The sequence below is a fragment of the Genypterus blacodes genome, unplaced genomic scaffold (genome assembly GCF_046128005.1).
Source record: "Genypterus blacodes isolate CSIRO-AG114 ecotype Tasmania unplaced genomic scaffold, CSIRO-AGI_Gbla_v1 ptg000008l_1, whole genome shotgun sequence".
NCBI classification, from domain to species: domain Eukaryota; kingdom Metazoa; phylum Chordata; class Actinopteri; order Ophidiiformes; family Ophidiidae; genus Genypterus; species Genypterus blacodes.
Window position 1 is genome coordinate 325,071 of NW_027466822.1, and position 72,089 is coordinate 397,159.

General features: G+C 44.3%; 2 protein-coding genes and 1 non-coding gene across 3 annotated transcripts; all 3 read right to left on the reverse strand.

Moving 5' to 3' along the window:
• Nucleotides 1–24,069: 24,069 nt before the first annotated feature.
• Nucleotides 24,070–43,849, reverse strand: mao (monoamine oxidase). The gene is made up of 15 exons (XM_076155350.1): nt 43,720–43,849; nt 35,583–35,677; nt 35,335–35,472; nt 30,560–30,664; nt 30,364–30,455; nt 30,065–30,206; nt 28,384–28,533; nt 27,097–27,256; nt 26,921–27,017; nt 26,760–26,813; nt 26,621–26,678; nt 26,438–26,535; nt 26,096–26,207; nt 25,880–25,942; nt 24,070–25,286 (listed from the first exon to the last, which is right to left on the reverse strand). The coding sequence occupies exons 1-15, from the start codon at nt 43,772–43,774 to the stop codon at nt 25,131–25,133; spliced, it is 1,575 nt and encodes a 524-aa protein (XP_076011465.1). The 5' UTR covers nt 43,775–43,849; the 3' UTR covers nt 24,070–25,130.
• Nucleotides 43,850–50,006: 6,157 nt separating this feature from the next.
• On the reverse strand, nt 50,007–52,862 carry ndp (norrin cystine knot growth factor NDP). Its single transcript, XM_076157275.1, has 2 exons — nt 52,656–52,862; nt 50,007–50,231 (listed from the first exon to the last, which is right to left on the reverse strand). The coding sequence occupies exons 1-2, from the start codon at nt 52,860–52,862 to the stop codon at nt 50,007–50,009; spliced, it is 432 nt and encodes a 143-aa protein (XP_076013390.1).
• A 2,746-nt stretch (nt 52,863–55,608) lies between these two features.
• trnag-ucc (transfer RNA glycine (anticodon UCC)) lies at nt 55,609–55,680 on the reverse strand. Its single transcript has one exon. It is a non-coding gene; the product is annotated as a tRNA-Gly (tRNA).
• Nucleotides 55,681–72,089: the final 16,409 nt, after the last annotated feature.

Genomic DNA, 72,089 nt, shown 5'->3' on the forward strand with positions numbered 1-72,089 from the left:
CCCCTGACCATCTTCAGCCTCTAAGCCTGCTCCATGTCCCCCTGCCTCCAGACCGGTCGATTGTTATCATCCTCAGTGAAGTTCAAGTCAAAGTTTGGAATCTTTTACACATACTTGTATTTGCTAAATCTTGCGAGTGTAATAGATCATGCTTGACCCATCAACTTCTTCCCATTTCAAGAAGGAGCCCCAAAGCTAAAACAATGTTCTGAAGGAATATTGACACGTCTCAAAAGAATATTTAGTGGTGAAATGTACAGCCCCGGGCTCCTGAATAGCAGAACTAGTTCTTTGGCTGAACTGCACTATGATGGGTCAAGTCTATTACACTCACAATATGACTTGAATATGAGCATATTTGTAAGGCGCATAAACACTTAAATCCTCTTATTTGAATTGATTCCCTTGGTTTTTGAATATTCCAGTCTGCAGGGTTATTTGTTGACCTTTTTGTTGACCTCTGCCGGAATCTTGAATGATTTGTTATGTGTTATGCAATGTATTTTTCCTACAGCTGAAATTCTGCTTTGCATTACATTACTGACATCATACCTTCACACTCCGTACATGTCGTCTCTTTACAGGTCAAGACTGGATTCTTGCTTCTCCATAATTCCCTGCCAAATCTCTGAACACGTGTCTAAACACCATGTATGGGCTTTTAGTTTACTGGCTTTAGAAACAGCTTTATTTACTCTGTTAGCATCTCTGTAAACATCCCACTGTGGGGGGCGTCGCTGGTGTGTGGTTCACTCCATCCAGCAATCCAACAAGCCCAGCGCTTCACATCACAGAGGGAGATCATGGCAGCGCTGCTTAATGATATCCTCTGCTGGTTTTGGGTTTGGAGTATTAAAGTCTTGCCCCTGGCTGCGTCTACAGCAAAGCCTGTTCCATTTTTCAAGAGCAAGAGTAAACTGAACTTCCCCACTTGGAGGCTTTACCAAAAGCATTGCATGTAGAATTCATCATCCCCTCGCTGCAGGAATCCATTTAAAAGCTGTTTGTCTCTTCCGCAAAATCTGACACTGCCCTGAAGTCCTTCCATCTGTCTTAACTTTCCCAAACACAGACCTCTCGTAAAAAAAAAAAGTTGGTTATGCTTTATGTTTGCAAAATAATAACAATAACGGCCAACCGACAAGCCATTGCAACTGACGGGTCCTTAAAAATATTGTAAAAATTTAAGGAGGAACTATTACTACTAACAACACTACGGAGCAATTACAAAGGAGCACATAATTCCCTCCACTCAATCCAAAACTCATCCACTAAAAGTCTGAATAATATGACAATCAGATGGGATAATGTCTCAGTTATGATGAATTTTAATAATCTTATATTATCTTATATATCTTTTTTATATGTAAGATCATCCAAGCAATAGCATGCAATTTATTTATTATAATACAGTGTATAACACATTGGAAACTTCTTTTACTCTGCCCCGCCACGCCCTTTTTTAGGATTGTGTTGCTTGATTAAAACATGCACATCCGTATGCGTATGTGAAGAGGTCATTCACATTATTTCCTCATTTCGCTCAGACAAATGTCAGGTGTTATTATGGCGCTGAGGGCCCGTCAATGGGCGACACGCACGGTTATCAACAAGTCAATTTTCCTCTGCGTGGCTGAGACTAATTGTATACCGTCACGTCCCTGGGGCAAACAAAAACACACACAAAGTGATCATTAAACCTGCCTGGTCTGGCAAAGATGAAACTTGTGTTCATACTGACTAGTGGTTCTTCTAATGTTATTAGCAAAGCATAAATCAATACTGGTTAACATGAGCTGGATCAATGGACTTCACCAGCCACAAGGATGGATGAATAATGGTTTCTGGTAGGGCCTGATACAATGACGACAAGGTGTGTGTGTGTGTCTGTGTGTGTGTGTGTGTTTGCATGTGATTTATGTGAGAGCGAGTAAGGGAAAAGAAAGAGAGAGAGTGAGAGAGGGAGAGCTCATCTGTGTGGCTGACTGCAGCAGAGGTGCTGTCTGCAGAGTGCTTATCAGGAACATGGCGAGAAGTGGGGGTAGGAGTGGAGGAGGAGAGAGGAGGCGAGGAGGACGAAGAGGAAGAGGAAGAAGTATGAGATGAATGGTAAATGGTGTGTCAGTGTTTGGAAAAGCCGCCTCTTTGGAAAGCTGTCATGCCAAGTTCGATGTTGAGGTCCACACGAGAAAACATTTTCTCTCGCCTGCTCCCCAGAGACCACATAGGTCCAGTAATATGTCACACTACAGCAGAATCTGGTACTTAAAGGCGGAAAGTACAGCCTGTCGTGATGCTTTTTTGTCTTTTCCTCAGCTTTTAGTCATCCATCTTTACTAGGATTGTGCTGAGTAAAATGTATTGCTGGAGCCTGTAGCTGGATGGATGTGTTTTCCTTGCTTCTCATTATAGGCTGATAGTGAGCCAAACTAAAGCCCAGTGGAAGAGGCATACAGTGGGCAGACACACCCCACATCCTCTGCTTGGCACTGACACTCTGAGGGAACTTATGTACACACGATCTGTTCTTACTCCCAAAAGAGAGAGCAGGGAGGAGAAAGGGAGCAAACCCCTATGGGTCTGTTGCGTTTTGTGTGGGCGCTGAACATATGTTTCTGTATGCTGCCGTGCATCTGCATATTTAATCTTCTGCGTATGATCACACTGAGGGTAAAACTCTTTTATTAAACATTCATTGCATCACATTGTCTTTTTGTGTTGCAAGTGTAACACAATAAATGAATCCTTTGGTGTTTGTTCAATTCTGTCTTCCCTGCAGTATTGTACGGAAAGAAACAGAGACAGAATGTAATGGACACATTTTTAATGGAATGTTGCTCTGTGTCGGAGAGGAAGGGGAGAAAAGACAATTAGTCATTCTGTCTGTTCTTCCATGAAGACATGAGCCTACAGCGAGCACACGATTCAGACACAGAGGGGCTGCAATCCTATAATGTTTGTTATTGTTAAGATTCTATTTACTTCCACACACAGCTGTTATCACTGGTATCTGTTTATTCATCCATCCAGTCTGTCCTCCTGTCTGTCGATCACAGCAATAGCTTGTAGTGCGATTTGGATTAGAATTTGGCAGATTGATTTGTGGTCACACATTGGATTCACCACCAATTTTTGATTTTTCTAACACAGTTTTTTTTGCACCTCCTCCTGCAGGTTTTGCTGAATTGTTACAAACTGTAAACTGTCGAATGTCTGGGCCAACTCAGATAAAACTCTTATCTTTGTTATTCCTTAGCTTGTAGCAAAAAGTTGCCACTGAATTCGACTGGACCGGGCTCATTCTAGGAGAAGTGCTTTATCTCGGGAGTGGACGAGCGTCTTGTAAACACATTTTGTGAACATTTGCACTCACTTCTTATGCAAAACGGGCAATGCAAATCAGTCAGCCTAATGGTGCAACAACAACAGTGTAATCTTGTTTATACCCACTATTTAGGAGCATAGTACTCCCTGCCCCTGTACCTGGGTCTTTTATGTGTACTTGTAAAAGCACTCAAGCAGAAACATTTCTTTATTATACTACACCAAACTCATAAAATCCTGTAGCTGAGCTGTAGCATCTCCGAGTGCATTTGTAGTTTTGTTATTATATTTCGCTGCTGCTGTTGATTCGTAGACATGGAATTAGTCACAGTGAAAGCACATGGATTGTTGTTGCGAGGCTGAAGGTCAAATGAAGAAGATTTTGTGATCGTAAATTCCACCTGTTAACACAAGTTGATGCAAGACCCGCTGCACCGTCTTGTAGTATCTGTCCAATGGTGGCTTGGTGGTTCGCTCTGTTGCCATCAGGAGTGAGAGTTTTCTATTATAGTGTAGCTATGAAAACAGGGGAATGTATGGCTTGAACATTGTATGAATTGAACTTCATGTTGGTAAATAGATAAATAAATAGTCACCTAATGGTTGTGTGGTGTAATCCACTCCTATCTGCTCAATAGACTTAGGCTCAGTGGCCCTGTCAGCTATTTAAAGTCTTAAACTCTAGAAAATGTTTTATGGGTCTTAGGTTGGTGGCTTACATCACCATGGTAACCAAGGCAGCTCAGCTCATCTGCTACTCATCATTAATGGCCTTGATTAAAAGCACTTACTAATTGTAGAAAGGACAATTTACAAGACAGGACATTAATAAAAACAATGAGTTCAGATACAGAATATGCAAAACTGCAATGTGATATTATTGAAATAATTCATAATCCTTCAAAATGTGTACAGAGCCAAGTGGCACTCTGCTCCTTCTTCTGGATGAATTACATAAGAAAACAGCATTGAACATTTGTGTTGCATTCCCAGGATATTTATACATTTTCTACAAAATAGAAGGTAGCTTACTTTAGTAGATTTAATTAAATTTACCAATGCTTATTATGCGTAAGATTAAAGATGATTACAGTCTGAAAGAACTGCCGTGAATTCTATTATGAGCTATTAATTCATAGATTTAATAAATATTTGCTCACCACATTTCATTTGAAGCGTTTATCTTTAAAGTATTGTGTACGTTGGTATTTCACAGCAGCCTCTTGTGCTTCGTGCAGCAGATTTTGCCGTCACTGTGAGCTGTGATGAGCCAAGGTAAGGTTTGTGAAATGAAATTTGTTTTACAGGCTTGGTGTGCTGCCAGTGTAGCATTAATGTCTTGATGATGAGGTGATAATAGAGCTTCTTAGTTTTGCACTCATGACACATACACATTCTTCATCTGTTCCGTTGGGCCTTGGCAGCTGCAACGGACTTACATTTCACTTTTAATATGATTTTCTCTTATTGCTTTTGTTCATTAGATTGTTCATCAGAGGAGAACATGTTAATAATCAATTGCACTATATGTATTTTCTATTGTATTTCATATGAGAGCAGAACCACATAATATACATAACTGAGCATTAAAAAAGACATTGGCTTTATCATATTATCTGATTGGTTTGACCCTTTTCATTTCTATCCTATTATCCCTTCTTGCTTTGTCCTCACTATATGGTCCATTGTCCCTGCAGAATCCTATTAATTTTCCAGCTATATTCCAGAATATGACATTGAGAATCAATAACCTTTCACTTTATCCTAATTTAGCTGCTCTTGATTTGTCCATTGTGCACATGATTGGTTGTGTGTTGATAGCCCTGCCGCTTTTGTTTCATGGATGGAACACTCTGGATTCATGGACCATCACCTTCGTGAGAATGATTGGTTGGGAATGCCGGTCATGGGAAACCAACTAGTGAAGAGGCATTCTGACTTTGTTGACTGGCTGAGAGAAGCTCTGGCTTCATGTATGGATAACTGAGTTAGCAGCAAATTAGTAGAGAATTTGGCAAGTCTTAGATTCTTCTGCTGCCTGAGGTGAGCACAGATTTTGGTAACCATGTTAGTTCAGCAGCAGCTCCTTAGTGTCAAGCCTGCAAAAACAGCTTAGTCAGTGTTAGAAGGATTATGATGACTCTGCCTTTTTGAAGCTTACCGCATGAGTTCCTCTCCAGTCAAGTCAAGTCAAGTCGGCTTTCTTTGTATGACCCAGTGTCACATATAACCTGCTTCAGAATGATTTACAGGCTCCAGCAGTGAAGGTTCACAACCCAGCCTAAGCTCACCAAGAAGACAATAGCCATGAATCCATACAAGGATGTCTATGTGAATTTTGACATGCAAAGGAATTGCCTGATGGAAATGTCATTTACTGAAAAGAAAATTTGAAATGGGCAAAAGGTTTGCTCTAGTTCAGTAAATGTTCAATAACATGAAATGTGATTGATGTGATGGGGTGTAACATACCAGCTGTTTTTGGACATAAACACATTTGGGAAACACGGCTCGAGGCAGCAAGCAGCAGGAATCAGTCAAAACTCAAAACCTTTCAGAATCTCACAAATGAGTAAAATATAAGTAATATTTGATAGAAAAAAGCATTTGAAAGCCTCTTGCTGCATTTCACCTTATGTGCTCTGGCAGCCTGATTTACTGCAATGAGAAGACTGAGGAGCACTTGGCCTTTGCTCATTTCGTGGCTTAATCTGTTCTATTGTGTAATTGAGGTTTTCATGGAAGTTATCACAGAAGACTTCAAACCCTTTACAATCTTACTGTTGCATTTGACGTGTGACATATTAATTGCTTGTGCTGCGCTGCAAATTATACTCACCGCTGTGAAACAGAGACTCCCTGCAGTTAAATCGCAGCTTGACGTGACCTTGAGGTGAATTTACCACCAGTGGCTGAGCTGCAAGGGGCAGAAGTGCAGCCAATTCCTTAAGTTGAATTGTTTTTGTTATTTCATTGCGTGCATCCGTGCGTCCACCAGTTGTACCTGTTTATTGGGTGCAGGGTTGTTGTATGTCTGAGACTTTCTCGATTCATTTGGGGAATCACACCTTTGGGCAATTCATTCAGAATTCACCAAACCTGCAGAGAGAGAGAGAGAGAATGTGCAAATAGAATCCAGTCAGATTCCAGACCTAGTCACTGTGCCACCCACTCATTCGTTTCCCTCAAATGTACACTTTTCCAACCTTGAGTTTAAAGAAATGGTATACAGGCTTGACTGAATTTCAAAAAGGTGCCCTACAAACACTCAAAGCACACAAATGCACTTAATTTGATCTCATCAAATTCATTAAGTCTGTGCTTATGTTTATTTTCATATGCAGTTGTCTTTCACTAGCTGGCACGTACTGTAAATGTATAATGATTCATACAGAAAAGAAGTGCGGCAATTCAAACCCGGCAGGGATCTAAATTAATTGGGAAGCTAAATAAAGTAACAGATAATGCATGTGCAATAACAAAGGGGGGGAACAAACAATGCAAGCGGTGCTGTTCCCTTTATGTTATGAGCAATATGCTGTGAGGAAGTGAGGAGGGAGTCTGACTGACACTGAGATGTGTCCTTGCTGCGCCCTTGGGACTGAACCTGTTAAAATGTGCTGCTGGGACCACAAACCTTATAGCTAACATGCTTGTATGTGTGTGTGTGTCTGCCAGTGGATGTGCATTTTACATACAGTCTATGTTGGTTTTAAAGACAAATGTACAAATTGCAGCATTGGATGGCGAAGCACCACGAGTACCCAAGTAATGCATTTGCCTAATAATCAAGATTGACAGTATGTGATACTGTGGTTCAGGATCTGCAGTCATAACCATCACTTATGTAAATTGAGCTTGGAATGCATATAAACAGTCATGATGCACGCACAGTGGCCCCAATGCAGAAGTCGTTCATCATAACACTTCCTCTCGGTGCGGCGCAACAATAAAGAACCACTGCAGCAGGCAAATACAAAGTGAAATGTTTGATTGTGCGTAGCTTGTGGTCTGTCCACACATCATTTGTAATGCAAAACAGATGAAATCCTTCTTCTCTGTTGTACATATAGACCATATCCTTATTATGTAAATTAATTCAATAGGATTGAACGTTTTTTCCCATGTGCAGTGTTTAGACTCCAGCGTTGAATGGTGCAAAATAAAGCAGAAATGCAAGTAGTGGCCTGGTTTAAATGACCTGGAGTGCAACGTCCAGCAAGGTGAAAGTGAAGTTTAATAATTGAATAACTTCACTTAATAATTCAGAGCATCAATGGTATTTTTCCCCCAGGGACACATAACACAATGAGCCCTGCAGCTAAAGCAACATGCCGGCGTGAGCATGAACGTCCACCTGTGGCCCTCCAGCCTATATACAGGTGGAATCATTAACCATGTGTTGAACTACCAACCTGCGCCTCAGAGCGTTAGAGAGTTAATATGAAGATGGAAGCTGCTGGAACCGAAGGACTTTTTACTCACTGAACAAGACAGACTCATTCAATTCCATCAGCATTTGAAAGTAAGAAGCTACCCTTTTTTGCAGCGTTTCGGCCCATCATCATTGTACAGACCTACAGACAGGAACTAGATTCAAGAAACAGTCTTTACGTGCCAAATGGTGTACGGTGCACAGGTAAGCAGTGTAAACAAATGCAAACAAATCCAACAGGGGGAAGAGAAGTGAACATACAGACTAAATACACTAGGACAGGTGAAACTACAGGAGGGAAACACACAAGGACAGGAAGTGGAATATCTGCATCGAGAGGAGAGTTCAGTATACAAAATAAAACTGGAAATGATGAATGACAAATGAAAATATAAACTATTATTTTTGTGCAGTTTGAAATTGAAATAGCTCAAGCTGGTGTGTTATAGCATTTATGATTATAAGTAAAATAATATAATATCTGAAATATTATGAGACAGATGTGAATGAATTTGTCTCAGCGGATGTTAAATTTACGTCATAGAAGAAGCAACTACAACTAATAGACTCTTAATAGACCAGATTGTAATGCGGCCATAATTTTAATATGTCTTTTTCTCTGTGGGAAAACTTCTCTTTCTCTTACTATTCCTGTGTTGCTGTTTCTGGAATAGTTCACACACGTTTCAGGACTCACTGACTCTGAGCACCTCACACATTGAAAATCGGGGACTTGAGAATCGAAAGGAAAGTCTCTGACATTGATGATGTGGGTGTGAGGTTTTCTGAGCGTGTTAACCTCCAAAGTGAACTGACAGTCAGTTCAGCGATCACCATTGGAGTCTCGTTCCACTCTGTAACACCTGAAGTGCTGCAACTACACCACCGTGCCAGGGAAAGAATAAAGAAAGTCAAACTGAAATGGTTGCTGTAAAAGTGGGGCAAACCTGTTTATATGTGTGTGTGTGTGTGTGTGTGTGTGTGTGTGTGGTACAGACCGAGAATATGCTGGAAGATTGATGCTGACTGAGGCCCCATCCAGCCTCGGGATCGCCCAGGAGGACCTCTAGGACCCAGGGCCCAGGTGGATGGCTGGATCAATCAATGGACAAATGTTGGGTCTTGTTACATAACAATGCATCATACAAGGGTTGGTAATACGGTTTGGTCATATGTATCTTAAAGTAATAAAGCCCTGGTGATTAATGCTAGCAGGCCTGTTTTCTTCTCCCCTGATGCTTTTGATGAATAATGGATGTGTGTGTATGAGCCTGTATTCATTCAAAATCTACATTTATTGACCTTGTTATATTTTTCATTGAGTGGAAGGAAAGGTGGTCGCAGTTATGGAAAGACAAAAATAGGATGTAATATGAATGTTAGAAACTGCCTCCGGCTTGTTCCCATCAAATTGGCTTTTTAGTGATAACATTGCGTGCATGATAATGTCATCGCCTCAATCGGTGTTTGATCAATTCTTTGGATCTCCTATACCTTCAGTCTTTACCTTTCTGGATATTCACATATTCTTTACAGATATAATAGGTAATTCATTTAAGCAATTACAGCAAATAACATCCGTTTTAATACGTTGTAGCGGGAACATCTGTCTGAGACCCTACAGTGGGGCTCTCTGGGGGGGCTATAGCGGACACACACTGACGGCCCTTTCACACTGAAGGCAGCACATGCAGCCTTCAGTGTGAAAGCAGCACAGCAGAGTGGCTCACGGTGCTGTTTGATGCCAATGTTCACAGGTTTCCACTGCGCGCTGGAGTGCTGCAACCAAACAGCACTGAAGCAGAGAAAACTGGCAAAGGGTCAATCACCTGCTGCAGCGTCAATGTGGAAAATTACAGTCTTTGAGGTCCAATTCAAAGGAATGGGTGACGTAATGATATGAATCTTAAGGTTTATATAGACTTTGCAGGTCTCTATCAACACCCAGAAGCAATAGGATGAACAAGGGGCTCAGACAGGATCCATGTGATCGCTCTCTGCTACGGATCACAACTTGCACAGTGAGACATAAATCCCAAAACAATTGATAGATAATATTGCATGGAAGTTTGCCTTGATTCACTGCTGAGTTATATTGTCTCTCTGAGTTTTATTCATTACATCCTCAGGTTCATATCTGCCATCTGTCCTGATGGAACGAGGACACGTCTGGGGTGACGTATCAATAAACTCTGTCCCTGCCTGCAGAGACGCACAGACTTTAGCCCACTGGGGACTTTGAGCTTGGTAGCTTTAGTGCGACACTCCTTCTATTGTGCATACTACAGAAGAGGCTGCTTTAGATGAGATCATCACTCTCATCCCTCCATGATCTCAGCCCCCGGGCCAAAAGGGATGTGGGATGTGTCTGCCGCAGCCTCTCTGCTTCCTCCTCACACACACCTTATGACTTCATTCCTCCCTTCTTTGTCTTCCCTTCACTCTTAATCTTGTTACTGACAGTGAGTTTTTCATGTCAAGCAAAAGGAGGCCTGCTTAATCACATAGAAAGGTTCTATAGACACAGCGGAGGACGGACATCTTGACAAGGGAACAGGTGGTTTAATCACAGTGTTTCTCCCACGACTACAATTTCAACGTTTTATAGTCTGCATAAATCCACTAAACTCTATATTCCCTGTAGGTGTTGATGTGAGTGTGAATGAGTTTGTCTGTTGGTGTGTTTGACTGCCTCCATACGTTTCCGCACATAAGCAGGTATAGAAAATGAATGAATGAATAAATCATGGCTGCATGGATGGATCCACGCCTGCATCTAATTGCACACAGCTATAGGAAATTGCGCGATAGTGGGATATGTGCAAATGTGTACAAAATGTGGTTCTCATTCATGAGATGCAGCACTTTTTCCTAGAATGAGCCACTTCCACTCATATTTGGCAGCTCCAAATCCATCAATAACCCTTTGAGATATCGAGCTAAAAGACAGAAACAAACGAACACGCAAACAAACAAGCAGACGGAGAAACTCAGCCGAAAACACGTCCGAGGGTTTTTCCAACGGTCATTTGTGTTACCAGTCAATCACAGTTGCGAATATTCCTTATAATTATAGTGGAGATTCAGGTCAGCTATGAAAACAGATTCCCCAGGTGGAATATTCAGATTTTTGTGGCTCTTCAAAGTCGTCAGGATTGGATTTGGGTGCTCTGAACGCTTTATCTCCCTCACTGCCTGGGCTGCTGCCTTTCTGCTCCCGTCTGAAGGGAATTAGGCTATTAAAAACCACACACATGCACGCACAGTCGCACACACACACAAACTCATTGGTAGATGGCTGCCAACTGGATACCACGCGTACATACTTGCTGCGTGTGCATTCACATACACACACACACACACACACACAACAACTGCCCGAAAAAAAAGGGGGGCCCATTTTGGAACTAGCTGGCTGAGTCTAACATGGCTTCTGGGTGAGTGGTGTCAGAATCCACAGGGGCTGCACGCCATTAGCTTCTAATCAATACAAATGGACCCTCTGTGCAGGGGGAAGCAGGGGAGAAAGAGGAGCCAAAAATACATCAGACTCTCATTAGTCTCGCCGTGCATTTGGTGTAGAGAGCAGAGGGAACATTATCATCCAGTCGCACGACGCCGTGCAACGGAGCGGAAGACGAGCAACGTGAAGAAAATAAATAGAAATCGCAAAAAACTTTCTACGGAAAAGAATACTGCTCGTGTGCGATAATGAACCGACAGCACAACGTCGCTGTCCTAGCAAATATCCATCTGAGCAACATCTCCTGTGTGTGTGTGTGGTTGTGTGTTTGTGCCCACCTCCAACATTAGAGGACCTGAATGTAGACTCACAAGAAAAGCAGTTGTGTAAAGATGACAGGCTTTAATCAAAGTCATGGACGGTTTAGAGTCATACACAGAAACAGGCTCATGCAGACGTGAGGCAGGCAGACAATGAAAACCGGCGAGTCAAAGCATTGAGCTTAAGTACGAAATGGCAAAAGCTTAAGGTTCTGAGAACACAACAATTCAAGATACTAGGTAAGGCAAACGAGGGGGAACAGCAGGAATCCTATAGGTGAGACAGAGGAGCGGATGGACCACCAGAGTAGCTTTACTGTTGATGGTTGATTGGAGGCAGGTGTGCAGGCAGGGCAGTTGAGGTGAATGAGCCTGAGTATCAAGGGAGGAAGCCACACCCACACCAGCTCCACACACACACACACACACAGACAGACGGGGGCACAGGAGACACAGGCGAAGGTGGAAAACAAGGTAGATAATTTGAAGCCTAGCCGGGCGGTGACATCTGCACCCTGACAGGAGATTAGGCTGGAGAGCAGCCATTACTGTATTAAACCATAACACAACTCTCTCACTCCTCCTCTCCGCCTTTTATTGTCCGTCTGTCTCATGTCAGACTCACACAACTAGGGGTTACTATGGAAACTGTTCCACTCCCTCCCCTCTAATTTCTCCTCTCTTCAGCCGCTCTTGGTTTGCCTTTTGCATGTTCATCATCGCCTCTTCCCCTCCTGCGGTCAGTTCTCTCTCCGTTCTTTCTCATTCATCCTACCCTTTGGCGTCACTTACTTCCTCTTTTTCGTCTCCTCCACTCTTTCTGTCCTCTGCTCTGCTCTCCCTCTCTCTCTCTTCCCATTTCTGCCCACTCCTCTTGCTGGTGCTCTCTCCATCCGAGTTTCTCTGTCCTGCTGCTCGCAGCTTGAGACCAAATGTCAGGTCTGAGCTGGCGCTGAGGGAACAAGGAAAGGGAGGCAGATGGAGGAGGCAGATTGAAAAGAAAGAGGGATAGAAGGGAAGTGGATGTGGAGGACAATAGATATCGGGGACAGGTTGCATAGAGCACACAGATAACAATCTACTGCTTTACCTTAAGTTACTGTGCAGTCAGGGTCGCCACCTGGGCAGCAAACAAAAGGAAGAGGAACCAGTGAGGAAGTAGGAAGAGTGGGAGATGGAGTGGGGCAACATGAAAAGAGGAGGGATACTGCAGAAGGGGTGTAGATGTGGAACAGAGTAGACATTTCTGAGTGGCAGATGGAGACAGGGGAGGTTTGGAGGACAGGCATCAATGTCCACATGTCAAGGGTACATGTGTGCATCTATCCATTCATCCCCTCTATACCCTGATGTCAGCACTCACCTGTGAAAGGCAGTGAACCACCCTGGACCCCTCTGTCACAGGGATATAGAGCGTCCAGTTGACCCTCACCAATAGAGGTTACTCCAATTCACAACAGGTCTAAATACAAATGCAGATGATGTATAGAAAGAAGTCTTGCAATGACCCAAATATGAAGTGGGCATAGTCTAATGTGAAGGATGATGATGATGATGATGATGGTGATGAAGGTGAGGTGTTGTTAGTACTATGTTTTTTACTGTTCTTACACTTGTCTTAAGATATCAGTATTAGAGTCACGTCCCAATGTCAAGAAGTCTGTTGCAGGGCAGCGACCATATGCTTCCATTCGGCATGAGAATTATTTATGATACATGACCTCTACGGATCAGCTAGTGTGTGTGTGTGTGTGTGTGTGTGTGGAGATAGTTTGTTGACGCAGAATTCTGATTTTATTCTGATCTGAGTGACTCATATCATCATCATCATCATCATCATCATCATCATCATCATCATCTTCATCTTCATCTTCATCTTTATCATCATCATCTTCATCCAAGAACAATGTGTGCAGTTGTGTTATTCACATTGATCACCAGTTGTTTGCCTGCTACCACACATGTAGTTTATTTAGTGATTGAAAATAAAGGAGACAGACAGAAGGAGACACTGCTGTATGTTCATAAAACCACTAAACAGAGTAGGAAGGATGTAGAATTTGCTCCGAAGGAGAAAAGACAGAAGTTTTCCTTGGAGGCCGAGCACAAAGATCCTGAATTAGTGGAGTTTCACAACCCCAAAAGTGTCAAAGTGGATCTACAGCATACTGCAAAATGAGACTTTCCAACATTCCCCGCCACATACTAAGACAATGCTGCCTCATTTTTATGATCAAGTGTTTTAGTGTGGTTTTGTATTTGTATTCATTGCACCATTGAAATGAAATGTAAACGTTCAAGATGGTGGCTTTGTTATTCTGCTAATGAGACAAGTCATTAAGTTGCTTACTACGTTGCAACACAAACTTCTTCAAAGGTCGATTATTCTTGCATAGACCATTGAGTAAAAGTAAAAAAAAAACTCACTTTCTTCATGAGTTTCATAATGGAGATAAAGTCATCTGAAGTGACAAAATAATAAAGGCAAAATAATCTTTTCTTTTTTGCTTCGCCAAAGAGAAAATCAGATTTAAGGGAGCAGATGAGATTAAAGGGTTTTTGGGAGGAGGGTTTAGCAGTGTGGGTGTGATCCATGTGCTTTCAGGCGACGTCAGACTGGCTCCAAGATTAAAGTTTCTCTTCTGTGTCATGAGTGGGTACAGTCTCCCTTTTTATCACCATCATAAGCGCCATTCCTCCCTGAGCATTTTGTATCTGCTCATACTTTGATGCAAGGAGCGTTAATGATTCTTAAATGCTGATGTTATGCAAGTGTCCCCATTTCACTGTGGCTGGAAACACACTCTCGTCTCATCCGTCCCTCTCATCTTCTCCTCAGTTCTTGAAGTGCATCGCTCTCTGCTTTTGCTGCGACTGATGGACTGTGGTTGCTGTCTCCCTCTGTTTCCTCATCAGTTTGTATGAGTGTGTGGGTGTATTTGAAAGAGAGAACAGTAAAAGGAGCTCTTTGTTTGGGGCTAATGGAGCAGGAGGTCTCTCTTAGTTGAGCATTTGTTAATGTTCATGCAAAACACGACATATAAACGCTTGTCTGTGTCTGTATCTGCTTTCCTCTGTCCTTGCTTATGCCTTTCTTTGCCTCCTGCCCTCAATGTCTCCGATTCCATCCGTCCTTCCCGTCTCTCTTCCCCTCATCCCCCCGGTCGGTCCCCACCTGTGTGCCACACAGAGAGGTGGGGCCTGCCTCTCAATTGCCTCCTCGGCCTGGCTATCAGCCATGCGGCCCACAATGCAGGTGGTCAGCGGAGCGTGTGAATGGGGTCAGGCCTGGGAGATGGGAGACGGTAGAGAGAGGCCGCCACCCCTGAATGCGGGAAGGGAAGGATAATGATTCCTGCAGCAGCTTGAATCCAGGCTGTCTACCCTGCATTAGCAATGTCTGAGGCTTTAATATAGTCTGACTCGCAATTCCTCATCCCCACCAGCTGCTTGAAAGAGGCCAAACACAGGGGGGGTGATATACGCTCTGATGAAGGCTTCAATAGACTCTCTCTACCTGTCTGTGTGTGTGTGTGTGTGTGTGTGCTTGTGAATAATCTGCATGCAATTCAAGATTCAGTTCAAATTTTTTTGAGCCATTTTCTAGAATAACTTGTGGAATTGATGAATAATGCACAAGTGGAAGCTCATAGCCCGGCCGTTGTATTACCTGTTTTGGAAAATCAATGATAATTAAAACTCACCTCGGTTTAAATCATTCTTCCATTTCCATTTCAAGTGCTAAATTATTATCCGTGCTCTTCCACTTACATTTGTACAGAATTTAAATGTTTGATCATTGTCTCAGAATGAGTTACCTCTTAAACGAGACACCAGAAACTAGTTTTCATAGTCACATAACTGTGTCGCACCACTTGAATTCAATTAACAGGGTAATAGATGCAGTCACCCTCTTCCTTGCAGGTTTTGAATTAAAAACTTCAATTGGATTTATAATTGAGTGCAAATGAAGATGTTGGCCTCGCGAGGGCTTCAAGTGTGGTTGACTTTACCTGCAGGGGTGAACGTATGTGCATGTCTGAGTTCTGACATAAGAACAGCCTACAGACGACTCTATGTCCTGAGCTCCTCTGCAAGATGATATGCAGAAGTGATCAAGTGCTTTACATAAAAGTCTCCCCTCACTCCAGCTGTCTCTTCAGGGCCTGGATCTAAATTGTTCCATTCTGATGATGACAAATAACAAGATACACAAGCCTGAAACAATGGAGCGGCGGTTACTCTGGGAGCTTCTGACAGGATGAGGGCTTTGTTATTAAGTTGAAAAAAAAGCTACACCTTCAGTAAAGATTTCTTGCCTCGATAATATCTCCATTATCTGATATGTGCTGACTAAAGTCTTGAGTCATTCGAGGGCGACGTGGCATATCTGAATTAGTCTGTCAGTCAGAATGTGTGGCAATATTGGTGCAGTATAATACTGAGTCTGGTGAGGCCAAAATGCTCTTAAACAAAGTAAAACAAATTAAAACCTGATCAAATCATACAGTGAATTGCATCTGAAACAAGAGGGCAAGAGAGAGAGAGAGGGTGTGTGAGAGAGAGACATATACACACAGTACATGTATTACACCTATACTAGATGATTCCATTGATTTATTCATTATTTATGGTGCTAATCCTCTTTGTAGTTCCGTCGGTCTCACGTGTTTTTGCTTTGATCACAATAAAGACAATTTTCCACGGTTGCCTCACATCAACAAGGTTGTGTGTATGAAGCCTGGGAGGCAGTAGCTCAGGGGGTAGAGCTTCCGCTTGGGAACCGGAGGGTGCCCGTTTGAGTCCTGGTTCGAGTCCCTGCCGAGGTGCCCCTGAGCAAGGCACCGAACCCTCAATTGCTCCCCCCTCTGCGAAGGGTGGTAATGTAAGTCGCTTTGGATAAAAGCGTCTGCCAAATGCTCGTAATGTAATGTGATGTAATGAAACCCTTTGCCAACCCTGTTCCAGCCTGTGCCGAGGATGCACTGTGATGAGCACCCTTCTAGTTTGTAATTTAGATGGCAAGTGATGGCAGCACCCTGGGTGAACAGCACCCGAGGGATGCATCAAATTATGATAAACAATGCCTGTGAATGTGACCTGATTTCATCCAGAGAAAATGAAAGCACATCATTTCACAAAATCATTTCACTGCTGAATCAAGTAAAATGCTAATGGGAGGCAATTAGAGACAACTGGAAACACACACTTGCATAAAACGCAGTTGTATTTATGTCGCAAGCGCACACACACACACATACAGAAATGCAAAAGACAATTTGGCACAGCTGAGCGGCTGTGGTGTGATTGAATGTGGAAGGGTGGAGTGGAGAGGAAGAGGGGAGGATAAACTGCTGTAGAAAGGGGAAGAGAATATGGTGGCTGGCCAGTGTGTGTGTGTGTGTGTGTGTGTGTGCTTGCCCTCGGTCAGCAGCAGTCACTCTGAGATTAATAGACTTCAATGAATTGAAGCTTACACATACACACATGCAGAAACATACATGTGTGCTGCACATACATGTGAACACAATGTACAACACGCTATCCAAACCATTGAATTTGATAATTCTTATCTATTTACATTTTGTTTTTGTTAAATTAATTGACTTTGACCTTTCTTGCTTTAAAATATTTACACAAGGCTTGATTGATAAGTTCTGAGCCTGATGGGTATGGACATCACCATGGGCTGTAAACATGTTGGTGGAAGTAACAGCATCAGTTGGCTTCATTTGCATGTCAAGTTCCAGAGATACTCAATGAGCTGTGAGATGAGTCCAGGCTATGAACATGGACAGGGAAGGCCAGCATCCTGAAGTTCTGCTTGGATCCTCCTCATCTGATTTAAGATGCTCAGACTTTCACCTTTTCCCAAACTTGGAAAGGGCTGCAGCTAGAACATGCTTGGCCCTGGATATCAGTTGTGGAGGAAACTGGGACAAAACCTATGCAGAAACATTGGCAGAAGTGTCCTGAGTTGGAACTTGATTGTGTTAAAATATAGATTACCCTTGAAGGTCATCTTTCTACCAATTTTTACAAAAAAGGAAAAGTCTGTGTCATTCTCCCTGCTTCAATTATTCATCACTTTCAGATTACCAAGACAAAGATGAGCTCCAGCGACACACACACCTCTATTTAGTACAATTTCCCAGTGCAGGCATTCTGAGAAACACAAACATTCTGCGTTCTAAGGTGTTCTTTGACTGAGTTGGATGGTCCATGTTGCATCAAGCTGAGTGCTCCCATTGTTAAGTTGCTGACAGAAATCACCAGTTTGAATTTCCTCAAGCTGCTGTTCTCATATGAAACCTCTAACATGTGTCTCCCCAGCAGTGAGAGCTCCGACTCTGCTGAGGTGGAACAATCACATAACACTCCGCAGAGTTTGCAATCCAGTACGATTAAGCCAGGTTGCCATTTGTGTAGACTAATTCAGAATGAGGTGTGATTAGCAATTTCTAGCCTTTAAGGCATTATGCATTTAAATGGAGCACATTTTAACCAGCTGGGAGTGTGCTGGTGGCTGCTGATCTTCTTCTAAGTGCTGCACTTTACCATTAAATTCTCTGCTTTCACTGTAATGGACTATTTTACCCACCTGGACAGGAGACCGGAGCCATAGTGGTACACACACACACACACAAAGAGAGAGAGAGAGAGAGAGAGAGAGAGAGAGAGAGAGAGAGAGAGAGAGAGAGTAATGTTGTCCTGTTATCTAGTAGAAACCAACATTTTTCGAATTCAGCTCATTTTCATCTCAGCCCAAGGAAGCAACATTCGGACTGCCTGTATCTGTGTGTCTGTCTGTTCCTCAAATAAAATGAATTTCAACGACCTCTTTTTTCTGTGGGGTGAAGGAGATGATTAGATTTTGGAGCAGATGTGGATTGGGATCCAGACTCATGATTTTCCTGTCCCTCTCTTTTTGGCATTTGGCAACTCTGCTCCACCTGTGTTCACTCGGTCAGGAGTGACTGACTGCCTGCAGTGTGCTGAGACCTGAGGATGGAGAACGTAGGAACTAAGCTGGATTCAATGCAGAAACCCATATTTATCCTATAACCTGATAGTCCATCTGATTGACTATCACCAAGTGCTATTCAGCCCAGATCCAGATATTGATTTGGCATTGTTGTTCAAATGGAAGAGTTAATAAATAGGAAACTTTCACCATTGAGTCGTGGATCTTGTCTGTATTTTGACAGTAATGTACTGTGAAATCCACTCTACAATAAACATTTTTACTCATCTGATTTCAAGGTAACAACAGTAAAAGTCTGGATTTATGTTGGCAAAGGATCAATAGTTATAAGGAGGAATCGTGGAGCTGTGGTCTCTCCCACACTCTCATTTATTCCTCTCTAAACTTTAGAGGTCACTGTATTGGAACATCATAACAATTTCCTGCGCAATATCGCCCTTTCTGCCAAGCCTGTAAACAACAAATGGCTCCATAGAAATCAACACATTACATCATTTTTTCTTCTTAACTCCAGCACAGAGAGAAAGTTCCATCAGAAACTTACAAATTTGTATTGGAAACATGTTGAAGTAACGTCGCTGCGCTCACAGATCTGATCCAAATCCATCAACTAATCATCACATTCATCACACTAAAGCAAAGTACTGCCAATTATCTTAAAAAGAGATAATTTAATGCAGATGGTGCATGAATATGTAAAAATTGATTGAATCACCTTAAAAGAGACTGTAGATGTTTTTTTTTGAGTTCCTGCTTTTGCTGTTTTTGCTGTGTGCCGCAGCCGCAGCCTCGGCTAGATTTATTATTTAGCCTGGTTATTTATGACTTCAGAGTAATGGAGAAACCTACAGAGCCAGACAGATTGACATACAGCCTGGCTGGAATTAAAACTCTCAGCCTGGTGTAATTTGATTTGATTACTCTCTCGTCCACCAGAGAAGCCTTTCTTCTCTGTGCAGCTGCGTCGGCCCCGCTCAGAGAAATGCTGTTCGGTGCTTTGAAGCCGTTGTGTGAATTCAGAGGGGTTGGAGGACGTGGACCCTGTCTCAAATGGCAGCTTATAGGGCCTCGCGGTCCACACTTTGATGATGAAAGCATCCAGTGGCCTGTGGGGCTGCTAGATCTCAGATATGTGACACAGAAACCGTGGAACAGGTCTGCCATACCGCTCCTTATATTGGCCTGCTAGGATTGGTCACAGACACTAGATTAGACACACTGGAGCAGGCTTCACTCCAGACCCAACTGACGTACATGAGGGACACCAGTGAGCACCCATTTGGCCCCTCCGAATGATAAAAGGGACACCCTGAGGCAATGGTTCCCTATCTGTTCCTTGTCCACTGAAGCGCTTCAGATAACTTGATCAAAGACTTGGCTGACCCGAACCCTCCCAGATCTCCAGTGGTAACCTACACCTGATTTGGAGGATGAGGCTTGAGAAGACTAATGAAGACCACAACACCAAGACCACAGAGATGTTCATCCTGTCGGTGTTATGTCGGTGCTCTTTCTATCAGGTGCATGTGAGCAGATTGCCTCATTTCCTCTTTCTGCCTGCACGTTTCCCCTTTTAATTTCCTCTTTCTCCCTGTTTCCTCCCTGAGTTTAACCTGCTTTCCTCTCTAAAGATCACACTGCTCTCCAACTTCTCTCGCCCGCCTCTCTTTGTTGTCGATCTGCTTTGACAGGTGTGAGTGATGTTGATCATTACTGGGCTCTGATGGCTGCATATCAGATGAAATCCTCCTCTGTGCTCTGTCTGTGTCACCAAGGAGCCATTCTGAGGCTAATGGTCCAGCTCCAGCAATGGGATCTTCATGGGACACCAGACTAATCGAGACAATAGACTGGATCCTGCTGAACACAACAATGTATACACCCCAAATTGCAATTTTACTTTATTGCTGCATAAAAGCTATTGTTTAAAAAAACAACAACCCTACAATTCTACAGTGAAGCAGAGAATAAACTCTTTTTATTTTTATTTTAGAAAGGTCTTCAAAATATATTGCCACAACTTAAATTGTTTTGATTTCTTGACAAAAGTCCAGTGTCACCCACCAGGGGGGCACTTCAGGTATCACTGATGGTACCTGTGGCACAGTTTGAGAACCACCACATTGGTTAATTGATAATCATAAAGGTTATTTATGATGTTCCAGCCTTTATTGATTACCACATTTCTCCATTTTATGTAGCTGCAAACTGAATATCTTTGTTTTTTTGTTGTCCTTTTTTTTGGGTCTGTTAGTAGAAAAAGATGACATCATCACTTTTAGAATCTGGGGGAGTTTGGATCGGTGCAAGAAATGCTACAGAAATCATTTTTCATCATGAGACCATTGTGTCTAATATGAGAAGATGCTGTAATCAATTGAGGCTGAAGCAGTAAATCATGCAGACGTCCCAGCAGCCCAGAACAATAAGGTTAAATCCTACAGCGAAGAGAAGAAGGTGGGGAGGCACCGAACACCTCAGGCTCAGTGCATGCTGGGAAAGCTCTATGTCAGGGGCAATAAGACGCACTGACAGCTCTATCTAGACGACTCTAAAAAAAACAAGGAATGGAGGAAAGGATAGATTTAATGAATAAAAATGCCAATATGACTCTTTCATAGCAGATTTACATAAGAATTCCCATTGCTTGTCTCCTGCATCCCACCAGAGTAAACACAACGAGCAGCTTTCCATTGAAAAACGGCATTCCTAAGAAACTTTGCTGCGGCACTCGGCAGCAGGCGGACTGTGACCGCAGCCCAGACCCATGGAGGGGAGAGGAATCCAATACTGAGTGTAGGAGCGGGTACATTTAACAGGAGATTTCACATGATTTCACCGTTGAGGGGTCTTGTCGGGGGTTCTGGTTGTGGGTGGATGGTGGTTAGTGGCTGTGTGGGCCACGGCGAAGCGTCCCCGAGCCCCACAACACTGCAACACTGCCATCTGAATCCAATCCACAGGCTGACGGATTGGGAGGCAAATTGACAGTGTCAGATTTCATATCACAGCAAGCTGCACCGGGCCAAGGAGCAGGGCTGTAGACTAATAAAGAGAGGACAGGGGGCCTCAAGGCGCCTGTGTGTATGTGTGTGTGTGCAGGTGCTCTCACTCGTGCATGTGCAAATGCATACAGACATATTTACATATACATGAAACAAAAACAGTAACCCAGCAACCCTAACACTAACAGTGTGTCCACTTTCTATGAAACTGCAATGTGCTGTGCGTGCGTGTGTGTGTGTGTGTGCACGCTGGGAAGCACGTGCTGTCAGATTCTTGTAGTTTGGCGCTGGAGAGTGGTTACAGTGACTAAACCTGATATGTCAAACTGGGATTGTGAAAGCCTCTAGCAACCACAGCTCAGCGATGTGAGTGGCATCAGTACCATATGTCCTCTGACAAACAGCTCAGAGATAACAGGGGGGGATCTAGAAGCAACCTCTTACCCTTCTGTGTGTGTGTGTGTGTGTGTGTGTGTGTGTGTGTGTGAATCACAATTACAGCAATTAAGGGTAAGAATTTGAAACCCATCAAAGACATAAGAGAAACACTGCATATGACAGGCTGATAACATTGTTTCAGTGCATGAATTTAGTTGCATGTATTTAGTTACATAGCCGTCTGTGGTTGTCATCTGCCCTCTAGTGGCAGTGCTCGTAACTGCAGGTAGAAATCATCATGTTTGGGGATATACTGGAACATTATGATGGCTGAGCACACACGTACACACACGCACGCGCGCGCACACACACACGCGCACACACACACACACACGCACGCACGCACGCACGCACACACGCACACACCGGTTTCAAAATAGACTTAGACTAATAAATTAGAATTTCTCGTTGTGTATACGTCCATATTGAGTCCATCTTTCTCAGGTGCGTTTGTCCTTCAGTAGTTTCTCATCCTCTCCCCTCTGCTTGTGCTTGTTGGTGTTTATGTTCTGTTTTATGTCACCATGAGCTCCACAAGCTCTGTGAATCACCGCGCTGGAGTCTGAAGCAAACCCACAAACTTTTCTGCAGAATTTTAACTCTTTTTGGAGCTGTTTATTGAAGGTACAAGCCGGTTAAGTCCCAGCTCGTGTCATGTATGGATCTTTGTATCTTATGAGTTTTCGCATGTCTATGGCCTTATTCTGCCATCAGGTGCAGCCTTCAATACCATGCTCATATTTCTACACAAATGGGAACAAACAAATACACAAAACCCAAATGAAGAGACTTTGGAATTTTCACTCAAGCCACTGAATTGTTACTTATCAGGGTCAAAGGGTACAAATGAAATTATAGAGAGCCACAACCCATTCTTGATTACAGTTGTCTTGCCACTGTCAACTGCCAATGTCGGCATTACACTCAATGATACACAAGAAACAGTTTAACACGGGTAAAAGATTTATTTCACATTTTTCTTTTTAATATCACCAGCTTTGTTGAGGAATCAAAGACATCAAAGGGTCACAGGGACATTTAAGGAGGCTCATTTGCACATTAAGACAGACAGAACAGTCTCAGGTCTCCAGAAAGCCATAAAGAAGAATCACGTGACGTCTCCACACGGGTCGGAACGTGACATAGTCTAATCCCTCCAGTGTGTACGTCTGCAACAAAACCAGCTGTGTAGGTAGTTGAAAAGGTCAGAAATGACAGGATGAAGGAAAATCAGCTAGAGCGAGTGTATATGAGGATGTCACAGCACGGCAAGCACAATACACACACACACGCACACACGCACACACAAAGGTCACATCACTGGAGATAAGCAATTTGATCAACCCAACAGGCAGAGGTCTGATGTTCAACGGGGCGACGCTGTGTTTGTACGCCTGGGACGTAACGCAGGTAAAAGGAAAGAGGGTGAGGCAGTGTGTCAGTCTGTATCGATGACCCCGCCCATCTGACCTCTCACCTCCAGGGATGCTCGGGGCCAGGAGAGCAGAGCGAGGGAACAGAGTGTAAGAGTCACACAGGCACTTGAGAGAAATGACAAAACACTATGACTTCCATTAAGGCAAGAACACATACTACGCACACACACACACACACACAAATACAGCAGTCTTTGGGACAGTGTGATTCTGTTAGTGGGCCACCAGTGCAGCTCCACACACACACGCACACACACACACACACATCAGCAGAGCATCTGAACCCCCTTGTTTATATTGAAAGTCATCCAAATTCTTTACATTTACAGTGTTTCCTTCCATCATTAGCCAAATGACACCTAAGTGCAATTCATAACAGATTTCCTGTTGAGGTTGTTAGACTGAAGATATTTCATTTCAACATGGTGAACAATCAATATTTAGCTATATAATCAGTTTTGTAAATACACATAGAAGTTTACTTTTGGGGTTACTACTTAAAATCGGCATGTAATTGATATCTAAATGCTGATTATATATGTATATCATTCTTACATTTGACTTTAATAAAATAACAATCAGAATCTTGGCATTTCACATAAAACAGATGAGATATGTGAAATAATTTCAACAGGGTTTCTACAGCTACTTGCTCCGATGACATTTCCAGGGTTCTAAGCGACCTCACAACTGCTGAGTCTATGAAACCAAACTGTGAGATCAGCACGGCCTGTAGCTTCATCATCTCCTCACTGGCTCATATCCTACTATGATATCAGAGCTTATGTCCATCTCCATTGTTTCCAAGTTTCCCAAAAAATTCCACTAATTTTCAGGACTGTAGAAACCCTGTCTCAAGCATTTGTGTTTGGGTGTGATGTGTTATTTAATTCCTCATAATTAAAAAAAAAATAAAAAAATTTCAATAACAGTTTATGTAATCTACATTCAAATGCTTCTGATCCATTTCCAGAGGGATAAGCATCCACCACATCCTACTTCATTACCCCCAACATAACGGAGGCTTTTCAACCTCCTCTCAGTAATTTTGTAAACCGGCAATGATGACAATATTCCATTCTGATGTTACTGGATTGCAAAAAGCTGCAGCAACAACAGCGGCTGTCAGAATAAATGAGCACCTAAAATCTTGATTAGACGCAGTGGATACACACACACACACACACACGCACACACACGCGCGCACACACACACACACACACGCACACTCACACACACACACACACACTCCTTGTACACTATTGGCATTGACTCAGACACATTAGTTATACTCACATGTAAACGAGAATAAGAATGTCAGCGGCATTATGAGGAATATTAATGGTGATTAAGAGCTAATTAAGTGTGTTAGACTTAATTTCATTGGTTTTAATCCCTTAGATTTCTTGAGGATTTAAAATGTAGTTATGATTTCATGTCTCCTCCATTTTCTCCAACAACCAGCATCTCTTTAACCATTACTCTCTCTCTCTCTCTCTCTCTCTCTCTCTCTCTCTCTCTCTCTCTGTGTACACTAACCAGTCTTTCTTCCTTGACATATAAAGAGTACACGTGTCTCAAACACCTTTTACCCTACATACTGTAATTCACTACTTGGTGTAGTTTAGGCTGAGAAAGTAGTGCACTAGAGGTACAAGAGTACAGTGTCTGTTAAGATCTGCCCCCTTGAAATGCAGATGAAGAAGATGAAGGTTGCTGCCAGTTTAATTCCGGGTTAGGATGCCCTTTTTGTAGGCGGTCAGGCCTGCTGCCGTGGCAACCGTCAGGAAGGCAGAAATGCCCATGATCTTGAGGAACCCTCCAACCGACGGCAAATTCCTCTCCCAGAAGGTGGTGACAAAGGGGAGTGGTGGGACATCCTGTTAGAGGGGCAGAATGAGGTTTAGACTGAATGTGGTATATACAGTAAAGACGTGAAACTAAACTAACCCATGTTTATGTGTCAAACCTAAAAGTGTATTTCAAAAGATCTAAGAAGAGAATTATGAAAGAACAGAACAATCCTGCAGAAGTGCAGAATGATGCCAGTAGGGGGCACACAAGTCACCTGTTACCAGTGCCAGTGGTGAAGGAGGCATAATCAATAATCAGAGGAGATGGCAGTGGCAAAAACAAGGAAGCAAAGGGTATGAAGAAGGAGATGCTACACTCCTGCTCTAAACCAGAGCAGGAGGAAATACGGAGGAATCTTCAAACATGCAATCGTTTCCGAAACCTTAACCAACTTCTGTCTTTAGCATTAGTTTCCTTCTGAAAAATGCAGGAACGATTAACGGTAAAATTTTGGTAGGTGGTTGGTTGATTGGTGATTGTACATCAATTACCTCTTTGGGGAAACACAGGCAGGAAATATCAAATATAAAAGTAAAAAATACAAGAAAGATACAAGAGTAGAACATATAATATAAAACACATGAATCCTGAACACATACATGTAAAAAAAACAACTCACCACAGAATCAGGCTCCTGTTGCCAGATCTGACTCTGGGGAATTTTACCAAGTGTGCACAAGACCTACAGAACCGAACACATTATTATTATCATTATTATTATGATGATTTGGCACAATGCAGGACCGAAAATATAAGCAAACACGGCATGCACGTACAGAATATTCAAGCGTTTGTGTATTTGTGTGAGATGTGGAGGTTGTTGTTTGTCTCTGACCTCTCTGGCTGCCCTCTCTCCAGCCTGGACCGCACCCTCCATGTAGCCACTCCATTCCGTGGCCGTCTCTGTGCCTGCAAAGTACAGCCTGCCCACCGGCTCCCTCAGCACCCTAGAGAGGGCCAGACAAGTGAACGTGAAGGGTTGTAAGGTCACTGATTCACTAGCGCAAGCAAAGCAAGGTGTGGCTTGAAACTCAACATCATCAAACTTGGAGATGGTGTATAAGGTTGTCACTGGACTGCAAACAAAAGCTGTTTCAAACGGAAGAAAATCCGGGCTAAAACCAGCATGAACAGGATAAATCTTAAAGATGTTAGATATCTGGACAGAATAACTTACCTTCCAAATTGTGTGAGGATTCCTGGAGGGTAGTAGACTGTGTAGCAGCCCGCTGAGTACTCCTCTTCACACCAGTTCTTCTCCTCGTAGTGCACAGGCTGATGGAGAGAAGGGAGAGACATGAATGGTTCAGCCAGTAAATCCACCCTTGCTGCATCTACGTCAGCTTGGGCTTAAACTTACGTGCAGCGCTTCTTCTGAGCCCAGAACTTTGGCGTAGATCTCACAGATCCTCTTCAGTCTGCATACAACAAAACAGCACTTTAGCTATAACCTATGCATGTAAGAGTCTATCTATGTGTTCTCTGGATCATAAGTCTACCTCTCTTCTTTGGTCAGCGACGACAGCTTCCTGCATTTGGAGGCCAGGATGAATCTGTAGTAAAAGGAATGAGAGAAATACAGTATAAGGAGTAAAAATGTTCCTCTGAGCCACTAAACATGGCGATCAACACTGTGGAGAGGCCAGAGGTGTGTATTCACCCCATGATTGCAGGTACGCTCCCATCAGGCTTTGTGTCATCCAGGGCCACGCCAATTGGAGTTCCTTCCTCCTCAATGATCATACTGCCACAGTAACCTGCAGACACAGATGCAAAATAAGAAGTAAGAAATAAGAATAATACCCTCTATCAAGTCAAACAGTCAAACATCTTTACCCTTCTTCCTCCAGAAGTTCTCCTTGTAGTAGACCATGGTCTTGATGACAGAGCCCATGGGGACTCGGTGAATCAGCTGGTTCCTCAGCGGAGGCAGCTCAGGGTTAAAGTGTATCTTCAGATTTAGACCAGGGGGTGTGGCCACGATCACAAACTTGGCCTGAGATTATGGATTGACACGGTAGATACAAAACACACACACACACAAAGAGGACATTGTGAGCACCATCAACAGTGCCATGCTGTCAGGTGACCTGTAGATGGCAGCACATACCAATACTGCCAGCAACTCTTTATGGTTCAGACAGTAAAGCTGTGTCCTACGTCTGAGGAGCAGTCTTTAAAAGAGTTATTGGACGTCTGTTTATGCCGTAGTTGCACGACTCGACTGTCCCATTACGGAAGGATTCTTTGAGTGGGGCTTTGTTTTAAAAAATTACGAGGACACACTAGGACGCCACCTTCCTGGCATCGCATTACACAGAAACCTTCATGGATTCCCAGAAACCACTGCAATCAAATAAAAACAAGAATTTATTTCTCCTGTGAAACCATAAAGATGACAAGTAGATAAAATGTCCATTTAGGGCCTCTTTTGTTGGGCATAAAAAGGTTTTGTGTGAAGTTTACGCATCATGACAGAAGAACTTGGATGAAGCACTTAGCCTTCTGCTCTGTGCAAAGGAGTACAAAGGCTGCCTGCTTCCAGACAATGGCACCACATACCATTTCAGACCAGACTTGGATTATATAAAAGCATCAAGTGACCTGCTACTGAGGGGAAATGAGCAAGGGTTGAGGGTTGTAATATTTTAGTGAGGCTGCTTTCCTTGTGAATATTCATTTGTGGGTCAGAGGTCCTCAGGCTGGATAAACTAGGCAAGCATGCTGTGATTGGCACCGGTTCAACACCCACCAACCCTGCTCACCTGACTTTCACCTCTTTTCAAAAAATGAAAAAGCTTTGGCTCTAAATGATGGCAACACAGAAAAGGACTTCTGTAAATCTGGAGTGGAATCTCTCTTGCGTCATTAAGTGTGTCGATTTGAAGTTCCATTAAAAAACCCCAAATAGCTGCAAAACCCCAGCATCACATGTTTTTGTTGGGCTCAGAACTTATCAATCAGTGACATTTCAAGCTCAAACTGCCATCTTATCTATGACATAAGAACATGTTCATGACACTGTGGCTGTTGTGTAGTTGATGCTGGCCTCCATGTTTGCTGCTCTTACTGTAAAACAACAATAGGACACACAGTCCCATAACAGTGCTTTGATATACTCACCAAGTATGTCTCTTTGTTTGTCGTCTCCACCGCCACCATGTCTCCGGTCTGGTCGATCCTGTAGACTGGCGACTGCAGCTTCACCCTGTCACCCAGCTCTCTGGCCATACACTCACTGATTTGACTAGAGCCACCCACAAACTTCCTCTCCTGCAGAGATAGATGGAGATCAGGGTTTCGGCTAAAAGGCCTCAGAGGAGTCTTATCTAAGCAATGCTCTACTCCTAAAGTGATTTCAGTTTGTATAAATAAATTGTTCCCATCTAGTTTAACCCTCCAGGCTGCTAAAGCCTGGATTTAGGGGCCAAACTGAGGCAATCTGCTGATTGATGTCAGAGTAAAGTGCTGGTTATTCTGTTCATGACACATTGTTTTTGCAAAGCGCAGGCAAACGACTGTTGAATAATAAAGTAGAGACAGGATTGTGGGGCTGAGGAGCGAGTGTTGCCAGAGCACTGAAAGGCAGAAACATAAAGTGACCTTTTCCAAATATTCCATAGTATTGAGTCCTTTCTGTTCCCCCTGTTCAAAAACAAATTGTGTGCAATCCACTGTGACATTTTCACGGCCGTGTCTACTGAGAGATTCACGAGCGGAACCAAAATTGGCTCTGACATTTAAATGCGGTGCCGTATTTCACTTTAAAGATCAAAGACAGAATTATTTTTCGACTTTCAGCGGGAAAGAAAAAACAAATATGCTCCACATGCAATACATGTCACTGTGGACAAGTGTGCACATTTGAAACAGGCAGGTCTGACAGGAAATGACAATGGAGCTGGCAACAGCACCCTCTGATTACCTAAACACATTTGCTTTTCCCTGTGGCTATGGCAACAGGGGTCCTCAGCCTCAGAAAGTATGGCAGTAGAATGGGCTCCTCCAGCGCTCCAAGAAATAGTGTCTTTGTGAGGGTAATTATTATGCTTGTCTGATCTGGGGGCAGCTAAGGTAAAGTAATTCTGAGGTAGGCAATCGGTGCTAAACAGTGAAATGGACCCCCGAGTTCCTGACTGGTACTGGAGACACAAATAATCCAAGATGTCTTTATTGACTTCAGACCTGAATCGTACTCATTGATTTGTGAACAATATGGGAGAAATTCAAAGTGCGGCGCCAGATTTAGCATATCATGAAGGGAAATTACATCATGTAAACATGTTCCCACCCACTCTAAGAGTTTTCCTGGAAAGAGGCGTCACTATGGTATTTACTCATTTGCATGTCATGTAAGCCAGTGATTCTCAAACTGTGGTACGCGTACCACCGGTGGTACAGGGAGGTACGCGGCGGAAGAAAAAAAACTGAATCATGAAAAAGTTGAAATGCGACTTAAAATAAATGTTTGCACACGGCACACTACTACCCCTTACCGATAGTGGCGCTGCGTGCAAACGTCAATTATAAGCTGACTATTACAGGCTAAACTTAACTGTGGGGGAAAAAGTATGAGCGGTCCAAACCCACTAAAGTCGTGGCTCCAGAGGGGAACTATAGGACGAAGTCTGCGGATCAGGAGGAGGATATTTTGAACAGCCTGTCTCATAGCGAGAGCAGGTAAGCCGCACACAATTGATAAACAGCTGTGTCTAGAGTTTCTGAATGGTTATTTTCAGTATTCGTGCACATGGTAATGCATTTTTAAAAAAAAAAACATATCACAGCAAAGGTGCAGCCCCACCTGTCCTCCGTTGGTGGTGGAGAAAATCCTCAAGGTTCCTCCGCACTGTTTGACATACCAGAGGAACCAGAGAGCTGACACTTCGTGCGGTTCAGAGGTCACGTTCACGTTGACAAACACCTTGGCGAAGTGAAGGGCAGTGCTGGCAGGGAAAGGATTCACAGGAACACTTAGCACCTTACTTCAAAATGCTATTCTGACATTTGTTTCTAACACTAAGCTTGGGTTGTATTGATGGATTTGCAAAGTTTCTTATCTTTTTCTTCTGTTCTTAGTTTCTTAGAGTATCTGAGATGTACCTGGTCCAGCAGATCTTCTCAAAGAGTTGTAGCATGCTCATCTTGTCCCACTCCTCTGCATGGGGGGCTCTCCATGGAGCCTCTCTTGGGATCTGAATTACAGGGATGAAAGATTTAGCAGAGGTTTAAGTGTGTGTGTGTGTGTGCATGTGTGTGTGTGTGTATGAATGAACAGAGAACATGAGTCTTGCTTTACCTCTTCTCCCATCTTGTCCATTGTCCTCCACAGGTTGTTGAAGTCTAGCACAGCAAAGGGATTCCACAAAAAAGGAAAGGAGCCTTTGAAGGGGTAAGACTTTCCCTATTAGGCAGAGAGATCATCATCATCAGCTCACGATTTGACTCTTGTAACTCTTTTCTGAGACCTAAATCAGGTTTGACAGATTTGCCTCAGCACTGAATAGGTTTGTGGGTCATCCCACCAGAACAGTTTGACACTCAAACAAGTTTAAAGGTGGGTTCAAGGTCATCACGTGCTGCTATGGATCCTTTACTACCCTGCCAGAGACAAAATTCTGGGGGGGATACCCTGCAAAGTGTAGTTCATAAGCCTCAGAAGTTCACAGGGTTCTAAGTCAGAATGACTGAATAAAGTATCAAGTGTAGTAAGAAGAACAACATCTTGGGTTTATGAGCACTTGCGCAATAAGTTACAACAACTGGTAAGATTAAAGGCACCGAGCGTGATCTGAATTTTCCACAATCTATGCCTTCTTCCACGATTGCACATTCCCAATCACCCCATAGCACGTGAATAGAGGGAGAGGGGACTCAAGAGATCAAGGTTTATCAGCCTGACAGACACAGCCATATGCCATATTAAGCTCTCTGTGTGTGTGTGTGTGTTTCTAGGAACAAATTGTGGTTATAAATCACTTCCTGTCACCGTCTCTGTGCCAACTGGGAAAACAATCAGTTCATTCTAGTGTGTGTTAATGTGACCTTGTTCTATCTGACACACCACTGACTCTCAGCTTGAAGGTAAATTTGTTTCCAAGCCCATTAAACACATTGACCAAAAGTGCTGTCCTTGATGTGAGGCGTGTGTGTGTGTGTGTGTGTGTGTGTGTGTGTGTGTGTGTGTGTGTGTGTGTGTGTTCTCTGCCTCACAGTCGATCAGTATTACTGAGGCTACGTGAGCAACATTTCAATGTACTCAGAGCTCAGTTTGCCATAAACATATTGAGAGTCTTGGCGTGTCCTGTGGTGTGCTATACCACTAACTAATGACACAAGAAAGCTCGTTTCTAACCTGAATGATTTCAATTCATTCAAAATGAATGAAATCAATCAATAACATCTGACCCTGTAAACTTCCTCCTCACACATGGAGCCTCACCATCTCCAATTCTAGTGAGCTCAAGCATATTAATATTATTATTTTGAAAGACGTGTAGGCTAGATGAATTAAAAACTATAAATTTCCCGTGGGTGGGAATGAGTGTGTGCTCCCTGTGGCCCTGTTTCACAACAAGCAGCCATGGATGGATGTATGCATGGATGGATCAACACTCACAAGACAAAGGAGCATAGATGTGTGTTGCAATACTTACAAAACAAAACTGACAGGCGACTGAAAAATAACAGAGACACAGATAAGATTAAATATCTTACAATGTAGACTGCCCGCAACTATGCTCAGACCTGTCCGCTGCTGTGGACCAATAGGTCTGTCACCATGGTGATGCTGGCAAATTGAATACACAAGGAGAACAGAGGAGGGGAGGGTTGGATGCACAGCGGCCTCTATTTCAACACCGGTGAGCAACAAGTCTGACTCATGTGATGGAGAAAGAATGGGCCTAATACTGCATGAAGACACAAGCAACAGCGCAGCAGGATGTACTGGTTCTAATTTGAAACATTTGCAATCACCAGTGTGTAAAAACCACATTAAGGCTCTCTGCTGCTACACATTAACTGAAAATGTTGCCATAGATACTGCCTCTCTTTATGTTTGCCCAATTTGTGGGTGCATCCTCACGGGTATTTACACATTGTGGGTGTCCAGGGTTAAGCAGGAGCTGACCTTTCACCCAGGTCACAGGCCGCACACGTAGACACACAAGGGCGTCTCTCACATTTCCATTCACACCAATAAACAATTTAGTGTTTGGACAGCAAATGAGGTCCATAGTTGTTCCACGACAGGACTTTGGTATCCTTGCACCATCGCGAGCTACATGTTGGTGTGAACGTGCTGCTGGGCACGCCGGCCACACTGTGCCAGGGGAGCAACTGAACAATATCCCTGCTCTTTCTCAATCTCTGATAACCAGGTTGAGTATTAAATCAAAGTGTGTTTCCCCATCTGTGATAGTGATACTTCATTAATAACTCCAGTGCTGAGAGCTGCAGCTGCCTGTTAGCGAGCTTGTTTGCTGATAAGGGAAACCAGTGCTGGCCTTTTGGATTACAATCTGCCATACAAAAGCTGATTAGCTACGCAGCTTGCTTCATTGCTATCCCTAATTACACAATGGCTTGGCACACAAGCACACTGACTGCTGTCCTGTAAAGTAATGCAGGTCGCTGTCACGTATATTAGAAACAAGAAGTGCAAATGTGCTTTCCTTCATCATCAGTTTGGGAATTACAACAAGCAAGGTACTATTTCTAATACAATGAAGTGAGCTCTGCCTATTTTGATCTCATTCATCTGAATAGCTTGTTGGCTTATCCAAAGCTACTTACACTCAAAACAGAGTATGATGATGCACACAACAGCAACATGTTCATGAATGAAAAAGGTGAACTATATAGGGAAAGGTTACAGAAGGAAAGAAGGAATCAAAAGGCAGTTACAGAGAAGAGACGCAAGCCTATATTATCCTACTTTCTTTGTCATTATCTTTATTTTACTTCGGACAATTTGCAGAAACTAAGACTAAGATTTCAGATTGAAATTTGCTCTGTTGGATCGCTTCTCTCCATAATACACAGTGTAATGTTATCCATCACAAAGTCCACATTTGACAACTGAAAGGGAACATTATTGCTTGCAAATTTGTCAGGTATTTTATCATTAGAACAATGAAAATATGTATAAGACTTAATGAAAAAGCATAGGTTATGTGTGGGTGACATATCTTTTTCATGAATAGGGCTGAATTTGTTACTCGACACTTTTCTGGCCTTTCACAGGTGGCAAATTAATCGGTTATCAAATAATTTAGAGCTGTTACTCAGAGTAAGCACACTTCTATTTGTGTCAATTTCAAGATACATGAGATTTAAAAAAAAAAAAAAATGTATTGCCTTAATCGCAGTATAATGGAAGTTTCAGAGAGCATCTGGACTTATTGTATGATGTGTGGGCCTATATGTTGCTTCCATGGTGTTTTGTCTGATATGCTTCAACTATCTACCCTTAAGCTCCCTTCATTTAATGTGTATTGAACTCTAATGTTATATCAAGTCACTTCATCGCTTCCACGTCATGAGTTAGTCGCATAAATATAAATACTTGATAGCACCAATCCACTCCTAAATCCAACCAGCCTTTTGGGAAACTAGGGCTTATCTTGTCAAATCTTGTCATATTATCTCACTGTTGAGGTTTTTGTGCTGAAGCTGATATGAAAAACTACTTGCGATAAGAATTCAGATTTTGGAGGGTTTTGCAGAGTCCGCTGTGGTGGCAGTGACAGCACAAACAAAGCCCTGCCCCCGCCGCACACCTGCACAATGCATGCAAATGTGCACACTCACACACATAGAAACACACTAACTGTCGGACACAGATAGGAGTGAGCTGCTGATAGGAGTGAGACACGGTGCCATGGAAACTAGCCAGGAAGCTACTTGTGTGTGTGTGTGTCTTTGAGTGGATCTTACACAGATAGTAGCTAGGGAGACACACTCCCATAGGAGCTTCCATACAACTGATGGGTGAGTATGAAATATTCCTTATTCATGATGGTTTTGCAAATTCAGTTCCATTGGATGTTAGGAAAGTTCAGGGCATAAAATAATCAGAACTCTGCAGCAGCAATGACTCATATGACACATCACCTATTTTTATCTATTTTGCTATATTCACACTGCAAACTATTGCAAACAAGCATCGAGTTGGACTTCTCTATGCACAGTGAATTAAACCTCAAGCTGAAAAACTAAATGAAATGAAATGACCTCAAACTAAATGAGGGAACATGGTCAACCTCCCCCGACTGGGCTGCTCAGTGTGGCTGTGGTGTGTGTATACACACGCCCCAGGAAAAGTTGCTCAGTGTGGCTGTGGTGTGTGTATACACACGCCCCAGGAAAAGTTTAAAGTCCATCTCTGAAGTTATGATTCAATAATAATGACTTCAATGCAGGTTGTAAGGAGATAAACAGTGAGGCCACAGAAAACAACAATGTACAGTAGAGGTCATCTGACCAAATCTAATCAGACGGAGCAATAAGCCTGCATTAAGGGCAGAGATGCACCCCCACTAATAAGATATCGAGCCCAAACAAAGAAAGATGGCCTCAGTTTTTCCTTTTTGTTGTTCTCCTTTGCTCTTACTCTCCATTCAACCACTCAGAGGGTGAAACTGGATTACAAAGTCCCCCAGGTAAAGATAAGCATCTGCATTCAGTAAAGCTGAGGAGCAGAGGGGCGGCTGGCTGTCTTAGGAGAGATGTTGTAACTGATGTCAAAACTCAGTTTTGTACTTTGATTTCCCATAAAAACCCTTTGAATGCTTTCTTACAAGCAGCCTTAATGTACACACTCCAACTCGCCGTAACATGTTTTGACTGACAAATCTAAATGTTATATGACAGAATGACACGCCATGTTTGTTTGTGAAGCTTATCCCTCACTGCTATCTGCACTTGTGTTGCACGAGTGGTAAATGTATGTTTTTTTTTGGGAGGGTGCTGAAATGTGCTGACTCATCATACCTTTGAGGCGGGAACATGGAATGCAGATCAACAGGTCTGTGGACCCATGCTACATTAACAAACACCATGTAAACTCACATTGACGTAATGCAACAAGTTCCCCTCCTCGTTGAGTTTGTATGTCTCAATGCCGTACTCTTTGGCCAATCGGAAGATGCGGTTCTGAGTTGGGCCGATGTAGGCCCCGCCCAGGTCCACATATTTTGTCTGCTTATTCTGAAGGATAAAAAGAGGAAATATGATTAATCACATCACAACAATGCTGAAAATATTGTAAAACAGTGAATATAATGTAGAAAAAACAGGGCATACTACAGTTATCTTACCCGGATCGTGAAGGTGCGTCCACCCACTCGATCCCTGGCCTCCAGCACCACAGGGCTCAGTCCACTGGCCTTCAGCAGTTTTGCTGCACTTAGTCCTGCAGCAAGAAGGGGACACACAGGAACAGGCCCTTAGAACCGTGCTAGACCTTATCTTACTGTACCTTACATTGTCATCTTTGACCAAAACTAGGAAAAGAGATAAAGAAATATTTCTGCCACTTTAGCTTCGCTGCACTGGCTTTTGGCAAAATCCAGAATAGAATTTAAAATCCTCCAGCTCACTTTTAAAACTCTTGATGGTCAGGCTCCATCTTATCTTAAAGAGCTCATAGTACCCTATTATGCCCCTAGAACACTCCACTCCCAGAATGCAAGCTTAATTGTGGTTCCTTGTATCTCCAAAAGTAGAACGGGCGGAAGAGCCTTCAGTTATCAGGCTCCCCTCTTCTGGAACCATCGCCCAGATTCCGGCAGGCAGACACCCTCTCTACTTTTAAAAGTGGGCTTAAAACTTTCCTTTTTGATAAAGCTTATAGTCAGACCTGATATGCCCCCCCCCTCTCTCTCTCTCTCTCTCTTTCTCTCTCTCTCTCTCTCTCTCTCTCTCTCTCTCTCTCTATACCTAACGGGTCAAGGCAGATGGCTGCCCACCTAGAGCCTGGTTCTGCCGCTGACGCTGTTGGGAATGTTGGGCTTCTTTAGATACTACTACGTTGGTTGTAATTTGGCGCTACATAAATACTGTTGAATCAAATGGAATTGAAATGCAAAGTAAGCTTGCTTCAAGCCTCATGTGTTAGTGAGGCCTATCCTTGGTAGTTGTTATGGAATTCTTTGCTTACTGAATGGCTCAGAAATAAGTGGGGTGGGAGGGATGGATGGGTAGGGGGGAGGGGTGGCTTTGAAATCAGAGAGGATTCGAAGAAATACGCCCCCAACAAAACACAAACCAGAGGAGCTGCTCTGCTGTGAAAACCACAGCGGAGCACGGCACAATCGCACACAACATTCAACATATGGACCTCAGGCAATCTCTGCCATAACTGTAATTCAATAAGACATGACATAAACGCACTCACACATGCGCGGCACACACACACACACAAACACACACACACACACACGCACACGCACACGCACACGCACACGCACACGCACACACACACACACACACACACACACACAAACACACACGTACAAACCCAGAGTATAAGCAGCAAAGTATGACTGAGTACTCTGCACTCACACATCTGTTTCACTGGACAATGTCAGAGTAGCAGACGTTCAAAAACCCACAAAGCAACACAATATGACTCTCAATGCTGCTCATTAGAAATATTCTCACTCAAGTATTGTGCCTACGTACAATTTCAAACTACTTGAAGTTGACCATATGTGCTCCATCAGCCTGGGGTGTTAAAGAGACAGAGCTTAAAACTGTCTGTCTTCACTCCTGTATCAGTGTATTTCAAGTGCAAGTATGAAGTATTGAAATACTTAAGAATTTGACGCCTCCAGGGCTCTCCAACACCGTCCTGACTAGCAGGTTTGATATCCTTATGTTCCAAGTTGTCAGGCGAAGTACTTTGGTAATCAGGTGCAAGCAATTAAATCAAAGGCAGAATAGAAATCCTGCACAATTTCGATATAGAATATATCATTTCTAATCTATTGAAGAATAAAGACATATATATAAAAAAATCTTCCCCCCAAAATGTAAATTAAATTAAAATCTATTCTTAGATCCTCAACACTTTCTTTCTTTTCACAGCCAAGTTCCCTAGATTGCAAATAAAAGCCAAATTCAATGAAAAGATAGACTGCAAAAATGGCTTTACACTTCAGAGGGTTAATTTCTTCCACTGCTGCTGCTCGCAGCTGTGGTGAACCAAAGAATGATGATTTAGTTTGTCTCTTCAGCCGCAATAGAAACAAGCTGCAAACACACAGAGCGGAGGGCAGCAGGCAGGAGACGTCAGGGATGAGGAGAGGCCGAACGCTACCAGGGGAAAGGACAGAGCACATTTCTCTCAGCAGGCACCCACATCTGTGCAAATATGTTCATGCCTCTTGGCCCGAATTATTCCCTCGGATCTTCACCCCTCCTCTTCCTCTCCCTCCAGGTTCTGCTAAGTTATAAGAGGTAATTTAGCAGAATCCACATATGTACAACTTCAAGTAAGAGATTACTGCCAGGTATTTGTATTACATGCCACAGGTTGCAACCCTTGTACAAACAGTATACAAGGGGTGGAGCCTCACAGATCCACCTGTTGACAACAAATGCTTGTCAACTTAAAGGTCAGGCTGCTGGAATGAAAGAGCATCTGTCTCCATTGTGGGTTTATTCCTACAGCTCAGACTGCAGAGCGAAAAGTTACTTCTTATTACGATGCTGCTTTGATCAGAATGATGATTTGGCCTAATTGAGGCACCGTCAGGATGATGAAAACAGCAATCTAATGCCATCATCGCTTCAAAGGATTCAGATCAAGCATTTCTCTGTGTTCACCTGTAATTCCCCATCACCAGACGTGGGGGGGGGGGGGGGGGGGGGGGGGGGGGGGGGGAGCGGAAAGAACTCAACAACAACTGACATTCATGACAGAGATACAAATTAACAATCTACTCATGCAATTACTGAGGGGTAAGGAAACCAGAGATGAAAGACATCCTGTCATAATAAAATGTACAGCACTTACAAAACATGCAGATCACTGACAGAAGCCGCCATATTTTCAGCAAAGTGCTTCCATGCAGAACACAAGCTACTATGCATGTGATTTATGTTCTGAAATTCAGGCTCCACAATAATTCCTGATATCTCATTGCTGAACTGCAATTGTTTGTAACCCTCCTACTACCAATATGAACTTTTGTAACAATTTAGTTGCTCTGTGGTGCTTTATCTAAGTCATGGATAAATCACAACGCAATAATATTTGGTGGTGTCACAGGTGCAACAGGCTGCAGCAGTTGTCTGTCCTGCTTTGCAGCTGTTTTTGCTTGTAATAGACTAAACTGTATAACTGTCCAGATGCATACTTGCAGAAGCCCCCAGCTGCTAGGGGTGAAGTATGAAAATTCAGCCAATTATTTATGGTCTCTGTAATCGATGATATACTGCAATATTGTTATTATTATTATTGATGATACCATAGATGTGCAGCAAGGAAGTCCAACCATAGTCTGTATCTCCATCTCTGTATCACGCACGCACGCACACACACACGCACACACCTGTGTTTTGAACTGACTGAGGACAGTTGCCCTGAGAACAGTAATTGCTGAGATGGAAGCACTTGGCAGGAACAAACCGTTTGTACATAGGAGTATGAGTGAGTGTGTGTGTGTGTGTGCCTACATGACAAGTGCATACATTTTGTTGCTATGCCAATATCATATACATTGTGCAATGATTTAGGGAATGCACTAGAAGGAGAAGATGTGTATAGATAGTTGTATATACATATAGAGTCAACAGTGTTAAATGTTGTAGTTGTATGAATTGTATGCATTTTGTATGCAACTGTATGGATTTCTGATAGATGCTTGCACTTGTAATGAATCACAAGAATTTATTTAGCAGTTATGATTTAAATGTTTCAGTTCATCTCAAACTGTGATATTCATACTAAAGCCTTCCATGTACACAAATATGAAATGGAGTAAATGTTGGTGAGTATTGACGTGTCCCTGAGACTTAGAACTACAGGATCTGCAGGCTACAGAGAACAGATGGGTGGAGCCTTCACACATTCAGCCGTTTTCTGAGGGAAACCATAAACTTTCAAGCCCTGTTTTGTGGCTCCACCATGGTTACACATGAGGCCCTTGCGTGACGACTGAGTTATCGATGTCTAATTCCAGGGCTGGTTTGTCCCTGGCGGTCAGAGTCTCTGTAGCCTTTTCTGCCAGAAATGTTCTCGCTACATCACATACAGCTGAAAATACAAACATATCCTGAACTTTCCCCAAAAGAAGAACGAACTGCAAATCATACAGGAGGCGGAAAATAAATCCATCTGGCAGCTCAGAAGAGGCCTGGGTACTAAGACATCCCCAGGAAGACAAACAAAACATCCAATACCGGTTGAGTGACAGCAGAGCCACTTGACTGAAGGCTGTGCAAACGTAGTATTGATCCAACTGACAGCGAGACATTCACAAGACATGCAGCAATCACATTTCCCCCATCTCATGTCCTCTGCACAGGGACATTGATTGGCTGTTTACAGGCAAAAAAACGAGCATTGATATTGACAATAGACGCTTGTAAGACAGACAGCCAGGAGTGAGAGGCAAGGTTCATCTGACAGAGACAACAGCATCATTATTCATTTACTCTCACTTTATATTGCATTTGTTTTTAGTTCATACTTCTACATCTACTTCCATTTAAAGGGGCCAAATAATACAGATTTCCAGTGTTGGGGAAGCTACAAGCTACTCACTACTTAGCTACACAACAAGCTTGTAAGAAAAAGAGGCCCACTACATTGAAGCTACTTCAAGGGACAATCGTAAATACTAGTGCTGTTTTACTCTCAAAGCCACAACCAGAAAACTGTGTCAAAATAACTAATCTGTAGGATGTTCCCTAACAAAGCACTCCTTGTATATATTGTAAATACCGGTATTCCCTTTTGTATTTTGTGCTGAATTGAATTAGAATGGACGGAACGTTTAAGGCTTATCAAACAATTTCTTTTAATCGATTAAAAACAGCCATTTATCGCTGCATACAACTATTGCTACCATGAGAAACAAAAAAACAGCTCCCATTTAGGACTGAATACACAGTGAAGGCTAACAATGACGTGTATGTACATAGACAGAATTTGCTTAAGTTAACAATGTTGCTTGATGAAGGACACACCTGAGCAAGTTACATTACATTACATTACGATCATTTGGCAGACGCTTTTATCCAAAGCGACTTACATTACATTACCACCCTTCGCAGAGGGGGGAGCAATTGAGGGTTCGGTGCCTTGCTCAGGGGCACCTCGGCAGGGGCTCGAACCGGCGACCCTCCGGTTCCCAAGCGGAAGCACTACCCACTGAGCCACTGCCTCTCAAGTTCTCAAGTTCTCACACTTATCAACAAAACAAACTGAAATCATGACTGATTCATCTTTCCACTGTCACTGTAAAGGCCTTTCGCTTTTGTCGTGATTAATCCTTATGAATGATCAGACAAACAAATCCCGGCTCACATTCGTCATGGCACACAAGGAAAACAATGCAGGGAAAAACATACGTGTGTGTGTGTGTATGGAGACCTCCTCAGTCTGGTGTCTCAGTGAGCTCAGAGTGCACACAGTCACACCAAATCATCCACTTCTGTTCTCTTATGCATTCAAAACTATGCTGAATAATTGCATTTTTATTTCAAATATAAAAAGGGTCAAAGGTCAAAGCTCTGCTGCTGCATCCATCAACTGGGTGCGACATTTCAGATTTCCTCCATAGCTCCTCTGTGCTCTGTCTGCTCATGTTTCAGCTGTTGCTTCACTCGTTCCTTCTTGAAACGTTCTCAAACAAACTTAGGAGAGGAATGGGTTTGAAGACAAAAAGACGAGCTGCAGCAAATAAGACAAACATAGGCATTACATTTTACAAACAAACCCCGCCAGACTGCAGCTTTGACTCTACTGGGAGGAAACCGTGTCTCCAAACTCAACCCCCCCTCCCCCTTCCGCCTCCTTCCACTTCTCTTCCAGCCTCAGTACATTTCCCCTTTAACCGTGCTTGTTGCAGAACTGGGAGCTGCGGTTTCCCTGTCTCTCGCCCTTATTGTTTCTGCATCTCTCTCTCTCTCTCTCTCTGAGATTGTTTTTCCTCCTCCTCATCCTCCTTCTTCCTCCGGGATCCTCCCCGCTGCGGCCCTGATAGCAGGCTGTCAAAAGCGTTTAGCGTTTGGGACTAAAGTGCTGGCTTCCCCTCCAGCGTCAAGTTCCTGCTGGTGGGTGGCTGACAGGCAGCCAGGCGAAGGCAAGACAATTGCGTTTGCAGGGCCGAGGGAGAAACACCCTCACCCACATCACCCATCACTCACTCTCCCCTCCTGCTCCTTCTGTCCCCTGATTGGACAGTGATTGTAACATGTTTGCCTCATTCCCAGCCGCTAAAGGGCAGCGGTATAAACAAAAGGTGTAATTACAAGCACCTAATGTCACCCAGAGAGGAGAGGCAGAGAGGGAGGAAGCCAGCGGGGCTGCAGAGGCTTATTAAGTTAAATTTTTCTCTAGCCCTTGTTTTTCCCCATTTGACTGGTATTTGAACTGACACTGACCTATATTCCTCACTGACAGACAGGAAGATGTGCATACGGTGGATTAAAGGAGGAAGAAGAGGACAGCGGTTGGGGAGGAGGAAGTGAAAGGACACAGAGGTTCACTCACTGTCAGCCAGCACAGAACCCCACCAGCGTTTCAATTCTCCTGCTACAGTTTAGTAGTCAGAGTTATTAAACGGTGCAGAGCTGCAAAATAACAGGCCGTAAAGGTGTAATTGGTTGCGGACAGCAGTGTGATCACGTTTGTATGTGGTCAGGTGCTCCGTGTGTTAGACTCTGTGTCACAAGCAGCGATGTGTAAGTGCAATTTCTTACAGTGGATAAGCAGAGCAGCCGCCTGTGGTCGTAAACTTCTCCCAGCTCTGCTCGCACTCATAAAGTTATCTAAGTGGGAGTTGTCGCCTGTCGCTAGCAGGCTGGGAGTGGCTACCAGGGACAAACTCCAGGGCTACACACTGCCTGAGTCTAAGGCCAGAGGCAGCAGCATTGACCTCATATACCTCTGACACAGTTAGAGTGCTGTCAGAGTCCAATCATGTTTTCTATCCAAACTACAGCGGAGTACAAAGAATTCATGTTTGAGTAAGAACTCGTCCCTAACCCAACAAAGTCCCATCAGACGGACGCCTACATCATTGTCATGGTGAATCGTCAGCTGGTTCAGCATCACGCATGAACCTGAATGTGTCACCGGGCAGCCACAAAGACAAGGAAACAACTGTAATAATAATAATATTACTACTTTTGATAATAATAATAATAATAATAATAAGGACATAACTGCTTTATTTATCATTTGAGAAACTATTGACTGATGAATGTTCATAAATGGTTCCAGGAGTCAGTGGATCACAGAGTAACAGGTTTATAACTTAATGAGCGAGCCTGCAAACACACCAACAGACAGCTGGCAGCCTGACCCCCTTGGTGGTGGTATTAAACACACCTTGCAGCTGATACATTACATAGTGAAAGCAATGTAACTGGAATTTGCATCAACATCAGATCTCAGATAAAATGTGCTTTCTCGCAGGCATGTCAGCAGTTTGTGTGTGTGTGCATGACTGTCTTTCTCTTCTTCACACCACACCCACAACAGTCAGCAGAGCCTTTGGTCTTCAAACCAACAACCACAGAGCTCTGAACTGTTCTATTCCATCTGACTCAGGCTCTTGCTCTTCTCTTCCCTATAAGTTAGAGACTAGTCTGTTGTTGTGATGCAGTGGTGCAGTAGCGCAGTGTTCTGCATACTGGTGTGTGTGTGTGTGTGTGTGTGTGTGTGTGTGTGTCTTTTTTGGAGAGAGCGCACAGCAGCATGAAGTTTGCCAAACTTGCACCATCACAGAATTCAAAGCAACTGCTGAAGCTGGAGCTCATTCGGTCGAAGCAGGTGAAGGCGGCGGAGTCTTCCTCACCATGGCCGCCGCTCATTGGCTGGCAAGCAAAATAAATAACGACTAGGGATGGTTTAACAGCAGCCACATTTAAAGTCACACAGACGCGAAGCGGTCGGTAACAGTTAAGAATCCCCCTGCTTATGTAATACAGAAGATGATTAACTACACGCCTGTGCTGCGGTGTGACACGGAAGAACCGAGCCGAGCCGAGCCGAACCGAGCCGAGGCGCGCAAACCCGCACCAACTGCGGGGAGGAACAAACCGCATTATGTCTGATTAAACACTCAGTAATTCTGTGTAAAACCCCCCTCAGATCAGATGGCACTCCGTGTGAACGCGGCGGGTTCGGATCAACAGTTGTCGTCTCGGCTGACAGCGCGGCGCGGTGATTAGCCCCGGTCGCACTTGATTAGCGGTAAAGTTTGCCGTGTCACAGACCTGATATGCCTCCGCCGATCACCACCACGTCGTAGGTGTTGCTGGGTGCCGTCATGGTGTTTTGCGCTCCGTCTGTCCGTCGCCGCCGATCGCAGGTCACACTGACGGGCGCATCTGTATTAAAGCCCGATGACTCCGCCCCCCCATAGTAAACCAGCGCACATCACACACACCCACACACAGATATTTCAATACCTCTTTTATGTACACTGTTGGAAAAACCAGTTGATGGCTGCCACAACCTGGGAAGATGGTTGGATCAGGTCAGGAACAGCAGGACAGGTTGTTATGATCAGTATAATAATAATAAATGGTAACACAGAGCCCTCTTACCAGTGTCTCCTTTCCTCCAGAGCTAATTTCGGCTCGGAGTACTGCAATAGTATTGCACCCGTCCCAGAATACCAGGCGTCCACCTCCGCAATAAAAGGCGGGATGGATCAGGCTGGGTCAGTACAGGGGCAGAGCTTCTTAAGCTTCACAAATGCGCTGCTGGCCTCCAGAGTCCAGGAGAAGGGGGTAGCAGTGGAGGTGAGCTTAATGAGAGGCGCGGCCACACGACACAGGCCATTTAACCCATTTATGCAGATGTTCTCTCCGTCCGTCCTCATGTATAAAACCCCAAAAATTAATGTTGTTAACATGAAACTCACATTCCTCAGCTTTTACAAACAACTTATTCCCCAACAGTCTCTGGCAAACCGGAGACGTGGTGAACGTTTTCTGACAAGAAGCGTGAGAAAATCACAGTCTGGTGCTCCTTGTTAAACTCAATCAGATCATAATAACCCTAGGGCACAGATGACAAATCCTGAATCACAGAATTTGGGGCGTGAGCAGTAACAGCACCTCCTGGAGACGAGGCAGAGTGCAGACACGCAAGCATGACAGGCGTCACTCCAACCAAATTATTCTGCACGCTGCCCAGTCCATGTGGGGATGTGAATACGGAACCAGGCCTGACCCAGGATGAGCGGGGTGTGAGGAGCCGGCATAATGTTAAAGATCACAGTCTCACGGTGTTTGCCAGATAAAATAGGAGTCAGAGGTTTAGTCTGCTGAGTAACCCGAGCTAACAACCTCCAGTCCAAAGCATCGGCCACGAAAGGAGTCATCTATGAAGTTATCTTCTGCACCTTCTGCTATGAGACCAGATACAGATAAGGCGTCTTGTTCAAAACAAATCTGCGCCGGGATCTGGAGCTGTTATCCTGATGTGGAGCGTAAGCTGGATTGTCCCATCAGTTGCCCCGCTTCTACTGATGCCAAAACGTCGTTTGGGCGCTTGCAACAGGTAGAAACAAAATGGCTACAGTACACACACTCACCTGAATGGATCCCCTTTTTTAGTTTTAGTACCACTAGTAGCATTCTTATATAATTGAACTGTTACTTTCACAGATTTACAGTGTTGTATAATCATTAAATGTATCCAAGGTCCTTATGATAACACACCCAGCAGCCTTTGGCCTCATTACTCATGTACCACAGTTTGATTACACTCATTAGTGTAGAGTATAAAGAACAAAGGAGCTCAGTCTGGACTAGAGTGTGTTTTAAGGACCGCTATATACTGTATTTGTTTCCATTTCTTGATTATTATCGATTTTAAATTGATCAGGATTCTCAGGTCATTAACACCAGAGTATGGATATATATTATATAAGGATACATTATATCCCTGTGCAAGTGGTTCAGCACTGCAAAGATAGATATAAGTTATAAATACCACATTAAAAGCTACATAACATTCACTCAGTATCCAGTAATCTATATTATGTCGAACACAGTCTACAGATCATAACACAACACAAGACTTTGCACCTGAAATGACCTGCAGCGGGCATAAAAACAGCCTCATAAACTGGATTTCACATTTAGATTCTTTATATGCTGTTGCCCTCTGGTGGTTGAGTACATCTTGCCATGAGGATATCACCCTATGCTGTTAAAGAATTTGTTTTTCTGGGTATAATGTGCGTTGCCCAGCCCATGTATCGATTTCAATATCAATCGAGACATTAGTTCTTTTTATATTTGTGTGATATTTCATTCTGATGTGAGGTTGGAATAGAGGCTACCAACCTCAGTGGGTCTTTTCTGATACCATAAAGGTTAATAAACAGGGTTAGGGGAGTAGGGGGTTAGGGGGTGGGGGGTATTTGGCAGCAGGATCCTGTAGTAGATGTATTTCACACGGCTCCCAGGGGGCTAATCTGACAACAATTGTGGTTAATCCTAATCCTTATTTGATCCCATGCAAGAACATCCCTTGTCCTCCCAGCCTTGCTGCACGGTGCTGTTTGTTGGATCTACCACATACATCTGTAGATGGACAACTGAGATGCATTACATAGTACGGCTTTGTGTGTGTGTGTGTGTGTGTGTGTGTGTGTGTGTGTGTGTGTGTGTGTGTGTGTGTGTGTGTGTGTGTGTGTGTGTGTGTGTGTGTGTGAACTCCCCCATCCTCCCTCAGATACCAGGAGACATAGAAGAGAGTTTTATAATTGTGTCATAGAAAGGGTAATGCAGCAGCAGCAGCATGTTGCGGTTTGGAAATGTGTCATTTTTTACGATACTGATAAAAAACTAAGTTATTAAAGAATATGAGGTTGGAAGCTTGTGATAAAAAATGTGACAATATTCCAAGGAACTCATAGTATTAATGATATAATGTATTTTAAAACCATTGTATAGTGATCTTGCTACTGAAAGAGAGTGTGCATGTTTATTATGGTTGATCAGCAGGGGGCAGCAGTGTACTGAGATGACCTCACTCTCTCTGTGGCTGAGACACATCAGATGAACCGCAGGTAAATGTCACAAAGCTTTGCATTCTGGGTAAGTTAATGTGACATTTTTCAAACTCAAACACACAGTAATTGTAGAAATATTTGTTAAAGTAGTAGTAGTAGGATTTACAGGGGAATTAGTAGCTGTAGTATTCATTGAAGATGTAATTGTGGTCATAGTTATAATACTTGTAGTAGTAGTCGTAGTTGTAGTGCTTATAGTGGTTGGTTGTAGTGATAAGATAAGTATGATAGTTGCTGTAGAAGTTGGTAATATTAGTAGTAGCAGTAGTAATAATGGAGTAAATGTAACATGTAGTATTGTAAGTAGTTTGTCATCATAGTAGTAGTCACAATAGTAGAATGCAGCAGTAATGATTATATTTTACATAAACCACCATTACAACAAAGTCTACTTTAATGTAAATACAGTGTTCACTAAAAAAGTGTCTTTGTTCTGAGCTCTTGTGACGCCGACTTTCGTGTTGGTCAATGTGTACGTGTGTGTGTGTTGTAGCACAGTTGTGTGTGGATTGTTAGAAGGTCTGACAAACGTGAGCTCGGCGAGTGGCGGTGCCGTCGACTCTGCTCCCGCTCCACGTCTGCTACTTTCATACGACTCTAAACATAAAGAGTCGAATTCCTTCTTTACATAAAGCCACATATGGTTTAGTGCTATAAAATGTCTCTCTCCTCTGCTCTTTGTAGTACGGTTGAATGGTTACGGTTAGGATCCAGGATGAATAAATGTGTGTAATGTGTGTGTATCGTGTAATAGTGCTGATGTGAAGGGTTATACAAAGACCATATGCGCCCGTCTAACACCTGCAGACGGCGCCAGATGAAAGGCCGCCATCCTTGATGAATGACATTTACGCTACTTTAATTAGAATGGCTGGAATTCAGCAAACATCTCCTTCATGTTCCGCCGCCATCAAAAAAGAGTCGAGTTAGCATCAGCTTGACAGCCATTATCTTCCTCCTCTGTCATTCTGTCACAATGGTTGCCCAAGTAATTATACCTCCTGCCTCATGTCACAAATTGGCTCGACTGTGTGTGTGTGTGAGTGTGAGAGTGTGTGTGTGTTGATGAAGGAGAGACACAGTGAGAGGAGACAGCACAGAAAGGCAGATTAATCTCTAGAGTGGAAGGAAAAGCTGTTTTATTAGGTTCACGTGTGAAGCATTCAGCCACGCTGTCAGTTGTATTTGGGATTGAAACATCCATGGAGCAGCAATATTGTGCCATTTCACAAGGGAGGGTAAGGTTTCAGCTCGGAACACAGCAAAAGACATCTGTACAGCCTGTGTGTGTGTGTGCATGATAATGTTTAGGACCATAGAGAGGCTGTGAGACGCGAGTCCAAAGCACTGCGGTTTTGAAAACGGGCAGATTTGTCACAGAGCTCAACACTTACACTCTCACAGCAACGTTTGGGAAGTGATCTTTAATGGGATACTTCTTTCATTGGTTCATGTGGGAAGATTTGCTTTTGATCCACCAGGAAGGTCAAAGCTTTAGGGGTCAGAGACGGAGCAGATTCAAGGTCATGGTGCCACTGCCCATGACCTTCATATCTCTGTTTTTGGTAGCACTATTTCTAACCCCCATAAGATCCATAAAATATGGATATTTTCTACAATATATGATTGAAATCTGCAAAGCGGGGAGACTTTGAGTGATTTGACTCACTGCTGTTGTTCCAGGTGGGGATGTGATCTGCACTGCACTGAGCAAACACACTGTCACTAACTTTATTTTTGTATCTAAAACACTCCAAATTGTGGTGCAGATTCTGGATACATAAGGTTGAGATGTTTGTTTTTTATTCGGATATCGTAATTTCCGATGATGAACAACTTGACCTTATTTCTACAAAGGCGTTGAACCACATTGTGCCGTGCTGAGCCAAATGCTTCATCCTTCAGTCGAGCTAAACACAGCTCACATGTGCCACCCCACGTGTGCTGGTGCCCGTTTGTCCTCAGCCTGCTATGGATGCAGTGGAGCCGGGATATGGAGAAGGTAAAGCAGAGTGGCGCAGCGGAAGCGTGCTGGGCCCATAACCCAGAGGTCGATGGATCGAAACCATCCTCTGCTAAGTCTAGCCTTTTGTGAATTTCCCCATTGTGGGACGAGTAAAGGATTATCTTCAACGCCAAAGTGGCTGACTCCAGCGAAATACTGGCCCGCATGTCCACAGTTGGTTCCTTTACAGTGGAAACAGAATTTGAGCCGCGCGTTGAGCACAGACATGGCCGGTTTGGTGCGGGTCAATAGGGTTCAGGTTGGATAAAAACCTGATTAGTAGCCCTGAATCACATTGAGGATGGATCACATATCAGTCTGAATGGTAGATCTATCACGGTGGGCTGTGATTCAGGCGCACCGTAGAGCCCGCAGAGCAATAACAGAGCTGTGTTTGACGTGAGTGTTCCTGTAGTTCAAAGCTTTGGAAATGTCATTAGTAACACTACACAACAGGCAAAAGTTTCATAAATCCCACCATGATTGTAAATACACTTTCAGTAACATTGACAGGAACCTCACAAAGATTCAAACAGAACACGTTTACATTTCAAAATGAACACCGAACGCCTCCATAGTCTGTCCACAGGCCGTATACGTCTTCAACCCTCAAACGTTGGCCGAACAAGCGTATATCTCGCGTGTTCTGCCTCCGCTTCATCCGACGAGCTCTCCCGTCTTCCTCAGGTAGATGAAGGACTGCAGGGACGGGTTCAAACCCTTTACTGAGCTAATAAGCGTGCGGAGCGACGTGGTGCAGGTGCGTCTCTATAGGTGCGTCCCCCCCCATACGTCCGTGCTCTCGTAGGCCGGCTCGCTCTCAACCAGCCTCGTCTTTCCCCTCGAGCTGCGTTTTTTTTTAACGAGCCGAGCTGTTTTGTTGTCAAATGCCGACGCGCTTTTATGGAGCTGGCGGCGCAGCGTTATAGACGTTTATAACGAGCTCTCAAGCTGTGATTTGTGCCCGTGTGTGCGTGCGTGTGTGTGTGTGTGTTATGAATTACCGAGTGCCTGTAATAAGTGTAGTGTGCTTCTCGGCGCTGAGGAGGGTCTCCGGGGCCTCATGGGAGTAGCGGTTTTGTGGTGTCTTGGCCTTGTGCGCTGGGGAAACATGCTTCCATATGGGTTGTAGTAATTGAATGTCCATGCTGTAACTACGGCTTAACAACCACAAACCAGGCGGGACAATTTTATAAGTAGTGAGGGATTCGTTTTCAAAGGTTCTGTCCAAGTCCCACGGGCTGCCGGGTCAATTGAAGGCCTGTGTGAGGGTGGTATGATTGCGCCAAACAATCAATCCCAAAAAAACAAGCATCTTGAATTCCTGTCCTCCACAGCCAGTTTTTTGATCCCAATCATCAACCAAAACTCTGTGGATAGCTTTAGGGCGAGACCCGAGGCCGAGGCGAGGGACACGGGGGTCTTGAGAGTCTTCAGGGGGGTTTGGGAGGAAAGCCGCTCCCTGCTCAACTGCACTCCTCGCAGTTGCAAGCAAGGATGTATCTGTACGTGGCGGTGATGCGCATGCCGCCGGTGCAGCGCAGCCGCACGGCCTTCAGCTTGGAGGTGTGGGGCCGGCAGCAGGCGCAGGTGCTCTTGAAGGGCTGCTTGAGCACGGAGCTGAAGGAGATGAGGGGGTCTGAGCGGGTTGTGTGGCTGCAGTGGCCCTCGCAGCGAGCCAGCAACACCATCTGCAAGACAGGACGCAGAAAGAAAAAGCAGGGTTGAGGTACAAAACAAATGCTTTCACTTAGGTGCAGAGTGACCTTCAGGCCCGGCTTCCTCCCTGCGAGCTCGCCGTCTGGTTACAATGAGGCAGTGTTTGAGTTCAGTCTGAGAAGGGGGGACGTCTGTTCGCACCCGGACTATCTCCCCCGTCTCGGCCTTGCACCTGCACACTCAGAGATAGCATCCAGACCGCTCACTCACTCCTACACCTGCTGCCCCTAAGAGCTCATGGTTACACACACACACACACACACACACACACAGCCATTCACATGCCCAGAAGGAGTAAGAGGAGCAATAACCACTATGCCAAACCCAGGCTGACCAGTGAGCTCGCTCGCTGACACACACACGTGCACACACACGCTCGCACACGAGACACTGGCCTGATTAGTGTCGTAGCCGTCAGACTGGCTGTGGGTCACTACATTCCGATCGCCTCCCTAAACAGCCTCCTGTGTCATGTCCTGGTGTCAGCTGCTGCGTGTCGCCATCCATGTCCCTACTGTGACAAAAGCCTGTCTGGGGCCATGGCAGGGTGACACACACACACACACACATGCCCCTCAGAAGTGTTGCCGCCACTTTGAGACCATTTGTCTTTGTTGGAGCGAAGGATAAGGCGGTCGCACGGTGACGATTCCTCGATAATAGACAATGTTGTGAAAGCGAAACTCAAGGTGGAAGCAGCAGAAACGTTAATATCATCAAGCGACACTTTATCATCAAGCAGCTTTACAGGATTTCATGATTTTCAGGTCATTTACATCTGAACTAGGTCACCCGGATCATTTTTGTAGTTGTACGTTGGAGCATTCCGGAGATATTTGGCGTTGACTTTACCGGAGTCCACAGAGCTTTGAATGGAACCCAAAGGATCCAAGTGCTAAACATGTTGAGAAGCCTTTTTTAAAGACAAATAACTCCTCTATGTGACGAGTCGAGTTTGCTCCAAATCTGTTTACCATTATCTCAAAAAGTGTTTTCCTGTTATCACGTCTCACGTGTCACGAACATGCGTGATGGAAGGAAACGTAGTACGCAAGGAAAATTGATTTTTTACAAGGCGTCACCGTCATTTTTAGAATAAACACAATTCTGTCTGTGTGATTTCATTCTGATTAATCACACCAATGAGGGAAACTGCACAAAGGTTCAGTATAGGGGAGGGGAGGGGGTCGGGATCTGCACACACACACACACAATTACATACAGGGACATAAACAGGAGCGCAGAGTTGATGCATGTGGATTTTATGTGGACCGCACACACACACACACGCACGCACACACACACACACACACACACACACACACACACACACACACACACACACACACACACACACACTCGTGCACGCACGCACGCACACACACACACACACACACACACACAGACAGAGGGCTAAAACAGTCACACACAGCCAGGCTTCAAGTCAATTTAGCGTGTAATACAAAGAGCGCCTCATGCTGTGAGCGTGCTCGGCTCTGCCTGGACGGATTTGAGCTGCGGTTTGGCCACCTGCTCGCCGCTCGCACTGTGAGTCAGAATATCAAAAAGAGACGCCAGCGTTGATTGAACACTTTGCACAAAAGCAAAGAAACTCTCTCACCGTCCGTCACCTCTCCTCATAGAGATGTCTGTTTCTGAGCTGTCTTAGTGTTGTGTTCGGACCAAAAGAGAAGCAGGAGAATGACAGAAGGAGCATCTCCGCTCTGTTATTATGACGTTACCAATCGATTTTCCTTCCTCCCGTCACTCCACCCTCTCTCTCTCTCTCTCCCTGTCTCTCTCTCTCTCTCTCTCTTTCTCTCTCCCTCTCTCTCGTCTCCTTAGTCCCTGGCAGAGGCAGGAGGGAACATACTGACAGGGAGACATCTGCTTAAGCCAACGCTAAGTCCCAGCAGAGATGCAGAATATGTCCGCAGCAGCGTGGCCCTCGTCCAGCGCCACACACACAAAGACACGCACACACAGTACAGGCTCGTTTTTGAAGCGAATCGTGACTCGCCCGAACGATGGAGACAGGGAAATCGAGAGAGAGAGAGAGGTTACGTCACAGACAGTAAATTGAACGAGAGGTTTTTCCAGGGGCGTGAAGAGCAATACTGATGTGCACCCAAGCGCAGAAATGTTTGTGAGAGAAATGACTCTCAGTTAGTGTTGGAGTCTTTTTTTTTGGCACAAGCCTTTTGGACTCTTTCCTGCGAGTCTCCCAGGCCTGGTTTGGAACATGGAACACATCGTCTCCCTGATACTTGTAACAAATTGCTCCGTGGTCATTCGTCAGGTGGGCTGGACCTCTTATCTGAAACTACTTCCACCAAAATGCCTGAGCGCAGTGGAGGAGATCGGCTTACGGTAAACGTTTCTCTGTGCGGTCTTACCTTGGAATTGCACTTGTAGATGGGGTGTGTGATGGTTTCCACAAAGTGATGCCTCATGCAGCGCTCTGGGTCTGTGTCTCCCAGGTGGAGGTGTCCGTTGTCACTGGCCTTGTTGCCGCTGGCGGCTTGGACCATCCCCAGCAGGGGGCAGCACATCAGGACCAGCAGGAGGCCAGACGGCGGGCACGCGGAGATTGAGGGTTTCATGATAGGGCCACCTTGAGGCTCTGGACCCTCGCTGGTTGTCCCACACTCAGTAAATATCTACTTCCCCTTCCCCTTCCTCTGTCTCGCTCTCTTTCAAAGTCCGTGTCTCGCTCAAGCTGTATTTCAGGGTCTCACGGGGTGAAGTATCTGCCTCTCCCGCTGCTGGCTGCTAGTACAGCGGAGGTTCAAGGTCAGGGTGCTGCAGGGAGGGAAGCAGCAGGGGGGTCACTGTGTCGAGCCGATCCATCCCCCACCGTCTGGATCCCACCGCAGTCTGGAGAAGAGAAGAAGAGGAACAACAAGGCATCAGCGGAAACGTGAACAGATAAAGAAAAGGAGAAGAACAAGTGTGTCTGTGTGCGCAGAGAATGTTTTATCTATTTGCAGCCACAGGAGAACTGTGCTGTTGTGCTGTTGGAAAGATCACACACCCTTGTGAGAGTGTGTAGCAGACCGTGTGTGTGTGTGTGTCTGACGCTACATGCAAACAGATTTCTTGACAGTTGTCGTGATTGACTGTTGTTTTATGGCAGTTTTGATGTGCATGCGTGCTTGCATCCAAACTCAGTCAGCACCATGTAGGATGTATATGAAACCTGGCTGCGTCCTCTGTATTCCCACACACACACACACACACCGGCTGAACACACACATAAACACGCCACATGCACAGACGCACAAGTCCCGGTGCTTTTATTACAGAGGAGGAGAAACCTAAGCCGAGCACAAACAGCCTCCAGTCAGGCCCTTTCCTCTCCCCAGGAATGACTTTTTCATTAAAACAAATTGTTCTCCCAACAAGCCCTCTCACGACCACAGACCCTCTGCCAGCCCAGCAGCATATTTTCTCCCAACTTCATACTTTTATTGTCCTCCTGACAATAGGGTTCGTGTTAAGACTTTGGTGCAGAGCTGCAGTCAGTGAGGTTTCTCGTATGCAACGGGCTGTAAATTAGGAAAGGTGGGGGAAAGCGAGTTAAGAGTTTGAAATATGAATGTAGAACAAGAGTTTATGATCAAGGTTCAAAGTTCAGGGTAAACTTCATCATTTGTATTTATTGCTGTTTCCACTGTTAAGTAGGTCTAAATAGAAGCACATTTGCTGTTTATGGATGTTGTGTTGTGTGTTGGTTTTGCGTTGGCAGTAGTGTGTGTGTGTGTGTGTGTGTGTGTGTGTGTACCTGTGGCCTTGTGCCCTGAGTTAATGTGGCAGTAACTCCACTCCAGAGGAGGAGTGGCAGAGAAAAGGATAATTAAAAGGGGGAGAAAACACAAACCCCTGCGTTCTATCAAATCCCTCTATTTAGCATCTGTCCGTATTCCCTCATTTGAACTGAAATGGCAGAATGCATCAAGTTCATTTGAAACCCTTCCTCCGCCCCTCCATCTTCATCCCCCTCAACCCCCATGTTTTTCTTTCTGAGGGGAATCATTTAACCTTAACATTCCTCCTGTGAGAAATAGAAGTATCATTTGGCCTGTTAAAATAAATACTCCCCGAGATGTTTCCTTGGCCCAGTGAACATGTGCTGTAAGGGTTTACATAGCCAGCAGACGTCCCGGCCTTTCTCGGGGGCTGTGGGCGGACTCACCACAGCCAGCACCCATCAGCACCTCCGGCCCTTCCAGCCGGACCTGGCAGAGCGTCGCAGCCACTCTCGTCCAAATCTCTGCTGCTGGTAGCACCATCAGCATCATTAGCGCCTCTTCAGAAGCATTAGACACTTAAAGTCCTCCAGGTACGTGTAGAACTAAGTTTGATCTTAGAATGAAGCAGGATATAGATTTCGTTTTGCGGAGAAATCGACATCTTCACTTTGCTATAACAGCCAAGTGGAGAAGGAAACAATATATAGAGGTGTCGCATCTCTTAAACCTGCTGAAAAGGGATTTACGCAGAGAAAATCTGTAGAATCGATTCAGATCAAATATAATCCTGCAGCTATATTTATGGTAACAGGAAAAATCCCCACAATTCCCTCATAAATCTCAAAACCTCCCCACATGTGTTTTTGTTAAACGGACAACAAATTTTCACCTTCCTGTCAAGTCAGACGTTTGCGGACAATGATGATTACGAGGTTGATTCATCGCGTAAACACGACAACAAGCCAAATCAAGAGTGATTTCTGTGCCAGGGGTTGACATTTGTGTCCATTGTCAGCCATCCAGAGCAGATGACAGATGTCTGATTAACAGTGAGTTCAGCATAGCCAGACATTACGTGCAGCACACAGATGAGGTTCTATTGATTGTCATCCATGTTCTGTGCAGTCAGCTGAGGGAGTCCTGGACTAACTACACGGCTAAGCAACCAGCCCCAGGGGTGTAAGAGCGGGGAAGTCCCTCTCTGCATTCATAGCTTTCAACCCATAGCTACGAATGGCAGCCGGCTCAGGTGAGAGAGGAAAGAGTGTGACGAGGTTCATGCAACAACAGTTTGCATATGTAGTCACCCTTAAGACTTGCTTTTCTAGGAACTTAGGAACTTTGCGTGGTTTTGCACCAAGGAATCAAGACCAATTTTGAACCGTTTTTACTCCCCACTCTGGGTTCTTTGAGTTTTCAGGAACTTGCAAGATGGAACATTTTCTGATTAGAGACACAAACTCCTTGAAGACGACAACTGGCATTTCAAAATACTAAAGGAAAGTTTTAGAAAACAGCAAAGCATAGATATCTTGCTATAAACATGCTAACAAGATAAAAACAGCATTTATCCCGAGGGAAACTGCTGACAGAGACATGCGTTGGCCGGGAATCGAACCCGGGTCAACTGCTTGGAAGGCAGCTATGCTAACCACTATACCACCAACGCCCTGATTACAGCTGTGGGAATCACAGCAGTCGAATCATGAGGCAGTAGCTTCACTAGTTGAGCAACCAAGCATCTTACATTGTGGATGCCTGATGACAAACTGGCTATACTCCAGCATGTTGGCGACACGAGATGATAACACGGGCACCACAAAGCAAAGTTTTGTGTTTGCATAGTGGAAGGGATCCAGCTGTAGCAATGTAGACGACATCTGCACAAATTTCCAAACATTTAGTGTTGTGGTTATATGAGCAAATAATTGTATGTATGTTTTACCCTGGATACTAGTTTCAACTATGGGTCCAAAAGCAGCAGCAGCAGCTATAGAGTACTTCTCCACACGTGCATGTGTGTGAGTGTGTGTGAAATTCTTGGCTGCCTCTCTGCCTGATTAAACCGAAGGTTCTAGCAGTCAGGAGGTAAACAAGTTTAAGAGGTTTGGGGCAGGGTGAGGTCTATTGTGTCCTCGTCTCCCCCGCATCACCCACACCTGCCCTGGACTCAGATTTATAGAACCCTGGGTGTCCACAAACAGCAGCTGGAATACCGCCCGCCCCCAATCCCCCCCCCTTCCTCTCATCTGACTGCAATGACCAATGAATCCAAAATGGTTACGCTCCATGTCTTTTCTGGATCTTAAGCCATCACACACTTAAACTGGGCTTCTATTTCTGTTATTATTACACAAGCAAATCCCCATTGTGTGTTTTTAAACAAACCACCTCTTTTATTGGTACTTGGCCCCATTCCATTTCTCCATCTTACTGCCCTCATTGGTAACTCCTTCATCCCCCAAATACATCAAATCTAAACATTCTTTCCGCTCAATTTGACTGTGGACCTCAGATCTTAAGCCTGAAATCTGGGTTTATAGATGCTGTTGGATCACAAGTAACTCAATGGTCCTGGTTCCTTACTGGTTTAATTACACAAAACCACTATGTTGGCAGTAAAGCTCCTCAATTACTTGGATTTACACATGAAAGTTCAGCTTCATTTGAGAAAACAGCTTCACTTGAGGGCAAAACTCCATTGAAATGGCTTTTGGTTTGGTAAAAACAAGATCCTCAATGACGTCACGATGATGAGGTACGTGGAGACTATACTGTATGGCCCTACTTTACCTCGACATCAGCTTCACCACTGTGTGTTGCAGAGAGCGGTTGAGTGGAGAGTGTGTATGGTTAAACTGTAGAGAACAGAGACTACACTGTTCCTGCTCTGAGCGGGTTAAGAGACATTCCTGTCCTTGAAGAAGAGGAGGATGAAGGCTCGGGTTTACTTTACAAGACGTAAGATTAACCGATGAAAGACCAGGTGAGCACATCGTAATACACCACGTGCAGTAGAGTTCTTATAGCCATGGAAACAAGACATAGAAGATGAAGGAGAAGAAGGTGCGATCCTCTAAATCCAAATACGAAGGAAAGCAGTGGCGTTCTGTCCACTGGCCTTCACTGGTGATGTAGAGGAAGGTATCAGAAGGAGAACTTAAAGCACTTTAGATGTCTTTCCCCTCTGACAGGTCCAATTGGAATGAGTGATACTGGGGCCTTGAGTCTGACGGGGGAGACGTCCAGACTTTGAGCCATCACAACGCGTCCACATTCCCAGTGCATCCACCATAAGTGAGGGGGTTGGCGGGGGGCGGCAGAGGATTTGGAAAGGTGTTTTTTGTTCAGCAATGCTACAAGGTGGGCATGTCTCTGCCTGACTTTAAAGACCAAAGCCCCTGGATACACACCAGAGGCACGACTCAATCTTGGCATCTCCATCTGGCCCGTTCAGCCAGCAAAGGTTCAGAATTAGGGCCAGATTTCACTGAAACAAATCATAATCACAAGTGTGGCGAGCGATCTGGAGATACGCATTCGCTGCTAATTAAAACACATATCGGATATCATTGAGTCAATCAAAAATTGTACATTCAAGCCCATTTTTTGCAGTTGGAGCTTTAGCTGCAGCGCCAAAGGGCAGGTAATGTAAAACGGGTTCAATATCTGCAGTATCTGCTTAGAGATCCAACCTGAGTTAAGAGTATGTGAGGAGCCAAACCACAGAACCACAGTACAATCCCTCCTTACATACCACAGCCCCTCTGGTTTGAGGCTTTATGACTTTGGGAGTTATGAGATGGTAATTCAGAGCTTAGGGAGTGCAGGTATTAAGCTGTTTCTCATACAGGCCATCGGAGGAGAGATGCCACACACACACACACACACACAGAGAAGAACTGAGAAGTTTGAAGAAATCGAACAAGAAGACAATGGGATTTGTTTTGAAATATTAAAGTTGAAAGAAGGTAAAAATTCACTAAGATACTAAATCTACATCTAAAAGGCAAAATAAGTCATGAAGAAGACTTTTGTTCAAGAGGTAAAAGTGAAACAATGACATTATCCCGAAATCTGGTGTAAGTTAACACCACGCAGCCTCCCAACTGTTCTGGTCATATGTTGTGTAGAAGAGTATTTCACATTTCTCCCATGTTTAGCTGCACACTTTGTTCTTAGCAGTGGGGAGCGTGTATAAATATCCCCTGCCCACCTCACTTCTGGGGTTTTGTTCGCACGCTCACACAAACAATCAGGGGTTCTGCGTTTGTGTTGTGTCGCTCTCATGGCCATTTGTCTGCTTTGCCATAGAGCTTGAAGGAGACTTCATCGTGTTTTGTATCTGAATCCACAGAGCAGAGAGTTTTGATCCAAACCCAATCATGATATCAGCTTATACCAGCTCAAATCCTCTGATTCTGAGCCTTGTTCAATCACCTGTATCACCTCCGTTCTCTCACAGGTTGCGACATGTGAGTTGCGGTACTTTGTCACAGAAACCTGAACCTGAGATTTGGACCCTTTTGGCCCCAGCGTGTGTCTTAGAAACCATGATCTGATGCCAACAGTCAGTTCTGTCTGGGAGAGTTCTTTCTGTTTTATCTCCCATTGCCAGCCGGGCAGCTGAGTTCACAGTTGTTGCTTGGGGGGGGGGTGGAACCTGTCTACCCGCGAGCGTGGAAAACAGGTGCATCAAAGGACTCAAAGGAGCGGGAGGGTATTAGGAATAAGTGACAGGTACATTGGAAGAGCAAGAGTTTAAGTGCTTTTCCATCAAATGTCGCAAATACCTTTCATTTTCCCACTACGTCATCCCAGACCAGTCTGATTGGACCTCTCTGTCTCTCTCTCTCTCTCTCTCTCGCTCTCTCTCTCTCTTTCTGTCTCTCTCCATCATGCCCAGAGTTTACGTCATGATTTTTCTGTTCATTGTCCCCGTCCTCCACCTCGTCTCCCTCCATTGTTTCACCAGCTTTTAATAAACTAAAGGGCAGATTCCTGACTGGAGCAGGGGGGGGCGGCACACACACACACACACACACACGCACACACGTACACTCATACACTCATACATTCATACACACAAACACACAGTTTGGCATGCAGAGTGCCAAGCTCTGCCACTGTCTGCTGACGCCAACCCCCCCTCCCCAAAACACACACGCCAACTTGCACTCTCTTCCTCCCTGTCATTCTCATTCTCTCTGTCTCTCTCAGACACACACACAAACACACACACACACACAGACACACACTCCTCCCCACACGCCAATCTCCTAAAAGCTAAGCCCCTCACTAAATATATCCCCCCAAGTAAAGATAAGACAAACAGTGTGGATTTGAAAGCAGTGCACAGCCAATGATGGGCGGCCGTGTGAGCCCGAGCTAAGCCTGTGTTAGCTTTACAATTCAGGCTTCTGAGAAACGCTGGAGACAAAGAGCCCACGGGGCAAAGACAGACAGGACAGACGCAGAGAGGACACCTTGTCTGAGTGTACGCAGTGTCTGCAGGCTTTTTAGCTGATTGTGTCTCTTTGAATTCATCATTGACTTTGTACCACATTGTAAGATTGGCAGCGGTTGTGGCAGTAACCTTGGTCAGATGGAAGAGAAGCCAAAATTACTCTTCACATTAAGGCCGACACACATTTACTGCATTTGGTTTGGAAAATCATACATTTGGTTTAGTATTGTTGACATTTGTTTTTCAGCTCTGCAGCAAATATGACGTCCAGAAAAATGTCTGAAAGCTGATGGAGCATCGCAGGATTCATTACTTGGTTTTTACTAAAGACCATGCAGAGATGGTTTATGTTTAAGTCATCACATCACCACCTGCTGATTATAGTATTTAATCTTCCTGTTTGACATCCAGTACGAAAGCGCAAGCATGTGAGCATCGCCGCTCATCATGCAACTGTGTGTGTGCGAGTGTGTAGTTAATCTCAAGTATAATTCTGGCCTAACTTTGCGAAAACACGTACACACACTTCCGCTCTCATTTCCTCCCTAATCCACCTCTTCTACGGATCCTCCATCCTCATCAGAGAGGAAATACTTGGAACACAGTGAAGCTGCAGGCTAAAAGCCGCGTATCAAAATAGATCAAACCTCCATTCAAGCTCCAGGCCTAATGCGATCAAAAGAGGGAGCAGAGCGGCTGGTGCGTGTGTTTGTTTTATCACGCTGGGCCAGGTTGCTTCGGGCAGCCGGGATCTGTCACATGTCTGTCTGGTGGGGCGGTGTTAAGGATCTGCTCCATGTGCCTGCATTTCGTGCAGAACATCCATTTGTCAGAGGTGCATTCCTGCAGCGGTGAGACACTGTGAATTGCCTATCTGAGTTTCAACACTGTCCAAATAAATACACTCACAATGGCCTGTGTGTGTGTGTGTGTGTGTGTGAGGAAACATTGGAAACATGAGAACAGACACACGTGGACGCACAAGCACAGACACACACACACACGCGCACACACACACACACACACACACACACACACACACACACACACACAACCAGTGTACCTCCCTGCTGCAGTGTTGCTCTCCTGCACTCGGCTGAGTTGGTGATATTTCAAAAGTGGGTTTTCTTTTGAATTGTGTTTTGCGCAATTTGAAGTACCAGGCTGAAGAATGTGTCATGGAAACTCTCAAATTTCCAGAGAAAAAAAATGTTTGTGCTCACTTTGGGTAAATTTTGTGGCGAGTCGAAAAAAAAGTAGCTCCAAACAAACAGACTTGTAACAGAAACAGACTTTGCGAGTTTGCGTTTTTCTGGAGTTTCAGTTTCCAGTTTAGGACGGGATGGAACGACGCAAATAAATGCTTGAATTCGATCAGAGAAAGTTAGGAGCTACGATAGGAGACAAAAGCTCTGAAAGAATTGATCAAGAGCTGCAAACTGTGTTAATATTATCCGGTCAAGCAAAGGGAGCAGTGCAGCAGCTGCACAGGTGGAAAATTCACTGTTTCTTTTGAGCAGATGGAGAGAATATTGGGCCGTCAGCCTGCAGTTACTCAGCTGCGTTATCAGTTAACAATTCAGGTAATTTTGATTAATTAAGTGATTCATTTTTGGCGGAATGCTCTCAGCAGGACATGAAGTCACCATAAATCTCGCCAATGGTCATTTCTCTCATTATATCCCAAAACACAGACTGATTTTATATAATAGATATAATGATGATTAATTTTCCGAGAGCTTCTAGCTCATGGAAGCTGCTCCATGTTGATCTCTGAGCTCAATATGGCCTGAAGAGAAAAGAGGGTCTCAGTATTATTTGATGGAAACTTCCTGTCGAGTATTTACTGGCAGTGGAAATCGCGGCTGAACACTCCTACTGCTCCTCCTCGCCGTTACTTCCCATAATTCTAAGGTGATGTTAGCTAGTTATGAGGATGCAAACACACACACACACACACACAAATACACACACACACACCGCAGAATGCAGAATTTTTCGACTGTACAAACACCTTCATCTCCTGTCAGCAGTGTCAAGTGGAGGGGGATGTCTGGAGGGATGTTTGCATCACAGTCTCCCTTTCTCTCTCTCTCTCTCTCGCTTGCCTCCGCCAGCTCTCTCTTTCCCTCTCTCTCTCTCTCTCTCTCTCTCTCTCTCTCTCTCTCTCTCTCTCTCTCTCTTTCTCGCCCTCTCACACATCTCAGTTTCATTCTGTTTCTTCTATTTATTGTGTCCTTCCCTGGCACGGCCTCCTCCTCGTTTCATTGTCTCTGTGGCCTCTCGGATCCCGTCTAACCTGACATTGACTCTCTCCGTCCTCCCGTATTTCACAGCCGCTCCACTTGTCATTTACATACCTTCTCTTTCACACACACACACACACATGCATCCACACGAGCGCGTCTCTCTTTTTCTTCCCTGAGATGAAGGTGGTAGCTGGACTCCTCCTCCTACCTACCACAGCGTCTATTATATCTGTCATCATCTCCTTCCAGTATAATCCTGCAGCCTCCGGGTCCAGCGGAACAGGCCAACTTAATCTCACAGTCACTCACACACACACATACACACGCAAGCACCTGTAAAATACATATCCAAAGTTATTGACACCATTATTGACCTTGCACTCGCTCACACACACAGACACACACACACACACATACACAAAGCTCCACTGCTCCCTGCTTCTCTGTCTTTCCAGCCGTGCTGTCAGTGCCTGATTAGTGAATCTAGCTGAGCCAACACAAACATGTTTCCTCTTATTACACATCATGTCACACTGAGTCCTAATCACAACCACTTGTAGTTCCTGGACACATACGGCGCATAAAATACCTGCAATAAAAACAGGAATGTGCACCTTGAGTTCAGAGATGTGCAACTGGACGCAGAGGAAAGTCGGCAGAAGTTAAACGCAAAATTCACAACAATACCACTATGACCTATACTATACTCCTGTGATTATACATGAACAAATACATCAAAATCACCTCATTTACATCCAGTCTGGTGAATGATCATATATGTACTAACCGCCGTCATAGAGCAACTGTAATATCTGAGCAAAATAGATCCTCTGGGTATGGAGACTAACCTCAGGCATGGATGGTCTCCCTGCAGCTGAGGTGTGCTGCTCCCGGCGCCTGGAGTCGGAGGAGAGCCAGGCTGGTGGTCTGCAGACGGAAGACGACAGAGGCTGAAATCCTCCACGCAGATCTGCTGTTCAACTATTGTTTTCCAGCCGCTCTCTCCTTCTGTGTCTACCTCTCTCTCTCTCTCTCTCTCACACACACACTGTGATTGTCTGAGCTCTACTCTCTCCTCCCTCTGTCTCACTCACCTCCTCTCTGTTCTCTCTCTCTCTCTCTCTCCCTCTCTCTCTCTCTCTCTCTCTCTCTCTCTCTCTCGCTCGCTCGCTCACTCTATAATATCCCACAGTAACACTCTTTCACTTTTTTTCAAACAGGGAAATCACCAGAGAAGGGAGCAGCCTCTCTGGATGCTCTGCCTGTGAGGGCCGTTGTCACATGTGGATCATGACACAGCAGTCGTATATCACACACACACACACACACACACACACACACAGCGCACGTACAAACACACACGTGCACGCCCATACAAACACACACACACCAGCTGACGCGCTGACACGCTCCGCAATGGCAAATGGGAATTCCAGGCCCGGACGTCTCTGCTCACACCATCAGGAGGGAGAGAGAGAGAGAGAGAGAGATAAAGAGAGAGAGAGAGAGAGAGAGAGCTGACCAAAAGCTACAGCAAGATTTTACGAGGTCAGGGTTATAAAACTGTTAGCAGATTTAGTTTATTTAAAAACAACTGGTCCCCCCTCCTCCTCCCCCTCTCTTCACGCGCTCTCTCCTACCAAGGCATGATGGGTGGGTGGGGGGGGGTGGGGGGGTGGGGGGTGCACGTGTGGGTGAGGGGACAGTGGGGTTGGAAGAAGAGGAGGCATGCAGGAGGTTAAATGAATCGTTTCAGATACGTCTCATAAAGGGAACACCTTCATCCACACAGGCCGGCTGGCTCACCTGTCATATGCTGTGTCGTCATGAGAAAAACCTTCTCAGGCTGTTTTTGAGATTCAGTATTGCATTTTCAATTCGTTCGACTATGAAAGGAGCCAGTTTTGGAGTGGGACAAATATGTTTTCCTCACGTGAAAAGTGATATACCCGTGCTGCGGCTGTATAATGAAAACAACAGCGATGCAGATCCAAAAAAAGCTCATTCATCATTCTCGTATGGCTGAATGTGAAGTCAGACTCCCTGAAGATATAAAGGGGCAAAGGCGATGATGAATGGAAAACTAATAAGGAGGGAAGCGTCATTGTTGCCCTGAGACAACAGCGCTCATACCTCCTCTGTGGCTTTGTTGCCAATTACTGCATTGTGCATTGCATCAGTCATCGCCGCCTTCTACTGCCACATCTGAGACGTTAGCTGTTTCCTTGGACTTGATAGTTTATGTTAAATGTTAAGTAAGATATCAAACCTGGCAGTGGCGGTGAAGGCATTATCCTCTAATTGAGGCGCGGGTGGAATCCAGAGGGGGGAGAAAGAGCTGCATCCAGACAAATAAGTCATGCGTGCATTCTTTCGACATCTTTCACGCAGACAGAGGGAGACTGGGGGAGGAGGTGTGTATGTTGTGCGTGTGTGTGTGCGTGTGTGTGTGACGGGAGGGACAAAGTTGTGTATTTTTCAAAACCTGATTCAGTAAGAATGGAGCTGTCAGCCAGCATAAGAATAACAAAGGATGCAATGCCAGAATAGGTGAAAAGGAATAATATGAGCCGTGTGAGGATGACAGCATACGTTCAGATATTTGTACCACACATGCATGCACGCATACACACACAAACACACACAAACACACACACACGTCTTGGTATGCAAGGTCTAAGCTCTCGGGGGAAATAAGGGGAGCAAGCTGCACCACACTAAGTAGGGCTTAGTGGGTCAAAAGTTTAAGAAACACAATTACCTGCAGGACCTCGGTTGACCCCCAAAATTCTCACCTTCTGTTCCATCACAAACACATACGCACACGCACACACACACCTTTGACAGAGGCGATTTACAGCCAGCAGCAGGAACGGGGGTGAAAGGCAATACGGCACCGACAAGCTCCTGGAGAAAAGGACTGGAGCAAGCCGGGTTTGTGTTTTGATTACACTTTCAGGCATTTTAAATGATCGCTGCTGTGAATAGTATCAAATTAAAAAGCAATAACTCACCTGGACACAAACCCAGTGTAAGTCTTTGGCTGGCTCGGCCCCGTGAACGCACGAGAGGTGGTGACAGAGAGCAAAGAGCTTCAGAGGATGTATCATAATATCACATTAAGAAAGTTTTCTGCAGAGCCAAATGTGAATCCCATATGCAGAGAGAGGGAGAGAGAGAGAGAGAGGGAGGAGGGGGCGAGAGATAGAAAGCAGAGGAAAGGAAGATATACGGAGCAGAGGGGTGGGATACGACCACATGTTGACACAGAAGCTTAAAAGCGACTTTCCGACAAAGCTGCGGCCTGTAAATTAGCAACAATAAAAACGCATTTGTCTGGTGTCACAGCTGTTGTCGCGTAAACACAAACTCTCAACATAACCCTGGAAATGTGTACTTACAAAGTGGGTTTCACCGCCCAGGTCGTTTTTACAGCACAGTATCAGGGTCACGCAGGAAAAAGAGATTTGGTGAATAAAGTCGTAATATAGTGTAACGTAATAGTGTTGCAATGTTTGGATTTTGTGTACGTGAGGAAACAGGAGGCCCGTCTGTCCTCAGCCAGGATGTGGAGGCTCTGATTATACTGCAGTATAAATAAGGAAATACACCAATTTATTATAAGGATTAGTATATTACAGTTTAATGTACACGGGTGCTCTGTTGTTTTATATATATATATATATATATATGATATATTATGACTTTATTCTCCTATGATTTTGACTTTTTTCCTAGAAATGTATTAAATGAATATACAGAGCCACTGAATCAAAAATAAGGTTTTGAGGATAAAGTCACAGTATTAAGATAAAAAAAGTTCAAATTTTAAGAATAATGAAGTTGTAAGATTTCAACTTTTCCTTTAAATAGTACAACTTGGACCTTAAATTTGGACCTTAAATCTCTAAATATTAAGACTTTATTCTGTACAGGGTCACAGTATCAAAAACAAGATTTTGAATTTTACTATTTATCAAAGCAAATACATGAGAAATACAATACAATGCAAGCATAGTATTTTGAGAAAAAAAGTCAAAATGGGATAAGAATAAAATTAACATTAACATTAACATTTCAACTTTTACTTTTCTTTGAAATGCTACTTTATTCTGGACACATTTGAACTATTTGCTATAAATATTACAACTTTATTCTGTACAGGGTCACTAATCAAAAAGAAGGATTTGAGAATAAAGTCGCAGTATTTATAGAAAAATTGTGAGGAGAAGAAAAAGTCGTAACATTTCCACTTTTTCTTGAAATGACTTTATTCTTATCACAATTGGACTTTTCTAACTTTTCTCTGAAACAATACAATTTTATCCCTTACACATTTGGACTATTCTCTCTAAATATAACATCTTTATTCTCATACTCTTGTCTTTGATACAGTGTCCCTCACACTGCGTCATACGTGTCTCTAACAGCAGCTGTGGGGACGTTAGAAGCACTCAGCGGGCTCCAGCTTAGGTTGCACGCTTGTTACATCAGTGCGATGTGGCATTTGTCCCCTTCTTGATGAAAGTCCCGCCTTGGCTGTGGGCCGTCAAGCCTGTGGACATGCATGTTGGCCCCCCGTGAGCGGCGGGAGACATAGATGAGATTGGACGTGATGCGACATGAGTCATCACCTCGTCAGAATGGGATTAGCAGGGCAGGGTCACATAACAGCTCCCTCACACCTGAGTCACACATTGTCGCTGGCCTTTGGCTCGAGGGTCCTATGACCGGCCAAGTTTATCTTGGTTCCACTGGAGGAATGTGATGTAACACAATAGCAACACTGAAGGATTTGGTTCTTTCTGCACACCTACTTGTTAAAGAGTAAAATATCTTCCTGTGTCCGTTCTCGACTGAAGCTCTCTTTGTGCGGGAAAGCCCTTTAAAAGCCGGTTTGTATTATCCACGCAAGGCACAGGGCTGCCGACTGACTGATGGTGTACGAACACATTCAGTCTTCATTTGGAAGATTGATTCCCAGCCTTATTTTAAGCTACAGGAGAGAAAAAAACGGAAGGAGACTATAATTTTCGGAGATTTATGTGGACCGGGGTGTAACAGAAAAGTAGGCATGTTCTCCTCAAAAATGGACTCCGTCGGGAGCCCAAAGTCCAACAAAAATAGTCCCATAGTTCTAATTTACAGCCGGTGTAGAATAACTTTCTTTTTTTCTCGACCAGGTAATGTCACAGCTGCTGCCAAAGACAACCAAGTGTTTGATGAGCGTAGCAGGCCTGATTGTGGAGTGTAAGGAAAACACACTCAGCCAGGACAAGTGTTCACGGGCTGAGAGAGTAGATGGATAGTGTCTGCTGGAGGAATAAAACACCCGTATCAATGAAAAGCTGCTCTTCTCCCGACCGCCAACGACACTGCGAGCGCAGACCACAGCGGGCGTATCTGATGATCTTAACACTCGCAAAACACACACACAGACACGCATGATATCACAACGCGGAACGAGAAGAGCAGCTCCCGCGACTGGACGGGGGGGGGGGATTTGTGCAGACAGAGAGCGAGAGAGAGAGGGGGGGATAAAAGAGAGAAAATGAAAGATTCTGGGACAGAGATAGAGGGCCTGGGAGATGTGGAACAACGCGAGCGGGCGGCTAAGTGTTTCCCCATGTGCACCTGGGGCGGTGGCTGACCCTGTAAAGCGGGGTCTAAGCCTTAGCCCTCTCCCCCCCCACCCCTCGCTCTGTGCCAATGCCCATAGGCACTGAGGAATCACTGGAATGAGGGAAAGCGGCCAAAAACTGTCTACTAAACTCTCTTCATCTCTCCACAGGGGTGCCTTTACAGAGGGCCTCCCGTCTGCTCCAGCCGGCGAGCACTTAGCAGAGCGGCTCAGGCTGCTCTACGCTCCTCGTGGGACTCCGGCGCTAATTGGCTCCTTTCTGATAACACGCCAACAAATAAATGTATTTTTCCTCATATCCAAGGCCTTTTTTAATAGACGCTGTAAAGAAACATGTGAGCTCAAATCAAGACCAAAATCGATCTGTGTGACTGAAGATATCAATTACAGAGGTACATTCGGGGTGAACTTTGGGGGGACGCTTCTGGGAAAAACAACATCTGAACACAGGTGCTATGTGATGTTTGTCGTGTGTGTTGTTCACATGTGCTTCTAGGTTCAGGATCTGTTGTCCGGAGAAAAGAGAGGCAGGCCGCCAGTAAACAGAAAACGTTTCCTCTCTTGTTCTCAAATATCTGTTTAGACTTCATAGATTAACCATGACTCCATCGGACCTGCACACACACACACAAACACTCGCACGCACAAACACACACAGGCAATCCATCCTTACAGCAGATCTTCCTATAACCCCAGAGACTTTTATGACCTTCCTGTGTATCGGTTTTATAGCGCCGTGCTCCTGAGCAGAACAGCAGTAAAGTGGAACAAGGAGAAAGAGAACCAGATTCTTTTACGACAAAAGCCTCCTCGTTCTGTCCCCTGGCTGACGAGGGAGCGACGCGACACCGCGTAGTCACACAAACCAAAGACACAATATGCCGTGCCGAGCGAGATGATTCGTGATGGTTCTATTCCTGTGCAGGTTTCACTTTACCCTCTCGTCAGCGATGATGTTGAAATTTCACTAAATGATCACTTGAAAGCAGATACTGATACAACTACACTCACCGCCTGTTACTTTTCTCCTCATTTACCACTTGTTTCCAGTTAAAGCAAACCAAAATACATCAACAAGATGAACACAATTATCAAATGTTGTATTGTATCTCATATTTAATACAATAAACATCATCTCTCAGCTAAACCAAAGCATTTTCTTGAGCCTGGTCCTTGTTCTGAACGCCAACATGTTGCAGCCAGATTTTTCCAGCACATATGACAAGGGTGCTGTTCACTCCGTTTACCGCTGCTGTTCCATGGAGCATGACGGTGCAGAAAATGGGACGTGTGCTTTATTAGGCAGAGACGGACAGGCAGGAGGAATGGTTGGAGCAGCAGGTGTGTGTGGGGGGGGGGACAACAGGGAGGGGGAGGGGGGGGGTCCTCTCCGATCACACAACGTGTTTCAGAAGGCGTAAAGGTCCTTGCCTCCCTCTGCCACTGCCGCAACCAACCTCACCCTTTGTGTTAGTACGCGGGCATATTTTAGTACGTGTGAAGGCAGACGGAGAGGACCCGATAATGCCCGGGGTGATGTAATGCTCTCTTTCTGTGCTCAGTGTGAAGGGCGGTGACGCAGGATGACAGAGGCTTTTCTTTGAGGTGTGTGTGTATGTGTGCGGCTTCACGCAGGGGTTTGACTTATTCCCCTGTGAGCTTTCGCATTGGGAGCTCTGATTACAGCGGCGCCCCAAAAAGATCCCACTCCTCCTCTGCACCTAATCAATGACTCTTTCAATATATTCTCCTCTATGCCTGAAAGAATCTCTAACAGGAAACAAAGAACAAGGAAATGTGCCAATTCCAATCCATTTTGTCCACTTTCCTTTTCACTATTCCCCTTTAATGTGTGACAGTCAACCTGATTATAAAGACATGAAACATCCTTACACACACATTCTGGCATTTATTGTGGGTATCGCTCATCTATGGGCTGACAGTATGGATTTAGCCCGTGCAGAGTCAGCGTATAACATACATCATTCATTCCAAGGGCTATTTCCTGCCTTATCAACCAAGCACAGAGCAGCAGGATGCTCTGTAACACGCTGTAATCACGGCGTACGTGAGCGACTGCCCAGAGCTGGAATATGGTTCTGCATTAACGCATCATATCTTTTACAGAGTCTTGAAGGGATTCACACCAACCCGTGTAAAAGCACACACACACACGGACACACACACACGACACAAAGCATCTGTTTTCTAATAGTCTCCAAACTCTTGCCTAAACTTACCATTAGTGCCAAGGTATTTATGTACTAGAAAACAAACTTTCAAATGATGTACACACACAACAATGCACCCCGGGAGCATGAAACCTGAATCTGAATTCAGATGTTGGCTTGCAATTATACTACGTGTGTGCGTGTGTGTGTGTGTTTGTGTGTGTGTGTGTGTGTGTGTGTGTGTGTGTGTTTGTGTGTGTGTATGTTTGTGTAGGCATTAGAGCCATTCCACCTCCTCATGTTTGTCTGCCGAGACTGGTGTTGATATTTCAGTGTGACAACATTGAGATAATGAGAAATTGGATGATTTTCTTTCAAATGTATTTGGTTGGAGGAGATGGAATTCTCTTTCTGGATTGTCTCTCCTGAGGTTTCTTCCATTTCCCTCCCAATTATATATTCCGGGTTGTTAGGGAGTTTCTGTTTTTGGCCGGGTCGGGAACCGCTGTTGTGTGGGCCTGCAAAACCCATTGAGACGCTGTGCAGTTTATATGATAATGAGCTATACAAATCAACTTAAATGTACATATAATCTGGTTTACTATCTCGGTGGAATCCAAAAAAAAGGGACACAAGAGCAACATGTCCTTACAAGCCAGCAAGTGCTGCATTTCAGACATTAGTTATAGTAGAGAGGAAATCCTATTCAAGTGAAGGAATCGGCCACAATGATCAGTCATGTTGAGTAAAGCCAATAAAGCGATTATATTTCTTTTTCGTTTTAACACAACTAAAATATGCAGAGTTTCTACGAAATGAGAATCACATAGCATCCATCACTGGCTGGATTCCTAAGATGTCTATGTCTCCATGACTTTACCAAAACTCCTGGGCTATTCCATCATTTTCAAAGACATTTTCCCGGGCCTGAAAAACACATTTACAAATTCCATGACTTTTCCAGCATTTTCATGACCACACAAAGCCAGACTGTTAGGTGTTTCTGGCAGCGAATACAAAGCAGCAACCAAGGAAATCTCCTCTGCTCCTCAGCTCACCTGTTTCTGCTTAGCTCCAGCCATGGCAGGGCATACTAAATCAACCAAATCAGCATTACACAGTAAAGATACAAATGCAAAGAATGAACAGAGGAGCTACATCCTTCCTTTTCAACCATCTATCTTGCTCTTTTGCTAAAGTAATTTTCCTCGCCCAATAAATTGTGTCTTGACTCACTAGATTCTGCTTTTTGGCTCCCTTACCCACTGACTCATCGCAGGTTTGGAATAAGATGTAGATTGATTTTCTGTTGGAAATATTTAAAACTTTCTACACACCCTGCTTTGCCTTTTCTCATACACTCCAAAGTAAAAGTTCCAGTTTTCATTCCCTGACTTTCGTCGTCTCCCTAACATTCGTTCTAATATTATATTTATATGTATGATATATTATATTTATATATCAGCGGACCATCTCCAATCAATGCCAGGCAGGAAGGCCTCGTAATCTGCCTCATCCCAGGTGCATAGTAACTTCCCATCCCAATCACAATGTCTGGAATTTATCTCTGCAACCACTGACAGGTTAGATAGAATATTCCATCTTGGACTACTTGATCTAAAATAATCAATTTTGCACCAAAGCTCCATTAGAGAGTTAGAGTTTTTCTTATTTCCATGCATGCAATGTTACTGCTGCCAAGAAAAACTTCTATGCAAAGCGCTGGTCTGTATATACTTTACAATCAGTGAAAACAAAACATAAACTAATATGCATTCACTTCCAACCAACAGGCTCAACAGGCCCCTGATTGCTCTGGTTTTGCATATTACAAAGCCAGACTAATTTAAATTCACTGTTCTTTGGCAAAGCAGACACCACTTCCTTAAATGTAGATATGTTTGTATGATCTTAAAAAAACGATTTTATAGTTGCAGCCTTATTTGTTAAAGTACAGCAACTCTACAAGTATGACACATCCAAGCAAATATTTGTATTTCTTCCAGATCTTGATAAATTTGAGTGAATCTGGGCTAAAATGCATAACCCATCATGAGAAACACATTGTAATTATTATTGTTTTAATTAAGATTGCTGTCTTGTAGTTTTTCAAAATCTCACGTCTCACCAATATGTGTTTGTTATTCTTTCTTATTTTGGCAAGTATTTTACTACAGCAAAATGTATGATACAAAGCAATAGAAAGCACAATGATCTGAAGTGTGTGTGTGTGTGTGTGTGTGTGTGTGTGTGTCCTCTCAGATCCCATTTGTTTTCCATCGTGATGCCAGACAGTCCAGAGGCTCATTCTTGTCATTCCGTCTTCATCATAGGAATGTTGAAGAAAGCTCTGACGTGACTGACCGTCAATACAGCCCCATAAACAGCCGAGGCAGGTTGACCTCATGGCACAATGGATCATCCATTCATCTCTGCTAGCCTAGCCCATAAGACTCGTACAAGTCTCATGTATGTACTGTGGGTGAGGTGCAGAGTACATTCAATAAATATGTGTGTCTGTTGGTTACTGAGACGGGTGGTGAGAGAAAA

What these genes read in the sequence shown, in the direction of transcription:
- mao (XM_076155350.1), bottom strand. Translation starts at nt 43,774, where the DNA reads ATGACGGCACCCAGCAACACCTACGACGTGGTGGTGATCGGCGGAGGC. An exon ending in GATCGGCGGAGGCATATCAG is followed by an intron (nt 35,678 to 43,719) that starts GTCTGTGACACG and finishes TTCTTGCTGCAG; the next exon opens with GACTAAGTGCAGCAAAACTG. An exon ending in AACAGGAGCCTGATTCTGTG is followed by an intron (nt 25,287 to 25,879) that starts GTGAGTTGTTTT and finishes CCCCTCTAACAG; the next exon opens with GATGTCCCACCACTCCCCTT.
- ndp (XM_076157275.1), bottom strand. Translation starts at nt 52,862, where the DNA reads ATGAAACCCTCAATCTCCGCGTGCCCGCCGTCTGGCCTCCTGCTGGTC. An exon ending in TCTACAAGTGCAATTCCAAG is followed by an intron (nt 50,232 to 52,655) that starts GTAAGACCGCAC and finishes CCTGTCTTGCAG; the next exon opens with ATGGTGTTGCTGGCTCGCTG.